The sequence below is a fragment of the Ranitomeya variabilis genome, chromosome 5 (genome assembly GCF_051348905.1).
Source record: "Ranitomeya variabilis isolate aRanVar5 chromosome 5, aRanVar5.hap1, whole genome shotgun sequence".
NCBI classification, from domain to species: domain Eukaryota; kingdom Metazoa; phylum Chordata; class Amphibia; order Anura; family Dendrobatidae; genus Ranitomeya; species Ranitomeya variabilis.
The window spans coordinates 671,080,413-671,152,501 of NC_135236.1; the positions used below are offsets into that span (position 1 = coordinate 671,080,413).

General features: G+C 46.2%; 1 protein-coding gene across 1 annotated transcript; it reads left to right on the plus strand.

The window, feature by feature from the left end:
- The first annotated feature begins 20,314 nt into the window (after nt 1-20,314).
- MTPN (myotrophin) lies at nt 20,315-40,867 on the plus strand. The gene is made up of 4 exons (XM_077266759.1): nt 20,315-20,525; nt 28,957-29,070; nt 29,217-29,300; nt 40,433-40,867. Exons 1-4 carry the CDS (start codon nt 20,454-20,456, stop codon nt 40,517-40,519), a joined length of 357 nt encoding a protein of 118 aa, XP_077122874.1. The 5' UTR covers nt 20,315-20,453; the 3' UTR covers nt 40,520-40,867.
- The last annotated feature ends 31,222 nt before the right edge of the window (nt 40,868-72,089 follow it).

Sequence of the window (72,089 nt, forward strand, 5' to 3'; positions counted from 1 at the left end):
AACTTCTTCGTGTATAAGGCTCCAACTTGGAGCTGTAGTTGTCCTTGCAGGACTAGACTGCTCTTTAGCAGGGTTTGGCCATTATCAGGCAACGCCCACACTGGGTTCTGGAGCTGAAGAATGGAGACCATACACCGACTCCGTATGACAGGCGGCTTAGACACACCAAAGCTCCCAGAAGGCAGAGAAACAGTCATTAACTTAGATGGAGAGGAAGTACTCTCGCCAGGGGCAGCCTCTCCAACTGGCCCAAGGTTTTGGAGCTTAAGATCCCCTGGACAGAGGCCATCCAGGTGTTCCTCACAACAGCAGCGACATTGTATGCCCTTCTTATGGTTGATTTCAGGCTGCTGCTTTGCCAGCCCACTCTCATCAACCTTCTTAGGCTTAACACAGGTTGCTGCTTTAACGGGTAGAGGAACAGGAGGGTCACAGACGGTCATGGCTTGACGTGGGGGTTTCTTCACGGGTTTCGCCCATCTGGAGCGCCTCTCGGATCTAGATGGGGAAGACTTAACAGGAGCAGCAGGACAAGGCTTGTCAAATACTTTACGGAAGGCCACTAGGAAGGCCCCTAGGTTCATGACGATAGGATCCCCTGCTTCCCAGAGGGGAGTTATCCATATTAGAGCATCTTCGGCCAGGTAGGACATGATGTAACCCACCTTGACCCAGTCAGAGGGAAAACAAGCTGCATTCTGCAGGATGTAGCGTAAGCACTGTTTCAGGAACCCCTGGCATTCTTCAGGATTCCCATAGAACCTAGGTGGGTCAGCTGGGTAGTGCTCCTCCTCATAGGCCTGCAGTTGCTTGAAGAGAGCATTAGAGACTATAATTGGGTCAGAGGTCTCTTCAATCTGAACCACCCTTGGTGGAACAAATTTATCAGGTTGCTCATACGGGCAGGAAAAAAGTTCATCATGCTCTGCGAGCGGTAGGACATGGGATACAGCGGAGGCCATGGCCTGTGCAAACTGTCATGCTCGCGCCCAAACTGGTTGGCGCGGGCGTGCGGGGGAGTGGCCCCACTGGACCACAGACCAAACCTCCCTGGAAGGGGCGTAACTAAGTAGCTTCCTAGGTGTTCGCTGGAGCCTCTGATGGTGAGGTCAGACTTGTGCAATAGGAAGCTACCAGGTACCACTCCAGGGTGGAGTCTGGTTGTGGCTGCTGATCCCACCGGGGAACGGAACATAGACAAGCAAGCGGGCACGGCTGGCACATAAGCAGGCAGACGGGTACAACAGGAACACTGTCAGGCAGGTGGGCACGGCTGGCTCTCTCGTAGGCAGGCGGGCACGGCTGGCTCACTGGCAGGACTGGTGGACAAGACTGGTACACTGGAAGAACCGGTAGGGACCGGTCTGCAGGCAGGTATGTAGAACGGGTAAGAACCTGTTCAGACACGAGGACTTAGGAATAAGTAGATAAAGACCGCAAGAGCGGATGCAGAGCGAAAGCACAGGAGCTAGAGCCAAGAACAGAAATGCAGGAGGCGGAGCCAAGAGCAGGAGGCGGAGCCAAGAGCTGGAGGCGGAGCCAAGAGCTGGAGAAGTAGAACCGCAAGGAGCGGAGCCAGGTAGAACCGCAAGGAGCGGAGCCAGGTAGAACCGCAAGGAGCGGAGCCAGGTAGAACCGCAAGGAGCGGAGCCAGGTAGAACCGCAAGGAGCGGAGCCAGGTAGAACCGCAAGGAGCGGAGCCAGGTAGAACCGCAAGGAGCGGAGCAAGGTAGAACCGCAAGGAGCGGAGCAAGGTAGAACCGCAAGGAGCGGAGCAAGGTAGAACCGCAAGGAGCGGAGCCAGGTAGAACCGCAAGGAGCGGAGAGGAGCTGCGGGAGGGGTCTCTGCAGCAAAGCTGAGCAGAGCCACAAAGAATGTGGAGAGAAGCTGCAGCAAGGGATAACTGCAACAGCAGAAGATAAGCAGAGTAGAAAGGAGCAGAAAAACAGAAGTAAGGAGCAGAGGTAAAGTCACAAAGGTTCAGAGCAGGCAGAGCTGCAAGAGTGCGGAGTGTAAGCAGACTGAGAATATAAGGAAAGACAACAGGGAAGGAAGCCAAAGACTAGGAGACCGAGGTAAGACTAAGTACAGACAAGGCAATGGAACAAGACACAAGGACAAAGACACTGGGACCAGGATATACTGCCTCCTGGTGGGCGGACAACAAGACCAAGGAAATAACACAGAGAATCCTCCAGAGAGGGAGTAACTCAGAGCAAGGCCAGGCAAACTCAGAAGCAAGACACTAACTGAGCTAACACATTGCACAGGCCCAGACCACTGGGTGGAGCTGCACTATATACTGGAGGCCTCTTGGTAATTGGTCAGGAACAGATTGGACAGATGCACCTGATTCCTATAAGAACCAGAGAGTTCAGGCGCCGCCCCTCTATACACAGAACTATGAAGCATGCAGAGAGCAGAGACACAGAACATGGAGCTGGCAAGAAACAGAAACCACATCATGGCCTGGAGCAGTGGGTAAGATAGTGTGAGAAATGCGAGGCCATGCCGTGATGCCAGCAGAGTTGTTACAATAATCTTGTACATAGAGGATAGTATTATAGTAGTTATATTCTTGTACATAGGAGCAGTATTATAGTAGTTATATTCTTGTACGTAGGAGCAGTATTATAGTAGTTATATTCTTGTACATAGAAGCAGTATTATAGTAGTTATATTCTTGTACATAGGGGCAGTATTATAGTAGTTATATTCTTGTACATAGGGGGCAGTATTATAGTAGTTATATTCTTGTACATAGGAGCAGTATTATAGTAGTTATATTCTTGTACATAGAAGCAGTATTATAGTAGTTATATTCTTGTACATAGGGGCAGTATTATAGTAATTATATTCTTGTACATAGGGCCATTATTATAGTAGTTATATTCTTGTACATATGGGCAGTATTATAGTAGTTATATTCTTGTACATAGGAGCAGTATTATAGTAGTTATATTCTTGTACATAGGGGGCAGTATTATAGTACTTAAATTCTTGTACATAGGGGGCAGTATTATAGTAGTTATATTCTTGTACATAGGGGCAGTATTATAGTAGTTATATTCTTGTACATAGGAGCAGCATTATAGTAGTTATATTCTTGTACATAGGAGCAGTATTATAGTAGTTATATTCTTGTACATAGGGGCAGTATTATAGTAGTTATATCCTTGTATATAGGGGCAGTATTATAGTAGTTATATTCTTGTATATAGGAGCAGTATTATAGTAGTTATATTCTTGTACATAGGGGCAGTATTTTAGGAGTTATATTCTTGTATATACGGGCAGTATTATAGTATATTCTTTTTGATAGGAGCAGTATTATATTGGGGAAAATGGGTACTACCCATAATAAAGAACTTAACTATAACTTACGTTATTAGGAAAATTTAGAATTTTTTTTCTGTGACTAAGGAATGATATCTTTAGTGGTGACTGGAATTTTCTTTCAATTGTATACTACTCATTAAGAATTATGGCTATTTCTTTTGAATTAAGTTTGTACGTTCCTTCCCCTGCACTTAGAACTGACCGTACAAGGAACATCTATAAATTATGACTGTAGACGATGTATCACAAATAAAAGGGAATTGAAGTAGAATATATTTTGGCTTTAAGAGTTGATTAATCCCGTTTTCACATCTAAATGAATGGCATCCGTGTGTTGGACTTCAGGCCTATGTGACTCCCTCATTCATAAGATGGATATTTCTGAAATGTTATAGGGGCATTGCTGATCTGAAAAATAATGCAAACTTATGTCTTATATTTGGGGAATCAGAAATGTAAAAGTCTCACCTATCAGAGTGACTCTGTAAGAGAGGTCCTTAAAACGGTTGTACGGAATTAATATATTTAGATAATCAATATCAGATTGGTGGATATTCGACACCAAGTAACCCCAGCAATCAGCTAACACCTGGTGTTGCTGCAGAAAGTTTATTCCTTCCTATCTATATCCTCCTCCCTATTGTTAATTAGTGCTTGCAGAGACACAGCATTGTATCTTATTAATTAACCAGACGACTATTTTTAGCAAACCAAGAAGAATAGACTGTTATCTGTATGTAGACTTTTGAATTTATGTGTTGGTCAAGAAAACAGTCTTTTGCTTGTGTAAGCTTGTATTATTGACTTGTAAGTTAGCATTTAATGTAACATATTGTGCTCTTATCCTTGATGACTAGTGATGTTTGTTTATATGTTAATTATACATTATCTAGGCCAAATAGTTTGCTGATTTTTAAAACAGAGGAGGAAAATCTATGAAAATAAGTTACATAATCAAATGAAGGCGACTTGGTCATCACTAGTCTTCCCCTTATGTGTGATGCTGGACTGAGGGATGCTTGGTAAACATAAAAATAGGTGATGTGCCTCTGTGAGACAGAGACAGCCAGAGATTCAGCCAAGACATCCATACATCCAAAGGACCAGAGACAGGACAGCAGCCAATATATCATGGCTCCATCACAAGGGACATGGATCTATCATTCTACAGGAAACAACCAAGGGGACCTCGGCCCTGGTTGGAAGAATACAGATCTGCTCCATTGACCATCGCTGAACCATGGATATGTTTTGAGAAGCCAGGTTGTGACCCTTGGGTCAATTGGCCATAAAACCTCAATGGACTGTCATCTTCCTAAGCTTGTCGTTACCTCCTCTCTGCGTGTGTGCCACAGGTGGGGTAATCAACCCTGGAAGATGAAGCCAGGTTGTGACCCTCCGGTCAACTGGCCCTTGTATGTGAATGGACTGCTATCTTCTTATGCTTGTCGTTATCTCCTCTCTGTGTGCGTGCCACAGGTGGGGTAGTCAACCCTGGAATCTCTGAAGTAACAGCTGCCATTAGTCCAGCGAGTCAGCAGAAGGGTGAGACTCTGTGATGTGAACCATATTGGGGTATTTTGCTGGGCCTGTCCTAAGTGTTATCTGACTGTTTTGTGGTTCAATAAAGCATTTCCACACTGTTTTACCCTCACCCTGTGTTGTTTAAGTAGCGTTATGCCCGAGTTAAAGGGAGAGCAGGTGTTCGGTGGGATGATCCCTGGTCCATGCGGTTTCGGCTAGTTGACCGGGGCGCCTGCTGACACCCCATGTCTCCACAGTGCTTTTGTATGATAGAAGTTTTCTGTTATCCCTGTTTTGTTTTTGTGTCTGGTTTACCTTCCATTTCTGTCCCATGCCTCATGCGGCGGGGAAGACAACAGATTAGGGTTTTTATAGGAGCACAGGAAGGTTGGAGACTCAGGCCTCTCTATCTTTAAGAGTACCCCCGGAACAGAGATAGTTAGGGTCCTAGCTCCAGGGATAGTTTGAGGACCCCCTACTGAAGACAGCCTGATAGTACTGCAGCTCATTTCCCATTAGAGTGGATCTCGTTGAATTTTTCATTGCAGTCCCTTGGTGTCATAGAACCACATGACCCTTATTCGATGGCAAAGAGAAGTAAGGTTTGTCTGCTTGCCCCACTAACCACCCTCTGTAGGACTTAGGGTTTTTGCATAACCTATGAAAATGAAGAGTCTTGTTCAATGTTCCTCCGCAAACTAGGTCGGGGTCTCTCTCTTTCCAGGAATATCATGGCTTGCCACAATAATATATAAGGCGATTGGATCACGTCATGCTTCTGCTGCATATAAACACACTGGCACAGTATAAATCTATATATTATGATGAGTGATGAGAAAGGAGTAGATTTTATACCGAGAAATGACGATTACCCTTTTAAATCCCATTTCTCCAGTAACTTTACGGTTTGCAAAAACAAAGAAAAACTCATTGCAAATTCCATTTGTTCCGGAGACTGAGTCATCATCCAGATCTTACGGTGAAATGCCAGGGACAATTCTCGGTAACATGTTCCAGATGAGGATTCATGGCCTCGTATGTAAATGTTTTAGCTGGAAATCAAAGTCTGGACTCTAAACCTTCATTATATAATCCTCGCAGTGACTGGAGATGCCTTCCGGAAAAAAAAGATTTTAACTTCTGAAGTTCTGATCAATTTCGTTGAATTATCATCACCAAGACGTCAAAAAATTAAGGTAAATTTCAGTGAATTGTGAAAATATGTCTATTTAGGTTTCCTAGCACTTATCTACTGAATGTTGAGGATATTCACAGTTATTTATTGACTGTAAATTAGTAATAAATCTGCCTAATAACGTATAGCTTCCCCTCGCTCGACCAAAACAACGATTGCCCAACATAGCCTAGACATCTGAAGTCATCCTGTGACACCAAGACGTCATCAGCAAATCTTGAGTGTTGCTTAGTGGGCCTCCTTTGATGGGGCTTGCTTTCAAGCAATGGAAGTCTTCAGAGGCTGGACAGACATCTGTCTGAGATGGTTTAGTGAATCCTGCATTGAGCAGGAGGTTGGATACGATGACCCTTGAGGTCCCTTCCAACTCTAACATTCTATGAAATCTTACAAGAAATTCATAAGACCAAAAATCTGGGAACTTGGAGACAAGTCATCACATTGAACTCTTGTTCTTAGACCATTCCTGCCCGGCTATTATTTTGATGATTTAGGCACTGCCAATAGTTATACTTCTGCCAAGATATGGGGCACTAAGTCTGTATAAAGTTTATGTAGGTGGTACATCTCAAATCAACATCTCAGGATCCAAGGCAGGGCATTGTCCAGAGCATTGCACTGCTTCTGCCAACTTGCCTTGGGCATCTCATCTCTTCATTATAGTATTGTGACACACTCATGCATTTGATAAAAAGGAAACCCTGATTCATCAGACAACGCTGCCTTCTTTATTCCCCCTTGTCCAGTGTTGATGCTCATTTGCCCAATGTAGGCACTTTCGAGAGAAGACAGGTGTGAGCATGGACGGTTCAACTGACCTGCGGCTGACTACCATACCGTAAATATTCAGCTGTGACTTTGCTGTATGGACCCTGTGTGGCAGCACACGATGTCCCTAATCTTCTGTAATATAAAGTTGTATTCTCCATTCTTGTGAAAACTACTGCAACAGACAATGTGATGGCATAGATTATGTTACTCACCTGTCCTGGCTCCAGTGCCAGGCTCTGCATCCTCCAGCTCCGGGCTCTGAATCCTCCAGCTCCGGGCTCTGCATCCTCCAGCTCTGGGCTCTGCATCCTCCAGCTCCGAGCTCTGCATCCTCCTGCTCCGAGCTCGGCATCCTCCAGCTCAGGGCTCTGCATCCTCCAGCTCGGGGCTCTGCATCTTCCAGCTCCGGGCTCTGCATCCTCCAGCTCGGGGCTCTGCATCCTCCAGCTCTGGACTCTCCATCCTCCAGCTCCAGGTTCTGTATCCTCCAGCTCTGGGCTCTGCATCCTCCAGCTCCGAGCTCTGCATCCTCCAGCTCCGAGCTCTGCATCCTCCAGCTCGGGGCTCTGCATCTTCCAGCTCAGGGCTCTGCATCCTCCAGCTCGGGGCTCTGCATCCTCCAGCTCTGGGCTCTGCATCCTCCAGCTCCGGGCTCTACATCCTCCAGCTCGTTCTGCTGACCGTGACAAATCTATGCTCTACTATACGCTGGGAACTCTGCTGCATTACTGGTCATTATGTTGCTTGACCCTGAGACCTCAGCTCTGCTGCATGACCAGTCAGTCCTGACGATTGACCCTGTGACAACCTCAGCTTTGCTATACGCTGGGAACTCTGCTGCATCGCTGGTCAGTACTAACAATTGACCCTGTGACAACGTCAGCTCTACTACACGCTGGGAACCCTGCTACATCACTGGTAAGTGCTACCTCTAACCCTGTTACATTCTCAGCTCTGCTGCATTGCTGATCAGTACTGCCTTGGACCCAGTAACAAACTCAGCCCTGCTATATGCTGAAAACTCTGCTATATCGCTGGTGAATACTGCCTTTGACCCTGTGATAAAGTCAGATCTGCTACATCGCTGAGACAACTCTTGCTCTGCATAAGACTTTGTGACAAACCTAACTCCGCTATATTGTAGAGTCAATGCTATAGTAGAACTGCTAGCTCTGCAATGGACTCTGTGACAAACGTAACCTTACTGTATGGCTGAGACAACTCAGCTCTGCACCGTAGTTTCCCCATCATCGAGTCTCCCTTGTGGGTTACAACTTTGTTACTCCGGTTGCCATTATCACAACTCTGCCTCATCAGATTTCGAGACTCCCGCTTGCTCCTCCTGATGCCAAACCGCCACCGCAGCTTCCGTTATTTCTTACGGATATCTCTGCTACACCAACCTGTGCATGTACATGTGCCCGTGCTGCGCGACAACTTCTCATCAAAGGCTTCGAGGAGCCGCCCTACCAGGTAAGACATAAGAGTCGTTATGAATTTGGGAAGAGAAAAGCCCTCCTTGTACCCGAGTTGAAAATCAGAGGCACAAGTAGGCGCCGTATGGACCCCTTTAAGTTTACTCATGAGCCTACTGCGGTGCCATATTAGACGGCTTCAGACTTCAAAGTTTACTTATCTGCAAAGTTTCATCTTCAAATTCTTCAGTTTTCTAAGTCTTCCATCACCTGTCCTCGTATCTCATGAGAGCCGGCAGAAATTTCATCTGTTTCTTATAATCTTTTTTTTTTTCTTTTTTTCACTTTTTTATGTTCTCTAAAGACTTGTTGTGATCTTTAAAGTAATCTGCAATTTCAAAAGGCACTTCAGATATATTAGTGTGTTTTTTAATTTCTCTCATCTGTGAAATATCCAGTAAAAAATGAAAAAAATAAAAAATAAAACTCGTAAAAACTCTTATCAGGAAGATACAAAATCCCCAGTGTTACTTTTTCTTTTTTTAGTTTTGTCATTACTACTTTTACATTTTTCCATCGTCGAACCTTTTTTCAATAGTTGCATTTTGGGGTGCATATAACTTACTGAATAGACCTAAACCGGTTGTCTACTACTGATATTGTTGACCTGTCAATATCGAGCACTCCTACGGATCAGCTCTTACTAGCTCCACTAATGGCTGGAAGTAAACAGATAGATCAATTACTGCTTTTATTTTCTTGGTTTGCACACAGACAGAAGCAGCAGCAGCATAGATGATATTATATGGCAGTACTGAGCTGTGTAACTGTGAATCCAGTTCTGAGGTAAGGTAAAAGACTTGCTAGAAAGCTCAGAATAATCTTCCTTTGTCTTCCTCTGCTTGTTTTCTCACTCTGCCTCTCACTTTCCTTCCCCTCTCCAGAGAGTATAATGGTAGTTGTAACCTGATCTCTCAGTGGCCTGGCAGTCAGGCTTCTTTTCTTTTGAGCTCTTTTTCAGACTGAATAATGAGGTTTGGAGGAGTCTGGTGTAGCACATGCTCGAGTTACGCCAGTTTTGCTGGAGTACATGGCGCCAAATTCATTAAGAGACGCACTTCACTGAGTAGTGTGTTAGTGCCAGAAACATTACTCCACTCAGAGACTAGAATAGAATTTGTGCCATACAAAACACAGGCACTTTGGACAAATTGGATGGGCGGGCGTAGTCACGCCCCAGGTAATTACAAAAGGAGATCTGCTCTGAGAGCCAGACACTAAGCCTGGGACTCGTGCATTCAGAGATGGAGAAGTACTGTTACTGGGCGTTTATATATCTCTATATAAAGATGTACATTTTGGGGCACTTCCCTTCTACAAGTACACTTCCAAGGCAAGAGCTTCCTCTGTTCAAAGCATTAATCGTAGAACTTTTGGATCCAGTGGTCACTTATGAATATTGGGGTTTGCATTGATCTGATATTTATGGGACATGTATTTTTGGCGTTGTAGTGAATATACCAGCACATTAGAAAAAAAGGAAGGAGGATCCAGCAATGGGCGGAGGTGGCTAAAAAATTACTTTTATTGAAAAGCTATTAAAATGAGTGACACATATTGTCGCGCATTAACACATTTAGGAAAGATCGACGCGTTTTGACTTGCGTCTTAGTCATGAACTGCATGTAGCGCATTCACTCATATCACTGTAAGGCCATTCTAACACCTACAACTTAATATTGGTCCAATGGATGATGCTATCCATGCCATGTTTCTTCTCTATAGAAAGGTAAAATCGCAGTAGGAAACATGATGACAATATTTACCACCAGGAACCAAAGATACCCTGAAAGTTAAGAAATCTCATAAACTTCTGAAAGGAATAGCGCATCCCACGCCCCGTATGAGGTATGTGGCCGTAACCTTGTTCTAATAAAATCAGAGTTTTGGTTTTGGTCATTGGTTCGCTCTGAAATGGACAGCTTCCTGTGGGTTCTGTCTGTTTTCCTAAGGAGTAGCTCCCTCTGCTAAGCTCTGAGCCATTTCTGTGACATCAGGTTTGGTATTTCTTCTTTTGTTATCCCTTTTATTCTATGTAATTATATATGCCGTATTGTTTGTTCACATTTTGTAACATCTTTTGTATATTTTTATAAACACTGCCTACCTTTCCGGATTAAATATATAAAATTTAATAGCTCTGTTCTTCCTGTAAACCGCACCCATGAAGCCATACGTTACCTGGAACGGGTGTCCATTCGGCTTGAATAAATGATTGGTGGTGGCAGCTAGTAGTTCCTTCTGTTATTGTAGAGTTGTCAGTGATTGTATCGGGGTATATATTCTATGCGTTGGAATCGGAGGTGTATGTAACATACGCTCAGTGTGAGTTCCCCAATAATCGACCTAGTAGTGGAAGCAGCCGCGGCCTCGTCCATTACTCATCAGTCAATTGCGTAATTGTCCTGACGATTGGAGGCAGCGAAGTTGAGTCCCCCGACAAATTGGTGGCAGGGGTGGAAGCTGCGCTACTCACCCTGCAGTTATCCCTGACAAACCGGTGGGATCTCTGTGATCTCTCTGATGTTATCCTTGACAGTGTTTGATAAAAATGGAGATAAAAAAGTGAGCAGATACTTTTCTAATTTTGGCTTTTTCTTGTTGCTCTGTAGGAGTAAGCTCGTAATGAGCTAAGTATGCCTTTTTATCAATAACATCAGTATGTCTCTCGTCAGTGAGCTCCTTCACATCCTCTTCCGAGCAGCGGCTGAGATAAGTGATATAAAATGCCCTGAGCGGCTTCCTTTTGATACTTGTCACGGAGAAAAGAACTAGTTTGTATTCGGTGCAACCTGCAGCCGGCATTCATCATCACCAGGGTTCCTAGGACACGAGGATCCTATCGCCGCCATCTCTGTGTTGTGGAGTGCACACGATTCAAGGTCACCGCTGAAGCCTTCACGTCTAAATGACTGTATTCTGGTCACTTTCACACAAAAACTGGAGAAAGCGCCGTAATTGACTTGTCGCTTCGGACTCACCGGTTCCATTTTACTTCTCTAATTTATCGAGGAGTCCTGCAATACTGTAGACGGCGCCGAAGATCAAAGGTAATCAGTGGAAGTAAATTGCCTTTGAGAAAGGACATATTGTGTCGACTTAAAGGGGAACTCCACTAGAGAAAAAAAACATAACAGATCTCACTAACGACAGGCAGCCAAATAAGCCTGGAAGACGAACGAGGATCCGGTGCTTGGTCTCTACGGAGAATAACGGGTTTGTCTGGTCTCCAGATATTGATGTCCTATTCTAAGGATCATTTTTTGTTAGCTCAGTGGGGTCCGGCACCCGCATCGATGAGTTGTTATTAGCTCCGGGGCTGTGGCTCCGGCTCCGGTCAGTTTACATCGCTGAAAGTACGTGACTGGTGGCAGTGCTGAATGTCTGACCCTCCACTAATGTGATAATGGTGGCCTACCCTAAGTCTAGGTCATCAATTACACAAGGATGGATCCTGTAGTGATAAGCAGAGTCATATTGGGTCATCACAGTATCTTTGGATCACCCAGTGGGCTACAGAGCCTATTGATTGAGAGGCCGCCTTCAGACATCTATGTTTTTCGCCAATGCTCCAGACCATGATTTGTGGACCAGCCGCAGGTCTCCTGCCCTGACCTCAACAGCCTTATGGGCAAGTCCGCCATTGAGTTTGGGACTGTCTTAAAAAAATTGGTGCATGCACAGACTATCAAACTCGGACCTTAGGATGCAGGAACATTGCTCCTTTCTATGAGGAAAACACTATCCATCCATTGGTTTCTGTTCAGTTCACCAAATGCTTTGTCAATCGTTAAAGAAGATGGGTCTCCAGGAGTCCAGTGATGAAAAACAGAAATTCTTCATGCCTCCTCCAAGCTCACGTCCCCTTCACCGCTCTTCCATATCCCATGAATGTGTCTGAAAGCCGGTGGCTCAAATTGTATTGCAAATTTGTAATTTTACAAGCAATTGACCACTAAAATAATATTAAGTAATGTTAAGATCACTAAGTGAGGTGGATTCTCAAAGACCAAAGTCCGAGTGGGCACAAGGAAATCAGGCGTCGGTGCAGCAGGCAGTTGAGGCACACGGGAAACTGGTAGCAGAGGTCCCGGAGACTGCAGACAAGTAGCAGAGGTCCTAGAGACCGCAGACAAGTAAGAGGTCCTGGAGACCGCAGAAAAGTAGCAGAGGTCCTGGAGACCGCAGACAAGTAAGAGGTCTTGGAGACCGCAGAAAAGTAGCAGAGGTCCTGGAGACCACAGACAAGTAAGAGGTCCTGGAGACCGCAGACAAGTAGCAGAGGTCCTGGAGACCGCAGACAAGTAAGAGGTCCTGGAGACCGCAGACAAGTAGCAGAGGTCCTAGAGACCGCAGACAAGTAGCAGAGGTCCTGGAGACCGCAGACAAGTAGCAGAGGTCCTGGAGACCGCAGACAAGTAAGAGGTCCTGGAGACCGCAAACAAGTAGCAGAGGTCCCGGAGACCGCAGACAAGTAGCAGAGGTCCTGGAGACCGCAGACAAGTAAGAGGTCCTGGAGACTGCCGACAAGTAGCAGAGGTCCTGGAGACTGCAGACAAGTAGCAGAGGTCTTGGAGACCGCAGACACATAGCAGAGGTCCTGGAGACTGCAGACAAGTGGCATAGGTCGTGGAGACCACAGACAGATAGCAGAGGTCCTGTAGACTGCAGACAAGTAGCAGAGGTCCTGAAGACTGCAGACAAGTAGCAGAGGTCCTGGAGACTGCAGACAAGTAGCAGAGGTCCTGGAGACCGCAGACAAGTAGCAGAGGTCCTGGAGAACAGAGACAGTTAGCAGGGGTCCTGGAGACTGCAGACAAGAGGTCCTGGAGACCGCTGACAGGTAGCAGTGGTCCTGGAGACCGCACATAGGTATCAGAGGTCCTGGTGACCGTAGACAGATAGCAGTGGTCCGGGAGACCACAGACAAGAGGTCCTGGGGACCGCAGACAAGTAGCAGAGGTCCTGGAGACCGCAGACAAGTAAGAGGTCCTGGAGACCGCAGACACGTAGCAGAGGTCCTGGAGACCGCAGACAAGTAAGAGATCCTGGAGACAGCAGACAAGTAGCAGAGGTCCTGGAGAACAGAGACAGTTAGCAGGGGTCCTGGAGACCGCAGACATGAGGTCCTGGAGACAGCTGACAGGTAGCAGTGGTCCTGGAGACCGCACATGGGTATCAGAGGTCCTGGTGACCGTAGACAGGTAGCAGAGGTCCTGCAGATCGCAGACAGGTAGCAGAGGTCCTGGAGACCACAGACAGGTAGCAGAGGTCCTGGAGATCGCAGACAGGTAACAGAAGTCCTGGAGACCACAGACAGGTAGCAGAGGTCCTGGAGATCGCAGACAGGTAGCAGAGGTCCTGGAGACCACAGACAGGTAGCAGAGGTCCTGGAGATCGCAGACAGGTAACAGAAGTCCTGTAGATCACAGACAGGTAGCAGAGGTCCTGGAGACCGTAGACAGGTAGCAGAGGTCCTGGAGATCACAGACAGGTAACAGAGGTCCTGGAGACCACAGACAGGTAGCAGAGGTCCTGGAGACCGCAGACAGGAAGCAGAGGTTCTGGAGACCGCAGACAGGAAGCAGAGGTCCTGGAGACCGCACACAGGAAGCAGAGGTTCTGGAAACCGCAGACAGGAAGCAGAGGTCTTGGAGACCGCTGACAGGTAGCAGAGGTCCTGGAGACCGCAGACAGGTAACAGAGGTCCTGGAGACCGCAGACAGGTTATAGAGGTCCTGGAGACCATAGACAGGTAGCAGAGGTCCTGGAAATCGCAGACAGGTAGCAGAGGTCCTGGAGATCACAGACAGGTAGCAGAGGTCCTGGAGACCATAGACAGGTAACCAAGGTCCTGGAGACCGTAGACAGGTAGCAGAGGTCCTGGAGACCATAGACAGGTAGCCAAGGTCCTGGAGACTGTAGACAGGTAGCAGAAGTCTTGGAGACCGTAGACAGGTAGCCGAGGTCCTGGAGACTGTAGACAGGTAGCTAAGGTCCTGGAGATCGCAGACAGGTAGCAATGGTCCTGGAAACTGCAGATGGGTAACAGAGGTCCTGGCAACTGTAGACAGGTAGCAGAGGTCCTGGAGACCGCAGACAGGAAACAGAGGTTCTGGAGACCGCAGACAGGTAACAGAGGTCTGGAGACCGCAGACAGGTAACAGAGGTCCTGGAGACCGCAGACAGGTAATAGAGGTCCTGGAGACCATAGACAGGTAGCAGAGGTCCTGGAGATCGCAGACAGGTAGCAGAGGTCCTGGAGATCACAGACAGGTAGCCAAGGTCCTGGAGACTGTAGACAGGTAGCAGAAGTCTTGGAGACCGTAGACAGGTAGCCGAGGTCCTGGAGACTGTAGACAGGTAGCCAAGGTCCTGGAGATCGCAGACAGGTAGCAATGGTCCTGGAAACTGCAGATGGGTAACAGAGGTCCTGGCAACTGTAGACAGGTAGCAGAGGTCCTGGAGACCGCAGACAGGAAACAGAGGTTCTGGAGACCGCAGACAGGTAGCAGAGGTCCTGTAGACTGCTGACAGGTAGCAGGGGTCCTGGAGACCGCTGACAGGTAGCAGGGGTCCTGGAGACCACAAACAGGTGCTAAGCAGGTCATGGTGCACAAAGAGTCTTAACACCAAGACATAAGTATGTGTCTTGGTAGGCCTTATATAGCCTGACATGGAGAACAAGAAGGTTTAGCGGACCAGGGTGAAGGGAACAGAGCCCGGACTCAGGACAGGTGTGGATTGTCCGGTCCAGCATAGCGCTCTCATCCGATGATCTTCAGTGACCTCCCGTCCTACGGTCACCTGACCACTGAGGTCTCTGACTGGATGTGCCACTGATGACTAATGTATAGGATAGACAACACCTTTAACCCCTTCACGACCTTAGGATTTTCCTTTTCTGTTTTTTTTCTCCCCTTCTTCCCAGAGCCATAACTTTTTCAGTGGAGAACATGCGGAAGACACTCGGTTAGCACCCGAGCATGCTCAGATAACACCTTCTGCAGGCATGTTCGCTCATCGCTAGTGGTGACCAAACAACCCCTCTAAAGGGAATCTGTAATGAGGTTTTTTCGCTATCTCATCTGGGAGCAGAGACCCTGATTCCTGTGATGTGTCATATGTGTACTGGGTGCAGTAGTTGTGATGAACGTTATCATGGCACATATTAGAGGTATCGGTATACGTTGGAGAATCCTCTATAATTACGTACGCGTCACATCCTAACATCTCCAATATCCAGGAAATTCTCCTGGCTGTGGATCCTGGCTGTGGAGCGCGTCCCACCTTCCCGCTCTTGGTCGGATTCTCTCGTCTGATTTCTCCTGCTTTATATTCGCACCAGGCGCCGGTTCGGCAGTGAAGCGCGGCCCGATCTCTCCGTGCGTCAGACCCCATTGAGCTGTGATTTTCTGGAGGGCGACTGTGCAGAAACGTTTTCACACAAATTGACAGATTTTCTCGATGGTTTAAGGTTTATCTGAAGCAATAATCCAGCAAAAATGGAATCCGCTAACAACATGCGAGGCGATCACTGGGGGCGACGCCGTGTGCTCGATCAGAGCCGCCGACAGATGTCTGACTCCAATCACTGTCATAAGGAGAGAACTAATGGCCGGATCTGGGGCTCAATCAGGGGACCGGGGTAGAGGAAAATCAGACTTGTAAGCACACCGCGGCTGATAACAGAAAACAATAGCTTACACCAAGCTTTAAATCGGAGATATACTGTAGCTAGACCGAGACTTTTCTTGGGTGTTTTGGGGGTCCGGTCTGGGATCCATAGTCAGGTCTGCTCTAGGTTCTCATTTAATTTAGGGTAAATGAAGGAATTTGCATTTATTTATGGGTCGTATTAGTTTAGGGGTCTGGTCTAAGGTCTGTTCATACAGGGGAAGTCTAGGGTCCATGTACAGAGGGGGTCTAGTTTCAGGTCTGAAAACAGGGGTGCAGGTCTAGGATCTGTATACAAAGGTGTGGTCTAGGAGGTCTGATATAGGGTCTGTATACAGGGGGTCTGGTCTGCAATCTAAATAGGAGGGTTCTGGTCTAGGGTCTGTATATAAAGCCTGGTCTGAGGGATCTGGTCTAGAGTCTGTATAAAGGGGGTCTGGTCTAAGATCTGTGTACAGGGGGTCTGAATGCCATCTGTGTACAGGTGGGTTCTGGTTCAAGGGCTGTACAGGGGGTCTGGTATACGATCTTTGTACAGGAGGGTTATGGTTTAAGGGCTGATCAGGGGGTCTGGTCTAAGATCTGTGTACAAGGGTCTGACCTAAGATCTGCGTACAGGGGGTTCTGGTTTGAGCTCTTTGTACGGGGGCATTTAGTCTAAGATCTGTATACAGGAGGGTTCTGGTTTGAGGTCTGTACAGGGGCTCTGGTCTAGGGTCTGCATACAGATAAGGTCTGGGGGGGGTCAGGTGTTGGATCTCTATATAGGGGAGTCTTTTCTAGGGTCTGTGTACATGGAGATTCTTGGGGTCTGTACACAGGAAAGGTTTGCTCCAGGGTCTGTATATAATTTTCTGGTATACGATCAATATTCATATTAAGAGTCTGTATTAAAATAGGGGTCCGGTCTGGAATCTACTATTTGGGGGTCTAGGAGATGCTGTATTAAGTTATGGGTCTGTATTAGTTTAGGGGGTCTGGGATCTGTATATACAGGGGTGGATACAGATAGGGATCAGTATAAACAGACGTTACGTCAGGGAGCTGCATTTTTATAAGGGGGTCTGGGGCTAGACCATATTATTCTCCCAGACCCCTAGAGACATCTGACCAGACCCCCTTATAAAAATACAGATCCCTGACATAACGTCTGTTTATACTGATCCCTATCTGTATCCACCCCTGTATACACAGATCCCAGACCCCCTAGGGGGATATTTATATGGAGGGTCTTTATTGCTCTATATTTGGGGGTCTGGTCTGTGGTTTCATCTTTATTTGGTGGGTATGAGGTCTATTGCTTTATCTAGGTGATCTGATTTGTGGTCGATATTTTCAGGGTCTAGGGTTTCTTACTTTAAGGGGTCTTTACACAGATCTGTATGACTTTAGAGGGGTCTGGACTCTGTATTAGCTTAGAGATCTGGTTTGAGGTCTGTATTAGTTTAAGGGTTCTAGATTGGGGTCCGTATTAGTTTAGGGGGTCTGGCTTGGGGTATTAGTTTTGGGGGTTTGAATTGGGGTCTTTATTAGTTTAGGGGGTCTAGATTGGGGTCTATTAGTTTAGGGGCTCTGTATTGGGGTCCGTATTAGTTTAGGGGGTCTGGATTGGGGTCCGTATTACTTTAGGGGGTCTGGATTGGGGTCCGTATTAGATTAGGGGGTCTGGTCTTGAGTCTGTATTAGTTTACGAGGTCTGGATTGGGGTCCGTATTAGTTTTGGGGGTTTGAATTGGGGTCTTTATTAGTTTAGGGGGTCTAGATTGGGGTTTGTTAGTTTTGGGGGTCTAGATTGGGGTCTGTATTTGTTTAGGGGGTCTGAATTGGGGTCCATATTAGTTTAGGGGGTCTAGATTGGGGTCTGTATTAGTTTAGGGGGTCTGGATTGGGGTCCGTATTAGTTTTGGGGGTCTAGATTGGGGTCCATATTAGTTTTGGGGGTCTAGATTGGGGTCTGTATTTGTTTAGGGGGTCTGGATTGGGGTCCATATTAGTTTAGGGGGTCTAGATTGGGGTCCGTATTAGTTTAGGGGGTCTAGATTGGGGTCCGTATTCGTTTAGGGGGTCTAGATTGGGGTCCGTATTAGTTTAGGGGGTCTAGATTGTGGTCTGTTTAGGGGTCTGGATTGGGGTCCATATTAGTTTAGGGGGTCTGGCTTGGGGTATTAGTTTTGGGGGTTTGAATTGGGGTCTGTATTTGTTTAGGGGGTCTGGATTGGGGTCCGTATTAGTTTAGGGGGTCTAGATTGGGGTCCATATTAGTTTAGGGGGTCTAGATTGGGGTCCGTATTAGTTTAGGGGGTCTAGATTGTGGTCTGTTAAGGGGTCTGGATTGGGGTCCATATTAGTTTAGGGGGTCTGGATTGGGGTCCGTATTAGTTTAGGGGTCTAGATTGTCGTCTATTAGTTTAAGGGGTCTGGATTGGGTTCCTTATTGGTTTAGGGGGTCTGGATTGGGGTCCATATTAGTTTAGGGGGTCTGGACTGGGGTTCATATTAGTTTAGGGGGTCTAGATTGTGGTCTATTAGTTTAAGGGGTCTGGATTGGGGTCCATATTAGTTTAGGGGGTCTAGATTGTGGTCTATTAGTTTAGGGGGTCTGGATTGGGGTCCGTATTAGTTTAGGGGGTCTAGATTATCGTCTATTAGTTTAAGGGGTCTGGATTGGGGTCCTTATTGGTTTAGGGGGTCTGGATTGGGGTCCATATTAGTTTAGGGGGTCTGGACTGGGGTTCATATTAGTTTAGGGGGTCTAGATTGGGGTCCGTATTAGTTTAGGGGGTCTAGATTGTGGTCTGTTAAGGGGTCTGGATTGGGGTCCATATTAGTTTAGGGGGTCTGGATTGGGGTCCGTATTAGTTTAGGGGTCTAGATTGTCGTCTATTAGTTTAAGGGGTCTGGATTGGGTTCCTTATTGGTTTAGGGGGTCTGGATTGGGGTCCATATTAGTTTAGGGGGTCTGGACTGGGGTTCATATTAGTTTAGGGGGTCTAGATTGTGGTCTATTAGTTTAAGGGGTCTGGATTGGGGTCCATATTAGTTTAGGGGGTCTAGATTGTGGTCTATTAGTTTAGGGGGTCTGGATTGGGGTCCGTATTAGTTTAGGGGGTCTAGATTATCGTCTATTAGTTTAAGGGGTCTGGATTGGGGTCCTTATTGGTTTAGGGGGTCTGGATTGGGGTCCATATTAGTCTAGGGGGTCTGGATTGGGGTTCATATTAGTTTAGGGGTCTAGATTGGGGTCCGTATTAGTTTAGGGGGTCTAGATTGGGGTCCGTATTAGTTTAGGGGTCTAGATTGGGGTCCGTATTAGTTTAGGGGTCTGGATTGGGGTCCGCATTAGTTTAGGGGGTCTGGTCTTGAGTCTGTATTAGTTTACGAGGTCTGGATTGGGGTCCGTATTAGTTTTGGGGGTTTGAGATGGGGTCTTTATTAGTTTAGGGGGTCTAGATTGGGGTCTATTAGATTAGGGGGTCTGGATTGGGGTCCATATTACTTTAGGGGGTCTGGATTGGGGTCCGTATTAGTTTAGGGGGTCTGGATTGGGGTCCATATTAGTTTAGGGGGTCTGGATTGGGGTCCGTATTAGTTTAGGGGGTCTAGATTGTGGTCTATTAGTTTAAGGGGTCTAGATTGGGGTCCTTATTAGTTTAGGGGGTCTAGATTGGGGTCCTTATTAGTTTAGGGGGTCTAGATTGGGGTCCTTATTAGTTTAGGGGGTCTAGATTGGGGTCTATTAGTTTAAGGGGTCTGGATTGGGGTCCTTATTAGTTTAGGGGGTCTAGATTGGGGTCCTTATTAGTTTAGGGGGTCTAGATTGGGGTCCTTATTAGTTTAGGGGGTCTAGATTGGGGTCTATTAGTTTAAGGGGTCTGGATTGGGGTCCTTATTAGTTTAGGGGATCTAGATTGGGGGGGTCTATTAGTTTAAGGGGTCTAGATTGGAGTCTATTAGCTTAGGGGGGTCTGGTCAGGTGTCCATTATTGTTTTGGGGTCTTTTCTGAGGTCTGTATTTGTTCTGGGGTCCGGTCCTGGGTGTGGTGTCTGTATTTTCGGAGGGTCTGGGGTTTCTCTTTCCCCCACAAACGCCCCTTCTCGCCACTAAGGACACAGACTACACACAGCAAGCAGAGATCCTGCCCATGATGGCGGACTGACGAAGGTACAATCAGACAATGGACACGACCACCACCGGGAGCAGCAGAATCCGCGGCACCGACCGAGCGCTCACGTGACGCCACCGGTCACCACAGGCCACTCAATGCCGCCGGTTGCTAGGAGACGCGCTGTGAGTTGCGTCAGCCAGTCACGTGAGCGGGGCGCGGTGACGTCAGGACGCAGCGAGAAGGCGTGGCGCTCCGCGGTCCCTGTGAGTGGGAAGTAGAGAGAGGCCCCGGAGGCTGCTGTCACTGCCAGGCCGCGCTGTCTTCTCCTCCCGCCTCACACGCCGCCGCCGCCCTCACCGTCCGCCATGTGCGACAAGGAGCTGATGTGGGCGCTGAAGAACGGAGACCTGGACGCGGTGAAGGAGTGCATCTCCGGGGTGAGGAGCCGCGGGCCGTGTATATATATATATATTGTGTGTGTGACTGAGGACGGGGACCGCCGGGCCCTGCTGTCACGTGATCACACTTTATTTCCCCGCCCCCTCCTCCTTATATGGAGTAGTCACGGCCCCGCCCACTCCCCCCACCAATATTTTGAGGGTCATTATATATGAAAAGTGTTTTTTTTTTCATATTCTTAAAGGGATTGTACATAAGATAACGCCCTTTAAGTAAGAGGAAATAGACCTGGCCCCGCCCAGTGGACTCTTCAGACCTCATTTGCATACGATGCAGTGTTGTTCCTGAGAAACCTTTTTATGGAGCTCGCCTTTAAGTTGAATCAGTTGTCACCCAACTGTAAAGGAAAAAAAATGCTTATTAAGCGTCATTAATAGTGTGTGCTTCAGAGCTGAAATCTCCCCTGCGCTGCTCCTGCCCAGAACGTTCTCTGTGTGCAGTCGTTACACCAGTGCCACCGGGGTTAATGCTGCTTCACCCTGCACTGTGGAAGCTGTAAGAGTTCAGCTCTGAAGCTTCAATGCGGTTCTGGACTAAGGAATTGTTAGAGGTAATTGTAATAATCACAGGCGGCAAACTGACGAGCGGCCTCCCTGCGACCGGTGCGGCATGCTGGGAATTGTAGTTCTAACACCTAGTTAAATGTACGGGCTGCAGAGTTCAGCTCCAGATGACAACAACCGACCCATCACCTGGAGGACAAAGGTGTCGGGTATTAGGGAAGTGCTAGTTATGCAACTGTCCAATAACCCTCGACTATTAATAGAGGAGCTAAAGTTCAGAGTGCAGCTCAGGAGGATTATGTGTTCACTCACCGAGGGATTCCCAGCGGCCGCGGCGTCTGTGGACTGGAAATAATGATACAAGTACTGGAGAGATGGCAATAGTGAGCGCAGCTCTGGAGTATTACACAGGATGTAACTCCGGATCAGTAATGTAATGTATGTACACAGTGACTGCACCAGCAGAATAGTGAGTGCAGCTCTGGGGTATAATACAGGCTGTAACTCAGGATCAGTAATGTAATGTATGTACAGAGTGACTGCACCAGCAGAATAGTGAGTGCAGCTCTGGAGTATAATACAGGATGTAACTCCGGATCAGTAATGTAATGTATGTACACAGTGACTGCACCAGCAGAATAGTGAGTGCAGCTCTGGGGTATAATACAGGCTGTAACTCAGGATCAGTAATGTAATGTATGTACAGAGTGACTGCACCAGCAGAATAGTGAGTGCAGCTCTGGAGTATAATACAGGATGTAACTCCGGATCAGTAATGTAATGTATGTACAGAGTGACTGCACCAGCAGAATAGTGAGTGCAGCTCTGGGGTATAATACAGGATGTAACTCAGGATCAGTAATGTAATGTATGTACACAGTGACTGCACCAGCAAAATAGTGAGTGCAGCTCTGGGGTATAATACAGGATGTAACTCAGGATCAGTAATGTATGTACACAGTGACTGCACCAGCAGAATAGTGAGTGCAGCTCTGGGGTATAATACAGGATGTAACTCAGGATCAGTAATGTAATGTATGTACACAGTGACTGCACCAGCAGAATAGTGAGTGCAGCTCTGGGGTATAATACAGGCTGTAACTCAGGATCAGTAATGTAATGTATGTGCACAGTGACTGCACCAGCAGAATAGTGAGTGCAGCTCTGGGGTATAATACAGGATGTAACTCCGGATCAGTAATGTATGTACACAGTGACTGCACCAGCAGAATAGTGAGTGCAGCTCTGGGGTATAATACAGGATGTAACTCCGGATCAGTAATGTAATGTATGTACACAGTGACTGCACCAGCAGAATAGTGAGTGCAGCTCTGGGGTATAATACAGGATGTAACTCAGGATCAGTAATGTATGTACACAGTGACTGCACAAGCAGAATAGTGAGTGCAGCTCTGGAGTATTACACAGGAGGTAACTCAGGATCAGTAATGTAATGTATGTACACAGTGACTGCACCAGCAGAATAGTGAGTGCAGCTCTGTAGTATAATACAGGAGGTAACTCAGGATCTGTAATGTATGTACACAGTGACTGCACCAGCAGAATAGTGAGTGCAGCTCTGGGATATAATACAGGATGTAACTCAGGATCAGTAATGTAATGTATGTACACAGTGACTCCACCAGCAGAATAGTGAGTGCAGCTCTGGAGTATAATACAGGATGTAACTCAGGATCAGTAATGTAATGTATGTACACAGTGACTGCGCCAGCAGAATAGAGAGTGCAGCTCTGGAGTATAATACAGGAGGTAACTCAGGATCAGTAATGTAATGTATGTACACAGTGACTGCACCAGCAGAATAGAGAGTGCAGCTCTGGGGTATAATACAGGATGTAACTCAGGATCAGTAATGTAATGTATGTACACAGTGACTGCACCAGCAGAATAGAGAGTGCAGCTCTGGGGTATAATACAGGATGTAACTCAGGATCAGTAATGTAATGTATGTACACAGTGACTGCACCAGCAGAATAGAGAGTGCAGCTCTGGGGTATAATACAGGATGTAACTCAGGATCAGTAATGTAATGTATGTACACAGTGACTGCACCAGCAGAATAGTGAGTGCAGCTCTGGGGTATAATACAGGGTGTAACTCAGGATCAGTAATGTATGTACACAGTGACTGCACCAGCAGAATAGTGAGTGCAGCTCTGGGGTATAATACAGGATGTAACTCAGGATCAGTAATGTAATGTATGTACACAGTGACTGCACCAGCAGAATAGTGAGTACAGCTCTGGAGTATAATACAGGATGTAACTCAGGATCAGTAATGTAATGTATGTACACAGTGACCGCACCAGCAGAATAGTGAGTGCAGCTCTGGGGTATAATACAGGATGTAACTCAGGCAGGATCAGTAGTGTAATATATGTACACAGTGACTGCACCAGCAGAATAGTGAGTGCAGCTCTGGAGTATAATACAGGATGTAACTCAGGATCAGTAATGTAATGTATGTACACAGTGACTGCACCAGCAGAATAGTGAGTACAGCTCTGGAGTATAATACAGGATGTAACTCAGGATCAGTAATGTAATGTATGTACACAGTGACTGCACCAGCAGAATAGTGAGTGCAGCTCTGGGGTATAATACAGGATGTAACTCAGGATCAGTAATGTATGTACACAGTGACTGCACCAGCAGAATAGTGAGTGCAGCTCTGGGGTATAATACTGGAAGCAATTCTTACTCGTGTGTAGTCAGTCCTCTACAATCACTTCTGGGTCTGACTGTCCGTTACATGATGTGTCGGTGAGAAGAGTCAGATTGGGTAATGAACTTGCTGCCGTTGTAGAGACGTCTTGTTTCCTATGGATTTGCTTATAGCTGGAACCCCAGTGATCCCGTGTTTGTGGCTCTGCAGACCTGTGCCTGCTCTGGTTGCAGAGCGCCTCGGTGCTGTCATATGATGAGTCTTTCACAATGGATCTGGCACGGTAATTGCTTGTGTGACTTCACCAGACCTACTTTTGGATCCGTAGTAATGTGTCTATTCCTGGAGGTGGCGAAATGTCGGGCTGAAAAAAATTGTGGTGGTGATGGTGGGGGACGAGATGGTAAGCCGTGGTGATGATGGGGATGAGATGATGAGCCGTGGTGATGGTGGGGGACGAGGTGATGAGCCGTGGTGATGGTGGGGGACGAGGTGATGAGCCGTGGTGATGGTGGGGGACGAGGTGATGAGCCGTGGTGATGGTGGGGGACGAGGTGGTGAGCCGTGGTGATGGTGGGGGACGAGGTGGTGAGCCGTGGTGATGGTGGGGGACGAGGTGGTGAGCCGGGGTGATGGTGGGGGACGAGGTGGTGAGCCGTGGTGATGGTGGGGGACGAGGTGGTGAGCCGTGGTGATGGTGGGGGACGAGGTGATGAGCCGTGGTGATGGTGGGGGACGAGGTGGTGAGCCGTGGTGATGGTGGGGGACGAGGTGGTGAGCCGTGGTGATGGTGGGGGACGAGGTGGTGAGCCGTGGTGATGGTGGGGGACGAGGTGATGTGCCGTGGTGATGGTGGGGGACGAGGTGATGAGCCGTGGTGATGGTGGGGGACGAGGTGATGAGCCGTGGTGATGGTGGGGGACGAGGTGGTGAGCCGTGGTGATGGTGGGGGACGAGGTGGTGATGGTGGGGGACGAGGTGGTGAGCCGTGGTGATGGTGGGGGACGAGGTGGTGAGCCGTGGTGATGGTGGGGGACGAGGTGATGAGCCGTGGTGATGGTGGGGGACGAGGTGATGAGCCGTGGTGATGGTGGGGGACGAGGTGATGAGCCGTGGTGATGGTGGGGGACGAGGTGATGAGCCGTGGTGATGGTGGGGGACGAGGTGCTGAGCCGCGGTGATGGTGGGGGACGAGGTGCTGAGCCGTGGTGATGGTGGGGGACGAGGTGATGAGCCGTGGTGATGGTGGGGGACGAGGTGATGAGCCGTGGTGATGGTGGGGGACGAGGTGATGAGCCGTGGTGATGGTGGCGGACGAGGTGCTGAGCCGTGGTGATGGTGGGGGACGAGGTGCTGAGCCGTGGTGATGGTGGGGGACGAGGTGCTGAGCTGTCGTGATGGTGGGGGACGAGGTGCTGAGCTGTCGTGATGGTGGGGGACGAGGTGATAAGTGGTGATGGTGGGGGACGAGGTGCTGATAAGTGGTGATGGTGGGGGACGAGGTGCTGATAAGTGGTGATGGTGGGGGACGAGGTGGTGAGCCGTGGTGATGGTGGGGGACGAGGTGGTGAGCCGTGGTGATGGTGGGGGACGAGGTGCTGAGCCGTGGTGATGGTGGGGGACGAGGTGATGAGCCGTGGTGATGGTGGGGGACGAGGTGATGAGCCGTGGTGATGGTGGCGGACGAGGTGCTGATAAGTGGTGATGGTGGGGGACGAGGTGGTGAGCCGTGGTGATGGTGGGTTCGTCTTTCATCCTCCTGTTACTGTAGAGTTTTAAAGTGACACTCCAAGATCATAAATAAGGCGGGGAAGTGGACAAGCTCTAATGGGTAAATTTCATGTCTTAAAGGTGATATTGCGCCTCTGGTCAGCACCCGACCATGATGGGTTGTCGCACACTGTGTGTCAGCGCTGGGTTCTTATTCCCTGACAGCAAACGGAGATCTTGACCTGTTTTACAATAGTCACGTAAACTGCAGGACTCGAGTTGAAACCAGAAACCTGCAGATAACGGGGCGATGGCGGTGAATCACCCGGGAACTTTGGACATTTTGCCGGGGGAGATAATGGATCGCTGTAATTGTCACGTCAGGGATGTGTGTGAACGTGTCCAGACAACTGGGACCCTGCTGTGTAGTTACAGGGGACGGGGCGAGAGCAGATTCCCATTCTGTGTAGTTACAGGGGACGGGGCGAGGGGCAGGTTCCCATTCTGTGTAGTAACAGAGGACGGGGCGAGGGGCAGGCTCCCATTCTGTGTAGTTACAGGGGACGGGGCGAGGGGCAGGCTCCCATTCTGTGTAGTAACAGAGGACGGGGCGAGGGGCAGGCTCCCATTCTGTGTAGTTACAGGGGACGGGGCGAGGGGCAGGCTCCCACTCTGTGTAGTTACAGGGGACGGGGCGAGGGGCAGGCTCCCATTCTGTGTAGTTACAGGGGACGGGGCGAGGGGCAGGCTCCCATTCTGTGTAGTTACAAGGGACGGGGCGAGGGGCAGGCTCCCATTCTGTGTAGTTACAGGGGACGGGGCGAGGGGCAGGTTCCCATTCTGTGTAGTTACAGAGGACGGGGCGAGGGGCAGGTTCCCATTCTGTGTAGTTACAGGGGACAGGGCGAGGGGCAGGCTCCCATTCTGTGTAGTTACAGGAGATGGGGCGAGGGGCAGGCTCCCACTCTGTGTAGTTACAGGGGACGGGGCGAGGGGCAGGCTCCCATTCTGTGTAGTTACAGGGGACGGGGTGAGGGGCAGGTTCCGATGACGAGGAGATAAATATTGTGGGAAATCCGGTGTATTTGGCCCATTTAATAGGGTGGTCCTCGTGCCCTGCAGCAGGGGGTGGGTGCCTCCAGTACTTTTCTGATGGGGGTTCATCATTTGTGCACATGAACCAGGCAGCTCAGGATGATCAGTGTCTGCAGTCTTTGGTGCCCTGTTGCAGCTCCTCCGCTCAGTCTGTGGCGATCCCCCTTGAGGCTGCACCTGTCCTGCGTCGTAGTGAATCCCCCCGACCTCGGCAATGTTCAGACCTTTTCCCACGATCGCTATCGGTCAGGCTGTCGCTCCTTAGGTTTGTGGCAGGACGCGCAGTTTACGTCACTTTCTAGAATGTTTCGTACATAATTTGCCCGAGGTGAGAACTGCCGGTATGACCGCAGCGGGAGAGGAGTGCGCTGACCTTGTGGGGGGCCGTGATATGATGTGAGATCACAGACCCCAGAGTTAGGTTCTCCAGCAGCACAGAGTATTTCAGGAGAGGAGTGTGCTGACTTTGCAGGAAGCGGTGACACGTTGTGTTCTCGCCTCGGGCGTGGTGGGCTTTGTGGTGCTTTCACTTTCGCGGTCGTGGTCTCTCCTACTGCTGTGCAGTTGAGTATGCGCTATTGTTCCCTGTTATCAGCCATTGTAGGCTGGGTAGTTGTGAGCCGGCTGCAGTGATTACTGCACACCGCTGTCCTGGGAATTGCATATAATAAGAGAGGCAGCGATCCTACGAATGAGGGTCCCGTGACCCCCGACCCACCCCACCTGGGGGGGCTGCTCCATTATGGCCAGTAATAAATGGGGAGGTGGTCGTCAGTGCGGCTCGTTCCATTCACTTTTATGGGAGTCACAAACAGTTGCACGTACTTTCTAAGATAACTCCCATAAAAGAGGGGGAAGGGGGAGACTGGGGCGCCGGACACCCGTCTTAAAGCAAATCTGCGGGTTCTGCTTGTTGGCAGCACACTGCTCCGCCATCTCTCGTAACTCGCTTTATGGCCCTGTGCGTTCGGCTCTTGGATACGGATCTGATGCGTCAGCAAAAATAAATAAATACAATTATTTAGGTGCAACATAAAATGTGTAATTGTCAGATTGTCCGGCAGAACAGGCGAGGACGAGCAGCTGCTCCATTCCTCTGCCTCCTCTGCGCTGGTTGGGTCACCGCCTGAATGGGAAATTGATTGCAGCATCTGTTATGACATAAGAGAAGTTACGCGGCGTCGCTCCTCTACTTTTAGGAAAGCAACATACAATAAACAGAACCTCATAGAACCTGATAAAACAATGGCTGCCAGCAGCCACCACTAGGGGGAGCTAACTGTAGACAAGTGGCCTTTATCCGCCACTAGAGGGAGCTAGCTGTAGACAAGTGGCCTTTATTCACCACTAGGGGGAGCTAGCTGTAGACAAGTGGCCTTTATTCACCGCTAGGGGGAGCTAGCTGTAGACTAGTGGCCTTTATTCACCGCTAGGGGAAGCTAGCTGTAGACAAGTGGCCTTTATTCACCGCTAGGGGAAGCTAGCTGTAGACAAGTGGCCTTTATTCACCGCTAGGGGGAGCTAGCTGTAGACTAGTGGCGTTTATTCACCGCTAGGGGGAGCAAGCTGTAGACAAGTGGCCTTTATTCACCACTAGGGGGAGCTAGCTGTAGACAAGTGGCCTTTATTCACCACTAGGGGGAGCTAGCTGTAGACAAGTGGCCTTTATTCACCGCTAGGGGGAGCTAGCTGTAGACAAGTGGCCTTTATTCACCGCTAGGGGGAGCTAGCTGTAGACAAGTGGCCTTTATTCACCGCTAGGGGGCGCCAGCTGTAGACTAGTGGCCTTTATTCACCGCTAGGGGGAGCTAGCTGTAGACAAGTGGCCTTTATTCACCGCTAGGGGGAGCTAGCTGTAGACAAGTGGCCTTTATTCACCGCTAGGGGGAGCTAGCTGTAGACTAGTGGCCTTTATTCACCGCTAGGGGGAGCTAGCTGTAGACTAGTGGCCTTTATTCACCGCTAGGGGGAGCTAGCTGTAGACTAGTGGCCTTTATTCACCGCTAGGGGGAGCTAGCTGTAGACTAGTGGCCTTTATTCACCACTAGGGGGAGCTAGCTGTAGACTAGTGGCCTTTATTCACCGCTAGGGGGAGCTAGCTGTAGACTAGTGGCCTTTATTCACCGCTAGGGGGAGCTAGCTGTAGACTAGTGGCCTTTATTCACCGCTAGGGGGAGCTAGCTGTAGACTAGTGGCCTTTATTCACCGCTAGGGGGAGCTAGCTGTAGACTAGTGGCCTTTATTCACCGCTTGGGGGAGCTAGCTGTAGACTAGTGGCCTTTATTCACCGCTAGGGGGAGCTAGCTGTAGACTAGTGGCCTTTATTTGGGAAACCACACGGTGTCGACTCATGGGCAATGCTGAACTTCTTATAGGAGCGCCAAAATGTTTTTTTTTTTGTTTTTTTTTTGGACAGGGTGTGGATGTCAACCGGACGCTGGAGGGAGGACGAAAGCCTCTACATTACGCCGCAGACTGCGGGCAGGACGAGACCCTGGAATATCTCTTGGCAAAAGGAGCCGATATTAATGTAGGTGTCGACGCCATGCACCGTACCCTTTCCTGTAAAATTCTGTTTGCTTCCAGCCACCACTAGAGGGAGCCTTAGCCATCTACTGGAGACATAGAGCCGCTCCATGGATGGGTGACCTTCACATGGATGTTTTTGTTTTTCAGGCTGCAGATAAACATGGCATCACCCCTCTTCTGTCCGCCTGCTACGAGGGTCACTTCAAAACTGTCAAGCTGCTTCTGGAAAGGGTGAGTGTCTATACGATACTATGGCTGAAAGGTCCTGGAAAAATGCATCCGGACAGGGGCTGCTGTGGGGGTGAGACATCCCCTTTAATTTGGAAAACTACCAACAAATAGAAATCTTTCTGCCCGCTTGTCCACACAATAGTAGTATAGCTGAGGAGGCTACTTCTCCAGAGAAAGGAAGCTGCCAGAGGGAGGAGGAGACTGATTCTGTAAGATGCCAGAGGGTGAAGGTGATTGATTCTGTCCAGCGCCTTTCCCCAGGAATCCGGTGATTGATTCCAAGCAGCTGATTGGTCGATCGTGTCTCCGGACATTCTATGCGGATTTTAGATTGGTGATGGATGCTCTTTTTCGCCCACGCTTACATCTTTGCCCAGTGCATTTCATTGATCCAAGGGGGGAACTGGTCCCATTATCCACCTCGGCCCATTCAGCTTCTCGTCTTGTCGCAAGCGGTTTTTGACTTTAATGTCAAATCCATCTTTTCTGGACGCGAGAAAACCTGAGCTAATCTGCAACCTGAGCGGCACCGTCCATTACAAAGAGCACGTTCATTATTCTTAATATGGATGCTTTTTATTTTTTTTCCTACTAATAAAGATTAAAGCTCCTGGAAGTGATTTTCCTGCAGCCGCAGCGTTAGAGGATTAATTTATTCGGCACATGAATGGCTCGTTATATCAGTGATTGCCGTCTAATAGATTTAGTAAGGTCATTCCAGTGGCCGCTGTGGTGAAGACGGAGAAGCAATGCTTTCCTAATAGGATATGCGCCTCTTTTTCTTTTCTTTTTTTGTTGTCATGTTATGTCACCGCTTACTGACCTGTGACTCTAAAAATGTTTGCAATTTCTGTCTTATTAAAATGCACATTGCTGACTGCCTCCCACTCTCCCTGCACATTGCTGACTGCCTCCTCTCCCTGCACATTGCTGACTGCCTCCTCTCCCTGCACATTGCTGACTGCCTCCTCTCCCTGCACATTGCTGACTGCCTCCTCTCCCTCCTCCCTGCACATTGCTGACTGCCTCCTCTCCCTCCTCCCTGCACATTGCTGACTGCCTCCTCTCCCTCCTCCCTGCACATTGCTGACTGCCTCCTCTCCCTCCTCCCTGCACATTGCTGACTGCCTCCTCTCCCTCCTCCCTGCACATTGCTGACTACCTCCTCTCCCTCCTCCCTGCACATTGCTGACTGCCTCCTCTCCCTCCTCCCTGCACATTGCTGACTGCCTCCTCTCCCTCCTCCCTGCACATTGCTGACTGCCTCCTCTCCCTCCTCCCTGCACATTGCTGACTGCCTCCTCTCCCTCCTCCCTGCACATTGCTGACTGCCTCCTCTCCCTCCTCCCTGCACATTGCTGACTGCCTCCTCTCCCTCCTCCCTGCACATTGCTGACTGCCTCCTCTCCCTCCTCTCTGCACATTGCTGACTGCCTCCTCTCCCTCCTCTCTGCACATTGCGGACTGCCTCCTCTCCCTCCTCTCTGCACATTGCTGACTGCCTCCTCTCCCTCCTCCCTGCACATTGCTGACTGCCTCCTCTCCCTCCTCTCTGCACATTGCTGACTGCCTCCTCTCCCTCCTCCCTGCACATTGCTGACTGCCTCCTCCCTGCGCGTTGCTGGCTCCCTCCTCTCCCTCCTCCCTGCACATTGCTGACTGCCTCCTCTCCCTCCTCTCTGCACATTGCTGACTGCCTCCTCTCCCTCCTCCCTGCACATTGCTGACTGCCTCCTCCCCCTCCTCCCTGCACATTGCTGGCTCCCTCCTCTCCCTCCTCCCTGCACATTGCTGACTGCCTCCTCTCCCTCCTCTCTGCACATTGCTGACTGCCTCCTCTCCCTCCTCTCTGCACATTGCTGGCTCCCTCCTCTCCCTCCTCCCTGCACATTGCTGACTGCCTCCTCTCCCTCCTCTCTGCACATTGCTGACTGCCTCCTCTCCCTCCTCCCTGCACATTGCTGACTGCCTCCTCTCCCTCCTCCCTGCACATTGCTGACTGCCTCCTCTCCCTCCTCCCTGCACATTGCTGACTGCCTCCTCTCCCTCCTCCCTTCACATTGCTGACTGCCTCCTCCTCCCTCCTCCCTTCACATTGCTGACTGCCTCCTCCTCCCTCCTCCCTGCACATTGCTGACTGCCTCCTCTCCCTCCTCTCTGCACATTGCTGACTGCCTCCTCTCCCTCCTCCCTGCACATTGCTGACTGCCTCCTCTCCCTCCTCCCTGCACATTGCTGACTGCCTCCTCCCCCCCCCCCGCCACCTTGCACAGGCATGTCTTGCCTCCCTATTCTTGTAGCACATTTCAGGTCTCTTCTCAGTACTCGTGGGGGTTCCAGCAGTCCGACCTCCGTTGATCAGACCCCTAGTGTGTGTCCTGCACCCCCCAGCCGGTGTCGGGGGGCTGTAACAGGATCGGCCCCGCTCGCGTCCAGTGGGTCAGTGAGCGGCTTCCGGACAGTTATGCAAAACCGTTAATTAGTTTTGTCGAATTGACTTTGCCCTCAGCGTTCAGACGTGCGACCTTCCTGTTTTCATTAGAATTATTCTTGTTTTTTTACTTTTTGCCTGATTTTCCCTGGTGACCATGTCGTCTCTTGCTCCGCACTTCAGTATCCGCGTCTCCTCCTCTGCATTCTTCCTACACCACACGCTTCCAAAAAATCTAATTAAATGTTTACTTGGCGCATAACCGCGTGGTTGTGTTTTTTCTTTTTCCCCCGGCACGTCCGTCTCTGCTGTTCTGCGCGGCCCAGTGGAGCACGACATGACCCTTCTTCTAATTCTCTCTGCTGCTTTGTAACCTACAAGTGATAATGCGCCCAGGGTGCCAGCGTCCTCCGCCAGTTATCTCACTACCGCTATGCCGTCTGTGCTGGAATTAGTGGCTTAGCATATTTCGAGGATCTTACCGTCCGCCGCCTGGCATCTGTCTGTCAGATTTCTCTCCTTTTATGCTTGGATAAAAGCGGCGAGGACAGGGGTGCGGCATCCTGCTTTTTGTAAATGCTGCCGTTCTCCTGATTTTGGCGATGTTTTTCTCTTCTTCCTGCGCCTCTCGGTTCATGAGATATGGACCCGTCTTCTCTGTATATAAATTTTACATTTTAAAGCCAAATGGGCGTGGCCTTAAAGAAGATTGCGCGAGAAACGTGATGATCACACCCACTTGGCTAAGAAGACTAGACTTTTATACAGGAAAGAAGGGGCCGTATCTCAGGAACGAGAGAGGCGCAGGAACACAAGAAAAACGTCGCCGGATTCAGGAAAACTACGGCATTTACATCAGGTGAGGAAAATTACATATTCATGGAAACTAACTGTTAAAGGGGTTGTCCAGGACTAGGATATCTATGACCTATCACTTTGGTGGGGGTCCGACATCCAACACTTCAGCCGACTGCTGCCACCCACCTGAAATACACATATGTATGAAGCTGGAGAACAGCTCCTCTTGTCATGTAGTGGCCATTCTCAGTACTGCAGCTCGGGTCACATTCACTGCAGTACTTGAGAACGGCCACTACATACTACATGGTGCTGAAAACAAATAATAAAATGTTGGGGGGTCCTTAGAGCTCTTTTTAAAGGGGTAGTTCAGAACTAGAAAAACATGGCTGCATTCTTTCAGAAACAGCCCCACACCTGTACACAGGTCATGCCTAGTATTACTGATTAGTCTTATATTCATTTGTCCACAGCCTGAAATTATTAATTTCTTGATGCCTCCCAAAATGGATAAAAAATGAAGCAGAGCTTCAATGAAAAACGTAATTGTTTTGTGTCCGCAGCTCCTACGCAGATCGATGCGTTTCAACGATGCCAGAACTAATCCTTCCATAAGCCTACACGGATCAGGCAGATCTATCTAACAGAACTTTTGGGGATAGTTTATTCTTTTTTGTTAGATATCCAGACTTGGCGATGCCTTTTTGTGAAGAGTCTGGATCCAGTGATCGGTTAAGAGGTTACCGCCGGATGAAGCCCCTCTATCTCCTCCGGCGTGGTGAAGGTCGTTACATTACACCCCCATTTATTTTAGCAGCACATTACAAACGACGTGTCTGGCGGCAGAGACTCTGCAGGCGACGATAAGATCACAACACGCAGGAAACAGTTCATCTTTCCAGGAAGGCATAGCAGACGGACGGCTGTTTCCGTGACCGGCGTTTCATGGAAAGCGTCTGACTGGCAGATCTCGCAGCTGATGGAGGTTGACGCTCGCGGAGCTGCAGCCTAGCAGATAAGGAGAGGACGGCGCAGAGCAGGAACGTGAGGCAAATCCTAATGTCCGTCATCGGGACGTGACAAGTGCTCGTAATGGAAGGTGATGTCTGATGGATTCCTCCAGGGCTTTGGGCTGGTAGATAAACCCCATTCGGGAGGATCGGATGTGTATAGGACCCTCGCCGTCTTGTCTCCTCTCCCCATTGGGCAAGCGTTCATGAAAGCGATTTCTGCAGGTCAAGTGACCCCCCCCCCAAGTATCTAAGGGCAGCTCTCGGCAAGGGATCTTGGTCGGTAGAGTTGGCGTATTAACTTGACCTCTTTTGGAGAAACTAGCCATTTTGGCCTACCTCCGATAGAGGCCAAAGGAACGCTTTTCTGGCCTCCATCAAGTATAGGCAAACACAAAGTAAGACCACCCTATGTGGAAACGGTACAATCTTACCGTAACTCAAGGGCAACCAAAAGTGTGACGTTAAAAAAGGGCAGTTTGGGGGTCTGTGGAATTCCGGGCAATGTCCCCTAGGACATATGGTGGTGAATTAAATGGGTGACGCGAAGATGCATTTGGCGGAAGCATTAAGGCTTTGGGGTGTTTTGCGGCGCGCGTCGAGGTGGCAGTTTACATGTCTTGTTGTCAGAAGGAGCAGCGGCGATGTGACTGATGTCCCCGTAGCGCCCCCCACTAGAATAAGCTAATGAAGTGCAAGAAATAATTAATGTCTTTCATCGCTTTTTTTTTTTTTATTTCCTCGGTTAATCCGGTGGCGTTCAGGACGCGGCGCTGTCAGTCTTATTCCGGGTTGTCTGTAGTTTTATCACCAATGTCCTTCACATGTTGCGCGATCCTGCTCCACTTGTTTTTCTTCTTCAGTCAAAGACTTTTTTTTTTTTTGTAATTAGTTGCCAGTCGAATCCTTTCCAAAGTAGTACGGATATTCCCCGAGTCAATCCCCACCCCCAACATCCCTCTTTAAAGATCAAGCTGAGGAGGCTAGAAATCTGGCTCAGATCTTGAAAAGGGCCCTTCAGCTGTGCCGGGCTTATCAGACCGAGGAGGAATGTGATAAACACCAAGAAAGTTGTGTTTTATTTATTGATCGGCCTTGTGGCAGCCATAAACTTTCCACATGGGGATCTGATATCCCTGCATCGCCTCCAGTCTGCTGTCTTTATCCTGTTGATATCGGGCTATGGTGAACCTGTCGTGTTTGTTTGTCCTATGACATGTGACGTGCTGCCTCTCCTGTGCCTTGTCCTACTGACGTGTCTATAGCATCCAGCCCTCGGTGACGAGCGAACGAATGAACCATCGCTTCTGATAGATTTCTAATAATATTAGATGGAGCACTGCTTACTATGTGATCTCCTGTTAAAGCCTGGATTGGACATGTTCTCCATACTCTGGACATTCTAAGGAGGAGCTAGGGGCAGATGCGGATATTCTAGGGAGGAGCTAGAGGCAGACACTGACATTCTAGGGAGGAGCTAGAGGCAGACACAGACATTCTGGGGAGGAGCCAGAGGCAGACACAGGCATTCTAGGGAGGAGCTAGAGGCAGACACAGACATTCTAGGGAGGAGCTAGAGGCAGACACAGACATTCTAGGGAGGAGCTAGAGGCAGACACAGACATTCTAGGGAGGAGCTAGAGGCAGACACAGACATTCTAGGGAGGAGCTAGAGGCAGACACAGACATTCTAGGGAGGAGCTAGAGGCAGACACAGACATTCTAGGGAGGAGCTAGAGGCAGACACAGACATTCTAGGGAGGAGCTAGAGGCAGACACAGACATTCTAGGGAGGAGCTAGAGGCAGACACAGGCATTCTAGGGAGGAGCTAGAGGCAGACACAGGCATTCTAGGGAGGAGCTAGAGGCAGACACAGACATTCTAGGGAGAAGCTAGAGGCAGACACAGACATTCTAGGGAGGAGCTAGAGGCAGACACAGACATTCTAGGGAGGAGCTAGAGGCAGACACAGACATTCTAGGGAGGAGCTAGAGGCAGACACAGACATTCTAGGGAGGAGCTAGGGGCAGATGCGGATATTCTAGGGAGGAGCTAGAGGCAGACACTGACATTCTAGGGAGGAGCTAGAGGCAGACACAGACATTCTAGGGAGGAGCTAGAGGCAGACACAGGCATTCTAGGGAGGAGCTAGAGGCAGATACAGACATTCTAGGGAGGAGCTAGAGGCAGACACAGACATTCTAGGGAGAAGCTAGAGGCAGACACAGACATTCTAGGGAGGAGCTAGAGACAGACACAAACATTCCAGGGAGGAGCTAGAGGCAGACACAGACATTCTAGGGAGGAGCTAGGGGCAGACAGACATTCTAGGGAGGAGCTAGGGGCAGACAGACATTCTAGGGAGGAGCTAGAGGCAGACACAGACATTCTAGGGAGGAGCTAGAGACAGACACAGACATTCTAGGGAGGAGCTAGAGGCAGACAGACATTCTAGGGAGGAGCTAGGGGTAGACACAGACATTCTAGGGAGGAGCTAGAGACAGACAGACATTCTAGGGAGGAGCTAGGGGCGGGCACTTTTATGAATTTTTCAAGTGTAAACTATAATGCCTTGGTGTCCTCACCTGAGAGGCTGTTCGAATCAGTACAGTTTAAATTAGTGATGTGTAAAGTAAGCCTTGGCCGACCAAGGTGTGAGATTGAACAACTCTCTGCCAGTGTGTTGGATAAACTATTCACCTCCCCCCGCTGTTCTAACATTTGCAGTTGTGTATTTTTTTTTCATGAACTTTTTTTGTCCAGAATAGTCACTATTATTATTTTTTTTTCCAGACCTAAATCTTTTTCCACTAAATATACAAAGTTTCTTATTTTCGTTTGTACCATCAATTTCTGAAAAAAAAAATAAAGTTTGAAATAAAGTTTACTCCAGTAACTGAGCTCGCTCTGGTCTCCGTCATTACAGACGGATGTGCCTGTGTGACGGTTATGGAGAGGGATCAGCTCCTGAGCTCCTTCATTCAGGGGCACCAGACGCAGGAAGGGGTTAAGACTTGAACTTGACAATGAAGCCCAATGTCAGTCTGCTGCCAGAAAGCAGTAATGAAGGAGACAAACTCCCCTCGTTGGGTCGGATTTATTCTTCCCATAGCACGTGCTCATTAATTTATTTGTTTTTTACTCATGAGAGACTGGATCCGAACCTCACATTCCTGTTTTATTACATCCTAGAGCCGACATTAGATCTACGAGCACAATCCGACCCCCTCTGAGGTCTGCGAACCGATAAACACACAACACCGCCGCAAAACCAATTTCCCGCCACAATATAAAGTGCTGCTGAAACTAATTACTGTTCTTTTTTTATATATATATTTATATTAAAAAAAAAAGCAATAAAGCTCCCTGGCACAAGGCAGCAGAAAATAGCAACGGCATTAACCACTGTTTTTACTTAACTTTTTTTTTTTTTTTTTTTTTTTTCCTTCTTGTCCTTGAAGATATTTCCTGTAACTCATAAAAAAACGAATCTGTGGCTTAATTTACAAGTATTGTATATGGCGACAAGATCGCTGTACAAATCCCAGCTCATACTTTGGTTTTCTCTCTCTGATTAGTAACAACTTTGCAGTGCAGAGGTCTGATGTTAAGGAATAGTTCACTTTAAGAAAATAGTGCAATTCTTAAAGTTTAAAATAGTTAGAAAAATGTATTTTAAAAGGTTTAACCCCTTTCCATATATTGATACAAGTACATGAATTTAGCCTGATCCATACCCAGCAGGTGCCAGCTGTGTTATACTGCCGGGAACCTACCAGCAGCAACCGGAGCTAGCTCCAATCACTGCTGTCTAATCATCGATATGCCGCCGACAGTCTGTGACGGCGTCCAGGTTGCACAACGCAATCTATCCGGGGACAAAATCACGATGAGCCATTGGGCTGTCCGTATTTCTGCCTCAAATGGACTGAATCATGTGATTTTTTTTTTGATTTTTTTTAAGCTATAGGTTTCAGCTTAATGAACAAGATCACAGGCTCAAGTCCCCAATGAGGACTTAAAATAAATAAATAAAAATAACAATAGAAAAAAATAAAACAGAGAATTTTAATTCATCCGCCTTTCCCATATCAAAAATTAATTTTTATTTTCTTTTTAGAAATAAACATGTCTATAAAATAAAAACCCCAACAGTTGTACATTTTATTTTCTATATATTTTTTTTTTTTTACTATTTCACCCTAAAAACCAGTTGTGAATATTTATTTTTTTCTTTATAGTTCACCCTTAAAATATATACCGTATGTATGTATGTATGTATGCATGTATGTATATACGTGTATATATGTATATCTCTATATAGCTCTCTATCTAAAATATATATATATATATCTATATATATAATTGTCTAAGGGTTTTTCCGTCTGTCTGTCTGTCTGTCCTGGAAATCCCGCGTCTCTGATTGGTCGAGGCCGCCAGGCCTCGACCAATCAGCAACGGGCACAGCATGGCGACGATGATGTCATAATGGAAATCCCGCGTCTGATTGGTCGAGGCCGCCAGGCCTCGACCAATCAGCGACGGGCACAGTATCGACGTAGATGTCATAATGGTTGCCATGGCGACGATGATGTCATAAAGGTTGCCTCGACCAATCAGCGACGGGCACAGTCTGCCGCGGGGACATGCATGTTCTAGAATACCCGATGCGTTAGAATCGGGCCACAGTCTAGTATATATATAATTGTCTAAGGCTATGTTCACACAGTGCAGATTATTTGCGGTTTTTTAGCGTTTTTGCGCTATAAAAACGCTATAAAACCGCAAATAATCTGCATACATTAAGCATCCTATCATTTTTAATGAAATCCGCACTTTCTGTGCACATGATGTGCGTTTTTCCGCATGAAAAACGCATTGCGGTAAAAAACCGGACATGCTCATTAATTTTGCGGTTTTTTCGCGGTTTTCCCACTGTCTAATGCATTGGGAAATGTTTGGGAAAAACCGCATCAAAAACGCGTCAAAACCGCGTCAAAAACGCGCAAAAAAACGCATGCGGTTTTTATGCGGAAATCTGGCAGAAATGTCCGGATTTTCACAGGAATTTTCTGCATCAATTCCTGAACGTGTGTATGGGGCCTAAGGGTTTTTCCGTCTGTCTGTCTTTCTGTCTGTCTGTCTGTCTTTCTGTCTGTCTGTCTGTCCTGGAAATCCCGTGTCTCTGATTGGTCGAGGCCGCCAGGCCTTGACCAATCAGCGACAGGCACAGTATCGACGTAGATGTCATAATGGTTGCCAAAGCGACGATGATGTCATAAAGGTATACTACGGGGACATGCATATTCTAGAATACCCGATGTGTTAGAATCGGGCCACCATCTAGTGTGTGTGTGTATATGTGTGTAAAAAAATATATATATATATATATATATATATATATATATATATATATATATATATATATATATATATATATATATATATATATATATATATATATATATATATATATATATATATATACATACATACACATATATATATATATATATATATATACATATATATATATATACACACACACACACACACACACACACACACACACACACACACACACACACACACTCACCGGCCACTTTATTAGGTACACCATGCTAGTAACGGGTTGGACCCCCTTTTGCCTTCAGAACTGCCTCAATTCTTCGTGGCATAGATTCAACAAGGTGCTGAAAGCATTCCTCAGAGATTTTGGTCCATATTGACATGATGGCATCACACAGTTGCCGCAGATTTGTCGGCTGCACATCCCAAAGATGCTCCATACAAGGCAGGATGGATCCATGCTTTCATGTTGTTTACGCCAAATTCTGACCCTACCATCCGAATGTCGCAGCAGAAATCGAGACTCATCAGACCAAGCAACGTTTTTCCAATCTTCTACTGTCCAATTTCGATGAGCTTGTACAAATTGTAGCCTCAGTTTCCTGTTCTTAGCTGAAAGGAGTGGTACCCGGTGTGGTCTTCTGCTGCTGTAGCCCATCTGCCTCAAAGTTCGACGCACTGTGCGTTCAGAGATGCTCTTAGGCCTACCTTGGTTGTAACGGGTGGCGATTTGAGTCACTGTTGCCTTTCTATCAGCTTGAACCAGTCTGCCCATTCTCCTCTGACCTCTGGCATCAACAAGGCATTTCCGCCCACAGAACTGCCGCTCACTGGATTTTTTTTTCTTTTTCGGACCATTCTCTGTAAACCCTAGAGATGGTTGTGCGTGAAAATCCCAGTAGATCAGCAGTTTCTGAAATACTCAGACCAGCCCTTCTGGCACCAACAACCATGCCACGTTCAAAGGCACTCAAATCACCTTTCTTCCCCATACTGATGCTCGGTTTGAGCTGCAGGAGATTGTCTTGACCATGTCTACATGCCTAAATGCACTGAGTTGCCGCCATGTGATTGGCTGATTAGAAATTAAGTGTTAACAAGAAGTTGGACAGGTGTACCTAATAAAGTGGCCGGTGAGTGTATATATATGTATATATATTTTATATATTTATTTTATTATTATTATTATGTTATTTTACTATTTCACCCAATATTATACTTTTTAGTACAATTTATGTATGGTAAAACAAAACCACTTATCCATAAAAGAAAAACCAGCAGAAAAATAAAAACAAAGTAATGTCTCTTGAAATAAAGAGGGAAAAAAATGAGTATGCAAATGAAAAAACAAAAATAAACCGGTCATAAATGTGTTAAAGGAACGGTGAAATTAGCTTTTTGGTTGTTTTTTTTTTTTTAGTGCCCATTTTATTTTTTCTAAACTTTTTTTGTTTGTGCTCATTATTACAAGCCTCCTCGCCCGCCTGTCATCGTCACTTACTGTTTTTCTTTTTTTTTTTTTTTTTTTTTTTTTTTTCGGCAGGGAGCTGACAAGAACGTAAAAGGACCCGACGGACTGAGTGCCTTGGAATCCACAGACAACCAGTCTATTAAGGACCTGCTTCATTGATGGGACTGGAGCTTGTCTGCGACATCTGCCTCTCACTGCTGTCTTATTTTTATTTTAGTTTTTTCCTTTTCTGTTCTTTTTTTGTTTTTTCTGCCATCTTTTAAATCCGAAGACGCAAAGTAACGACTGAGGGATTGATCCGTTGGCCGTCTTGTTCCACCAAATACCAAGCGCTAGGTTATGCTTTTTTCGAAGATTAGCAAATGTACCGCTGTGACGGGCGGCGTGTCGCACAGGGTTAGACCTAGTAACAGTCCTAAATTCCCCATCCGTAGGGATTGTGCTCGGGAACGTTCACCCTGGGAATAACACATTGTTCTATACTGTTTAATAAAACGTTTCATCCCACGCGGGTTAATAAGGTTTTTGTATCTTTTAGACGATATTCTGACCCAAAGCCGCGAAACGCGCTCCCTGCCGCGGAGCATAGAACGGCAAAAATGGCAGCAAAACGGGGCAAAATCCAAAAATGTGCTTAAAGGAATAATCCTTTTTTTACCAGCATATTACAGATAAAATCCACAGACTTTGCGGGTATTTTAGCTTTCTTGTCTTGTACGGATTTTGACATTTTTGTCCTGCAGTCACATCCATGCTTTACATTTTTTATTTTTTTTTATTATTATTATTTTTTTAAGGTTAGTGGGAATTTTTCTTTTTTTTTTTTTTTTTCTTTTCTTCCCTCCTTTGCTTCTGCCAACTTATTAGTTGCTTTAACACCTGCGGTGATGCTCATTAGCTGCTTTTATAGTGTATTTTTGTATCTGTTATTTGAAGGGATCTCATCAGCATTAGGACTGTAGTAATGTGTCGCCTAAGATGGGACACGTAATGCTTCTGTACGCTTAACTTTTTTTTTTTTTTTTGCCCAATGACTCTTAAAATTCATTGAATGTACCATTTTTGTATTTATTTTTTTTTGCTTTTCAGAACTACTAAATCCACTCCATTTTAGTTAACGAGTTTCAACTACAATTCCCAGCATGCCCTGCCTTCCCTGGGTGATTAAAATAAACTGGGACAGGCAGATTAGGGACAAATTAGTTGGCGTAAACTGGACCACTTTTAGTAGAAGGTGTAAAAAGTAGAGCGCGCAGATCCTCTGATTCACACATTGGTAGAGCGAGAGATCCTTACTGCCCCCCGGGCACATTAACAGGGCAGGGGAACAGTCTTCAGATGGCAGAGGGAGAGTGTGCAAGTAGAACGCCAAGGAATATTTCAGATTGGTGCCCACAGGGTAAAGGCTCACTAAACCCACAGCCTGCAGCTGAAATCTTATGCAGTGAATCAATCCCAGAAATTGCTACAGTTTATTCTGTTTCTGGAGTGTTAGGATTTTGTTGTGATTTGCTGCTTGATTTGTATGCTGTAGGTTTAGTGGGCCTTTATTTTGCCTGTAAGCTTCAATTTTTTTTATTTATTTTTTTTCCACAGTAGAGGCCCACTAAACCTAAAGCATATAATGATGCAGCAAATCACTAAACACACAGAACAGAATTCCTGCACTCCCACAATGCCATGTAAGAGTGAAGAAGAATTAAAATTGGATCCATTTCGGGGACTTACTTCTTCTTGTCTCTTGACTGACTGCATAATTTTGTAGGCTGCAGAATGTAGGTTTAGTGGACTTTTACTTTCCCTGTATATTAGCATGAATTTCTTTTGAAGTAAAGGTCCACTAAACTTGGTCTGCAGCATGAAAATGATGCAGTCATTCAAGGGACAATTGAAAGAAATCGATTCTTACTAAAGTAAAGGTCCACTAAACCTACAGTCTGCAGCATGCAAAAGTATTGAGTAAAGTCACAAGTAGATGTAAATCCCAGAAATGGCTACAGTATCTTTTTTTTTTTTTTCCTTCACTCTTGCATAGCGTTGTGTAATTTGATATATTAGATGATGCAAGCTGTAAGTTTAGTGGGCCTTTACTTTGGAAAAAAAATGAGTACTCATTAATGTAAAGGCCCACTAAACCTGTTTAGTAAAACAGTGCAGCCAATCACATCAGTATGTTAAGAAAATCCTGACACAATAACATAGTTCTAGAATTCTAGTGTGCGTCGTTTTTTTCTTCTGCTGCAGGGTGTAGGTTTAGTGGGCCTTTCCTTTTTTTTTTTTTTTTTTTTTTTCTTCCCCCCCAATATTGTGAATCTAACTTTCCTATTCCACCTGCACACTCTCCCTCTTCTTGTTAACGTGGTCACAGGTCCATCTTTTGCCTGTTTCCATTTGTAACTTTTTTTTGTTGTTGTTGTTCTGCAAAACGTCTTCGGACCCAGCGACGTCTCTGCCTCCTTTCCACTGAAGCACTTTTTACGATCCGGTGGGCAGTGTTGACGGTTCGTGTCATTGACTTTGAGCAGATTTCCCTAAAACCAGCAAACTTATTTTTTTGAGACCATTCCCATCACTCGGAAGACGACTTGCACTTCTAAATGGCACCAACTTCCTGTAGCTCCAGGACTTCGGCTGCTGCAGTACCTCCCAGCGAATGACGCCTGGTACTTTTCTATATGATGTCCGACATTCATTGGATGTTGATCATAGGTGATGAATGTATTATGTGCATGGGGCCCCCCCCCCTCATGAATGCACGGGGCCCGTCATCGATGTGCTGCCGGATTTACCCAGGGTCATTCTTACGAGGCCTTAGACGTCCGACCCCCAAGGGAAAAGCTTCATCGTAAGAGACTGAATTCAAGAGTTGCATCTTCCTTCTTGACCTCCAACTTTTTGGCTTTCTTTTTGCTTTGCTTGCTTTGTCAACAACTTTGTTTCCTTTTTTCCCCTCCCTCCTTCTCACTAATAACTTGCATCATTTCTTCTCTTTACACTTTTTTTTTTTTTTGGTTCTATTCTGTTTGTAAAACTTTTACTTTCATCTGGAAGTTCACTCCAAAGGAAAAAGTACAATAAATATTAATAACTATGTGGTGTCTTAATCTATAATGAGAGGCTTAAAAAAATAAAAATTAAAGGGGTTTAATAGATTGATGAACTGTTCTCAATGGAGTCCCGACAAGTGGCGTTTCTACCAATCAGATGAAGGCTGAGCACCACTCGCCGAGTAGTGGCCGTTTCCTGGTACTGCAGCTCAGCTCCAGACTGTGAATAGGCGCTGCAGTACCTGTGAACGGCCACTATAGTGATCAGCTCCAGTCACACTTTACAGCCGGCCGTAGCTTAAAACGGCTGCTCGATAGGGGTGTTGGACCCCACCGATCTGATATTGATGCCCTATCCATAGTTATATAGCAATATAGTAAGCCTGGAAAAACAATTGTAAGATTTAATTGTGATTAACAGGTTAAAGTAGCGCCGCCCTTGTCCATGTGGATACTTACGGTATTGCAACCTAGCCTCATTGAATCGTTACAGGATTTAGAGTGCACAGACACTGTATTCAAATATTAATTTATAGCTGGGTGCAGCCACCACTAGGGGGAGCTAACCTATACATGTAATACACAGCTGCCTTTAATCTTGCACTCCCCCTAGTGGTGACTTAATGGCTGTATATTGGGTGTTCCAGGATTTTAAAAATGCTATCGCAGTGTATCCCTGTCCAAGAGTGAGCATCGCGGCTATAAAAGAGAGGTTTTGGGACATTCAAACCATTGCAGCTATACTAGAAAGGTGTCATGACACGCAGAGCATCGCAGCTATGATAGAACGGTGTCACATCTCGCAGAGCATCGCAGCTATGATAGAATGGTGTCACATCTCGCAGAGCATCGCAGCTATGATAGAATGGTGTCACATCTCGCAGAGCATCGCAGCTATGATAGAATGGTGTCACATCTCGCATACCCCGAAACTGTCTGCAAATTGAGATTCTGGTTTTGCTATTATCCTAAGTCATGTGACAAGGCTCGTTAAAGGGACGACATTGGCTTTTAGGATTGTTACTTCTAATATGTGACACTAGAGTTCTAGTCCTCTTCCTCTCTGAAGAGACAATTTACATCTTGCAGAGCATTGCAGCTATGATAGAATGGTGTCAGGACATGCAGAGCATCACAGCTATGATAGAATGGTGTCACATCAAGCAGAGCATCGCAGCTATGATAGACAAGTGTCAGGACACGCAGAGCATCGCAGCTATGATAGGTGTCAGGACATGCAGAGCATCACAGCTATGATAGAAAGGAGTCAGGACATGCAGATCATTGCAGCTATGATAGACAAGTGTCAGGACATGCAGAGCATCGCAGCTATGATAGAAAGGTGTCAGGACATGCAGAGCATCGCAGCTATGATAGAATGGTGTCACATCAAGCAGAGCATCGCAGCTATGATAGACAAGTGTCAGGACACGCAGAGCATCGCAGCTATGATAGAAAGGTGTCAGGACATGCAGAGCATCGCAGCTATGATAAAAAGGAGTCAGGACATGCAGAGCATCGCAGCTATGATAGAATGGTGTCACATCAAGCAGAGCATTGCAGCTGTGATAGACAAGTGTCAGGACACGCAGAGCATCGCAGCTATGATAGAAAGGTGTCAGGACACGCAGAGCATCGCATCTTGCTAAGTATCTGCAGACCAGTCTACTGCTAAAAGAATCTACAATGGCCACATGAGCTTTGGAGCGGAGCGATGGAACAAGGCGCCTGATTTGATGAATCCTGTTTCCCATCATGTGGCCGGCCGGTGCACCACTTACCTAGGGAAGAGGTGACCCCGGTATGCTCTATGGGAAGCACGGGCAGACGGGGTAGTGTGATGGGACGATGTTTTGCTGGGATCCTGGCATGATGTGGATGTGTCGCCCACCTACACCACACAGACCCCCTTTTTGCAGTGGGATCTTCTAATGGTACCAGGATAAGGGTTGGTCGGGAATACAGAATATGATAAATATCAAGGTGACAACTTTGTCTCCTAATTCCTCAAATCTCAACCCGATCGATCTGGAGATCCAGTCCAATCCGTGGTGGGTGCACCGAGCCACTGCAGGATCTCGCCGGCCTCCTGCGGGGGATGTGCGGAGTCCGGGCCTCGCCGGGTCGGATCTCTTATCTTGGCGGCCAGGAGGGTTAATATTATGGCGGACTGTCAGTCTGGGGCCGCTCAGTGGACATTGATTATAGAGGTCTATCCTGCCGGGTGTCTCGGATTCCCTGACATGTGCGAGTAACTAACGGGGTAATTGCATTTTGTCCCCGTGTCGCCGGATTGATCCGAATCCATGGATTTCCTTTATCTCTTTTGAGCCCATAGTGATAAATCCCTTTTCTTTCTATTTGCCTGTGTTGTTCCGGCTGAGTCGCTCAGACCTTGGGCTTGTGCAGCAGCCGCCGCTCCCCGGTGAGGTCGATGGAGGGCGGACAGATGTGTACGTGCCGTATCGGGGCCCGCTCACACCTGACCGGTTTTCTTTTGACGTTTCGGGTCGGTGTTTGGTCCTCGTCGCGTTAACGCATGAACGTCGCCCATAGACATTGTCTATTGCTGATACGGATGTCAATCAAAGGTGTTGGGGTATCATTAGGGGGCACCCAGCATGGTCTAGAGACCCCAATCAGCACGCCGGTCAGCAGGGGTGTGCTAGAAGGGTTAGTAGCATGGTTCTACTGGTTTACTTAGGGCAAAACCTGATGACCGTCCCCCTTTAAAGAGATACAACAGCAGAATATCATAGGGCAAGAGATCCCGATTCCAGCGATGTGTCACTTACTGGGCTGCTCACTGTAGTTTTGATAGAATCCCTGGTTTTTATGTATCAGTGATCGGAATGTTGAGTTCTGTATAACCCCGCCCACATCACTGATTGGTAGCTCCCTGTAGACACTGCCAATAAGTGGTGGGGGCGGAGTTATAGATTAGCTGGACTTTCCTGCACATGAGACCTAGTCCTCTAGTGATAATCTCCTGCTGATAAAACACTGATTGTGTTAAAACTACAGAACTCAGCCTAATAAGTGATACATTGCCAGAATCCGGGTCTGTTGGCCTGTATTATGCTGCTCTCGCATTAAATAGCAAAAACATGGTGACGCCATTGTACCGTGGTTTTTGCCTCACAGGTAAAGTCCAAGTAGTGAAACTACAACTGTCGGCTGAGATTGAATAGTGGCTAGAATGGATTCAATTGTAGCAAATTCTCAGCTGTGAGAAGTCCGGCGTCCTCTCCATTCACTTCTACGAGAGTGTGCATGTGTGACCACCTCTCCGTTCACTTCTATGGGAGTGCACATGTCCCCATCTCTATGGAAGTGCGCTTGTGTGACCTTTCTATTCATCTCTATGGGAGGGTGCATGTGTGACCACTTCTCCATTCACCTCTGTGGGCCTGTGTGTATGTTGGCACCTCCCTATTCACCTCTGTGGGAGTAGTACGTAATATGTGACCACCTCCTTTCACCGTCTCTTCATTCACTTCTATGGGAGTGATAGTGCGCTTGTGCCTCTTCCATAGTCAGCGAATACAGCGGTGGTCTTACATGTGCACAGCTGATTCCACAGAGGTGAATAGAGTGGTGTCACCCATGTGCATTACCACTCCTATAGAAGTAAATGGAGATTTGGTCACATGCTCATTTCCACTCTATAGGATAATTAGTGTATGCATGACTGCCTTCCTTTAACTTCTATGGCAGTGTGCATGTGTGACCACATATTCATTCACTTTTATGGGAGTGTGCATGTTTCCCCACCTCTCTATTCACTTCTATGGGAGTGCGCATATGTCACCACCTCTCTATTCACTTCTATGGGAGTGCGCATATGTCACCACCTCTCTATTCACCTCTGTGGGAGCAGTAATGAAGATGTGACCCCCCCTCCTTTCACTTCTGTGAGAGTGGTGACACGCGTAACCGTCACTTCATTCACTTCTATGGGAGTGGTAGTGCGCTTGTGTGACCATCTCTTCCATAGTCACTGAATACATCGGTGGTCTTACTTGTGCACAGCTTATTCCACAGAGGTGAATGGGGAGGTGGTCCCAAATGCGCATTACTACTTTTATGGAAGTGAATGGGGAGGCGGCCACGCATGCTCGTTACCATCCTAGAAGTGAATGGGGAGGCGGTCACGCATGCTCGTTACCATCCTAGAAGTGAATGGGGAGGCGGCAGCGCATGCTCGTTACCATCCTAGAAGTGAATGGGGAGGCGGTCACGCATGCTCGTTACCATCCTAGAAGTGAATGGGGAGGCGGTCACGCATGCTCGTTACCATCCTAGAAGTGAATGGGGAGGCGGTCACGCATGCTCGTTACCATCCTAGAAGTGAATGGGGAGGCGGTCACGCATGCTCGTTACCATCCTAGAAGTGAATGTGGAGGCGGCCACGCATGCTCGTTACCATCCTAGAAGTGGATGGGGAGGCGGTCACGCATGCTCGTTACCATCCTAGAAGTGGATGGGGAGGCGGTCACGCATGCTCGTTACCATCCTAGAAGTGAATGGGGAGGCGGTCACGCATGCTCGTTACCATCCTAGAAGTGAATGGGGAGGCGGTCACGCATGCTCGTTACCATCCTAGAAGTGAATGGGGAGGCGGTCACGCATGCTCGTTACCATCCTAGAAGTGAATGGGGAGGCGGCAGCGCATGCTCGTTACCATCCTAGAAGTGAATGGGGAGGCGGTCACGCATGCTCGTTACCATCCTAGAAGTGAATGGGGAGGCGGTCACGCATGCTCGTTACCATCCTAGAAGTGAATGGGGAGGCGGTCACGCATGCTCGTTACCATCCTAGAAGTGAATGGGGAGGCGGTCACGCATGCTCGTTACCATCCTAGAAGTGAATGTGGAGGCGGCCACGCATGCTCGTTACCATCCTAGAAGTGGATGGGGAGGCGGTCACGCATGCTCGTTACCATCCTAGAAGTGGATGGGGAGGCGGTCACGCATGCTCGTTACCATCCTAGAAGTGAATGGGGAGGCGGTCACGCATGCTCGTTACCATCCTAGAAGTGGATGGGGAGGCGGTCACGCATGCTCGTTACCATCCTAGAAGTGAATGGGCTCTTTCCCTAGGAGGATATGGGGCCGCTATTTTCCTCTCTTGATGGGCGGGGGTCTTTGCGGTCGGCCCCCCCATTTATACACTTATGCGCACAGTCAGCCGTAATGTCCCCTTCGTCCCGTTCTCTCTTGGTTTTGTTCGTCTTCTCCAGAAGTGCACGGTGGCGGCGGTTGTGGTCGGCGCTGGCTGCAGGGAGAGGCCGCCGACGTCCGGTGCATAGCAAACAGCGCACGGCGGTGGCAGCACAGGGGAGCGCGGGAGGAGACGGCCGGGGATGGCGGCTGCTCCGGGGCTTCTCTCAACATGATTAATGACTGTAGGGAAGCGGAGCAGCGGTATAGCGGGGTGTGGCGACTTTATTACCGTAAGGTACCGTGTACTGCGCGCACAGACATCGCTGGATTAATGTCACTGAGAGGAGGGAACAAAAAAAGCTCAATGAGACAAATAATTCGTAGAAGACACCCGGCTCATCCCTGGCGCCTGCAGGACATGGCGGTATAGGCGGCTGACAGCGGCGGGCACACACGAAGAGGAGGAGGGTCCACCTGTAACGTGGGGGGGAAAGGCAAAGCTCAGAAACACACAAGTGCCTGAATAATACCGCCATACCGTGTCACCATGATACTGCCGTATTGTGCCCATCAAACAAAAGATCCTTCTCATATAATACTGCCTCACAGTATACAAGATATATACCGCCATACAATGCGTCTATGCAATACTCACATACTACGGTACAGTAATCACATTTTATTGGGGGACATCTGTGGGGGGGTCTAGGACAGTGAAAGTGTTAATGGAGACAGACAGAATGATCCGGATCAGTCAAGGTTGTAAATGGAGACTTCCCTGGTGGTCTAAGGTGGTGAAGGTTTAGTAGATACATCCCTGGTGGTCTAGTAGGTTTAGTAGAGGCGATATTATACTAAGGGGTTAATGGAGACATTCCTGGGGGTCTAGGATGGTGAAGATTTATTAAAGACATCTATGGTGGTCCAGTGTTTTTTCGCAGAGGCAATATTATATTAAGGGGTTAATGGAGACATTCCTGGTGGTCTAGGGTGCTGAATGAATTATTGAACACTTCCCTGGTTCTCTAGCATTATGAAGGGATTATTGAAGGTCTAGGATGATGACACTTATGAGAGACATCCCTGGTGGTCTAGGGGATTATAGAAGATATCCCTGGTGGTCTAGGGGATTATAGAAGATATCCCTGGTGGTCTAGGGGATTATAGACGATATCCCTGGTGGTCTGGGGGATTATAGAAGATATCCCTGGTGGTCTAGGGGATTATAGAAGATATCCCTGGTGGTCTAGGGGATTATAGACGATATCCCTGGTGGTCTAGGGGATTATAGAAGATATCCCTGGTGGTCTAGGGGATTATAGACGATATCCCTGGTGGTCTAGGGGATTATAGACGATATCCCTGGTGGTCTAGGGGATTATAGACGATATCCCTGGTGGTCTAGGGGATTATAGAAGATATCCCTGGTGGTCTAGGGGATTATAGAAGATATCCCTGGTGGTCTAGGGGATTATAGACGATATCCCTGGTGGTCTAGGGGATTATAGAAGATATCCCTGGTGGTCTAGGGGATTATAGACGATATCCCTGGTGGTCTAGGGGATTATAGAAGATATCCCTGGTGGTCTAGGAGATTATAGACGATATCCCTGGTGGTCTAGGGGATTATAGAAGATATCCCTGGTGGTCTAGGGGATTATAGACGATATCCCTGGTGGTCTAGGGGATTATAGACGATATCCCTGGTGGTCTAGGGGATTATAGACGATATCCCTGGTGGTCTAGGGGATTATAGAAGATATCCCTGGTGGTCTAGGGGATTATAGAAGATATCCCTGGTGGTCTAGGGGATTATAGACGATATCCCTGGTGGTCTAGGGGATTATAGAAGATATCCCTGGTGGTCTAGGGGATTATAGACGATATCCCTGGTGGTCTAGGGGATTATAGAAGATATCCCTGGTGGTCTAGGGGATTATAGAAGATATCCCTGGTGGTCTAGGGGATTATAGAAGATATCCCTGGTGGTCTAGGGGATTATAGACGATATCCCTGGTGGTCTAGGGGATTATAGACGATATCCCTGGTGGTCTAGGGGATTATAGACGATATCCCTGGTGGTCTAGGGGATTATAGAAGATATCCCTGGTGGTCTGTGATAATTAAGAACATATTGGAGACATCACCAGTGTTCAAGGGGATTATAGGAGACATCCCTGCTAATCTATCACAATGAAGGCATTGTTAGAGACATCCCTGGTGGTATAGGGGGAATAATTGATTATTGTAGCATTCCCCGGTGATCTAGGGCAATGAAGATATTATTGGAGACACATACCCTCCCTCCCCCGATGATCTAGGCAAATGACGAGATTATTTGAGATATCCCTGGTGGGCTAGGGTGATACATTGATTATTAGAGACTTCCCTGGTAGTTTAAGGGATTATTGGGGATATCCCTGATGGTTTAGAGTAGTTAAGAGATTTTCCAGAGACATCCCCAGAGATCTTTCGTAAAGAAGGGATTTTTGGCGATATCCATAGGTCTTGAGGATTATTTAAGACATCCCTGGTGGTCTTGGGTGATGAAAGGATTATTAACACCCACTTAGTGCTCTAGGGAATTAATGGCAATATCTCTGGTGGTCTAGAGTAATTAATTAATTAGTAAAGGTATTTTTGGAAACTTCCCTGGTAATGAAGGGATTATTGGAGACATCACTAGTAGCCTATGAGATTTAGTAGGCGTCTCTGGTGGTCCAGGTTGAATAACGATTAATATGTTAATGGTGACATCCCTGGTGGCCTAGTGCAGTAAGAAAGTCATTAGCTCTATCCAAGGGATTGAACTATTGAATGGCTGATAACAGAAACCAGCAGCTTATATTTAGCTGTGCAGCGAATGAAAAATGAATAGACTCCCCGTCCCTTTAAATTTCATGTGTCCATTATATTGATAACATGATGAGCTCTGGATCTGCCATTAAAGGGATGTGAGCGGCGCAGGAGCCCGTGGTGCCCCCAGATTGTCATCTCATCAGTGAGTCACAGTGGCGGTCAGCGGACGCGCCATCCATCACCGGTCAGCGGTTTATGTAAATGACAGAATTGGCAGCGAGCACAATCAGTGTATAGACGACACATCACAGGAAGCGTAAACCGCCCGCTCCATACTGCCTCAATGACGGCCATTAATAGTGATGGGGGAAATAGGAGATAGAATCCTGTCTGAGCTCACATATGGCAGAGTCCAGGCTGCAGTGGTTTAGTCGAAGATCGATAGTTTCATCCGCACATTCATCTCTGCTATTCCTCGCTCCAAGGTGCTGTCAGCCCCATTCGGCCCCGCTTATTGACAGACAGAGAGGTGTAATACCTTCTTTCTCCTGTGGAGGCAATGTAGGGAAATTGAGCAGGAATTACAGCTGATCAATGTGATTTCTAATTATCAGGTAACCCCTTTAAGAGGAAAAAAAGATTGTTCTGGACAAAATTGCAAAGATTCTTCCCCCTAAAGTTTGGAAAGTGGCTGCTTGTCCTGTTTATGGCCGTGCGCCCCATTTAGGTTCACCATCTGTTATCCAGAATGGAGGATGACTCTGGAGGACCAAACCCCTCCATGTATTTCAATGAGAAAGGTGTAATGCCTTATTTCTCCTGTGGGGGCGCTGCTGGCAATTACAGCTGATCGATGTGATCTCTAATGATCAATGAACCCATTTTAGGGAGAAAAAAAGCTGCGGGAAGATCAGGATGGACGTTTTCTCATGGATTTGGCCAATTATTAAGGTAAATTGAGGATGAATAATCGAGTTGACGCTTGTTTGGATTTTAATGGTGCCGGCCCTTTAAATCTAAACAAGTGAGAATGTATTAAAAACCAAACAATGAGACGAGGGCCGCCCGGACAAAAGGAAATGAAATCCCAGATAAAGTTCTGATCTTATCGAGTTCTGCAAGGTTGGAACAAAGCATGAGAGGTCAGCAATGTCCGCCCCGCGGGGCGCCGGCCGCTTCCTATTGAACAAGATGCAGGAGACCCGCTGCAAAGCCTCCTACCGGGATGGCGGTGTGTGAGGCCGGGGCGGTAGTGGCAGTGATGTATGGAGACAATACGGCAGAACCTGCACTGCAATAACCGCCGCTCCATTATCGCAAGAAGGTTACTTCTGTCTATTCCTTTCATCCCACAGGAACCAAGAGATGAATTTGAAAATGAAATTGTCCCCGATTTATCTCCTGTGCTGCAATTACACATGGAGTCAGGTCTGGAATCAGGTCTGTGGCTTCTACGCAAAACCGCAGGGTAATACCGCCTAGATTGTGCCAAAATAATACCTCCACAAAGAGCCGAGTAACAGTACTGTACAAAGCCCACAACATACTGCCATATTGTGCCCAAATAATACCACCATAAAGAGCCGAGTAGCAATACTGTACAAGGCCCACAACATACTGCCATATAGTGCCCAAATAATACCACCATAAAGAGCCGAGTAACAGTACTGTACAAAGCCCACAACATACTGCCATATAGTGCCCAAATAATACCACCATAAAGAGCCGAGTAATAGTACTGTACAAGGCCCACAACATACTGCCATATAGTGCCCAAATAATACCTCCACAAAGAGCCGAGTAACAGTACTGTACAAAGCCCACAACATACTGCCATATAGTGCCCAAATAATACCACCATAAAGAGCCGAGTAACAGTACTGTACAAGGCCCACAATATACTGCCATATAGTGCCCAAATAATACCTCCACAAAGAGCCGAGTAACAATACTGTACAAGGCCTACAACATACTGCCATATAGTGCCCAAATAATACCACCATAAAGAGCCGAGTAACAGTAATGTACAAAGCCCACAACATACTGCCATATAGTGCCCAAATAATACCTCCACAAAGAGCCGAGTAACAGTACTGTACAAAGCCCACAACATACTGCCATATAGTGCCCAAATAATACCACCATAAAGAGCCGAGTAACAGTACTGTACAAAGCCCACAACATACTGCCATATAGTGCCCAAATAATACCTCCACAAAGAGCCGAGTAACACTATTGTACAAAGCCCACAACATACTGCCATATAGTGCCCAAATAATACCACCATAAAGAGCCGAGTAACAGTAATGTACAAAGCCCACAACATACTGCCATATAGTGCCCAAATAATACCACCATAAAGAGCTGAGTAACATTACTGTACAAGGCCCACAACATACTGCCATATAGTGCCCAAATAATACCACCATAAAGAGCCGAGTAACAGTATTGTACAAAGCCCACAACATACTGCCATATAGAGCCCAAATAATACCACCATAAAGAGCCGAGTAACAGTATTATACAAAGCCCACAACATACTGCCATATAGTGCCCAAATAATACCACCATAAAGAGCCGAGTAACAGTACTGTACAAAGCCCACAACATACTACCATACAGTGCACAAATAATACCACCATAAAGAGCCGAGTAACAGTACTGTACAAAGCCCACAACATACTACCATACAGAGCACAAATAATACCACCATAAAGAGCCGAGTAACAGTACTGTACAAAGCCCACATCATACTGCCATACAGTGCACAAATAATACCTCCATAAAGAGCTGAGTAATATTACTGTACAAAGCCCACAACATACTGCCATACAGTGCACAAAGAATACCACCATAAAGAGCTGAGTAATATTGCTGTACAAAGCCCACATCATACTGCCATACAGTGCACAAATAATACCACCATAAAGAGCTGAGTAATATTACTGTACAAAGCCCACAACATACTGCCATACAGTGCACAAATAATACCACCATAAAGCTCTGAGTAACAATACTGTACAAAGCCCAAAACATACTGCCACACAGTGCACAAATAATACCTCCATAAAGAGCCGAGTAACAGTACTGTACAATGCCCACAACATAGTGCCATATAATGCACAAATAATACTACCATAAATAACCAAGAAGGCCATATTGTAGTGCTATCCTGTACACAAATAATTGCACCATACAGAGCTAATAGTACCATGTAGAGGCCATATAGTGCTACTATAGTCAAATAACAGCAAAGTATAAGAGCCACTATATAGTGTCATAGAGGAAAGCATGATAGCACCGTACAAAGCTAATATTACCATATAGTACCTATGTAATACCGCTATATAGAGAGCAGTGCTGTGCAATGGCCACATCATAGTGCCAAAGAGTACTGAAATATTAGGATCATATAGAGACCTATTACCGTACCATACCGCACCTATATAACACCACCATAAACAGCCGAGTCCCGGTACTATGCAATGCCCACAATATAGTGCCAAAGTGTGCACAAATAATAGCGCCATACACAGCAAATAGTACTAGAAAAGCAAAAGTTATAGTATTATATAGTGCCCTACTAATACTGGAATAATGGCATCATACAGCTAAGGAGCATTATCGCATAGCGCCCACATGACACTACCTTAAAGTGTCATGTAACAGTATAGCGCAATGCTCACATTATAGTGCCATACAGTGCACAAATAATAGCGGTATACAGAACCAGGAATCAGTACTATATTACCTCCACATTATGGCATCATAGACGAGCCACCATACAGTGCTAAACAAAAAATAGTGTCCAAATAATGCCGTCATACAGTATACAGCAAATATAGTGCCATATGGTCGTCCCATAATACCGTACTGTACCGCCAAAATAGTGCTGATAGTGTGTTAAGGTGACGGCATGATAAAATACCTACATATACAATCCACAAGTAATCTGCCACAGTGCCATAATAGCAGTACCATATAACATCCCAATAATACCGCCATAGTGCCAAAATAGCAGTACCATATACATCCTGATAATACCGCCATATAGTGCCAAATAATAATAGTAATAATAATACAACCAATATAATACTGTCATATGGTATTCAAATAATACTGGAGAAAATGTTTATAACACCGCCCTATGGATTCTGCATGTAGATAAAATGTACCGCTATTATTTACTGGTGGAAAATGAGACGAGTCCTCTCCTCTCTCGGCGCTTATCAGGTCTCGATGCCTCGTTATTTAACATTCCGGCCGAGGAGGAAATAAAGTCACATCTTTCATACATACATATTATCCCGGACAGTCACACACGGGCCCCGGTGACAAGGAGAATACATTAAGATGTGCAAAATAAAAAATACCGCAATACAACGATTCCGCGATACACATTAAGCAGCCCTATTAGTATTCCGGCCGCAGGGGAAGGCGCTTGTAAAGATAAATGTGTTTTCATTTTTCCTCCTAAAAAGGGAAAACGTATTTGCTTCACTCAGAGACCTCGATACAAAAGCCGCCTAATGGACAGAAAATTGGGTCTTCTGTTCCTTTTCTCCCTGGTAATAATAACACCGCTGAAAACTGCAATCAACCACTAGGTGGCGCTGATTGGACAATCTCGCAAATAATGATGGTAAATGTGCGGAAATGATAGAGGACGGGAACTTTTTATATTTTCTGCTCCTTCGCCTATTCTGGTAAATAGATTTACTTCTTTTTTTCTAGACGTTTAAGGAGTTATTTACTTATTTTACTCATTGAATGGGAATTGCCGGGGAAAAAAAAGCTGTGAATGGTGAAACCGTTTAGTTAGATATCACAGGGTATATATGCAAAATTTGTCTTTTAGTATCCAGAAAAGACTAATGTTCTAACTACATTCATCACTGCATTACTGTGCATGACCACTAGAGGGAGCTTATGAACTTATATTTATCACTGCATTACTGTAAATGGCCACTAGATGGCGTCTATGAGCTTATTACATTTATCACTGCATTACTGTACATGGCCACTAGAGGGAGCTTATGAGCTTATTATATTTATCACTGCGTTACTGCACATGACCACTAGAGGGAGGTTATTACATTTACTACTGCATTACTGTATATGACCACTAGAGGGAGCTTATGAGCTTATTATATTTATCACTGCATTACTGTACATGGCCACTAGAGGGAGCTTATGAGCTTATTATATTTATCACTGCATTACTGTACATGGCCACTAGAGGGAGCTTATGAGCTTATTATATTTATCACAGCATTACTGTACATGACCACTAGATGGAGCTTATTATATTTATCACTGCATTACTGTACATGACCACTAGATGGAGCTTATTACATTTACTACTGCATTACTGTACATGACCACTAGATGGAGCTTATTACATTTACTACTGCATTACTGTATATGACCACTAGAGGGAGCTTATGAGCTTATTATATTTATCACTGCATTACTGTACATGGCCACTAGAGGGAGCTTATGAGCTTATTATATTTATCACAGCATTACTGTACATGACCACTAGATGGAGCTTATTATATTTATCACTGCATTACTGTACATGACCACTAGATGGAGCTTATTATATTTATCACTGCATTACTGTATATGACCACTAGATGGAGCTTATTACATTTACTACTGCATTACTGTATATGACCACTAGAGGGAGCTTATGAGCTTATTATATTTATCACTGCATTACTGTACATGGCCACTAGAGGGAGCTTAGGAGCTTATTATATTTATCACAGCATTACTGTACATCACCACTAGATGGAGCTTATTACATTTATTACTGCATTACTGTACATGACCACTAGATGGAGCTTATGAGCTTATTATATTTATCACTGCATTACTGTACATGACCACTAGATGGAGCTTATTATATTTATCACTGCATTACTGTACATGACCACTAGATGGAGCTTATTACATTTACTACTGCATTACTGTACATGACCACTAGATGGAGCTTATGAGCTTTATGCACTGAGAACAGTGAGCTCCCCCTAGTGGTGGCTAGAGATATAAGATTTTTTTTTTTGTATTTTTGAATGTCTGATAGCATTTACCTAACATAGGCGTACTACATTCATCACTGTATTCCTGTACGTACCCATTATGGAATGCCTTTGAGCCTACTATGTAAGTGTCCCCTTAGGGGAACTTATGAGCTTCTTATGAAATGTCCACTAGGGGGAGCTTATGAGCCTACTATGTAAGTGCCCACTAGGCAGCACTCATCGCCGCAATATTGTAAGTGTCCACTAGGGGGAGCTGATGAGCTTAGTGCATTTACTGTAGGTTTAGTGGGGACATTAGTGGGCGCTGTATAAATCTTAGTACAGTTAGCTCCCTCTAGTGGTGGCTAGAGTTAGCAGAATGTTATCCATATTTGATTTCCTCTTCCCTAAATGCATATAGTTTACCAGGGATGTATCACTGCACTACTGGGCTACCAGGGATGTATCACTGCACAACTGGGCTACCAGGGATGTATCACTGCACTACTGGGCTACCAGGGATGTATCACTGCACTACTGGGCTACCAGGGATGTATCACTGCACTACTGGGCTACCAGGGATGTATCACTGCACTACTGGGCTACCAGGGATGTATTTCCACTAGGAAACTCTAATGAGCACACTAGATGCATCACTGCATTTCTGTAAGTGACCATGAGGGGGCGCTTATGAGCCTACTACTTTCATAAATTCCTGTTAGAGGGATCTTGTAAATGTGCCATATTAATCACCGCATTCCTGTAACTGACCACTAGGGGGAGCTGTTGAAATCTGTATGCTGAGAGCTCCCTCTAGTGGTGGCTAGAAATGTATCATTTGTCTGTTTTTGGAACGCAGCAGGGAATTTGAAGCCATAGAGATGGTTGGGATCTTGAGTGGGTCTCGTATTAAAGGGGTTGACTATGATAAGATAACCCCTTTAAATAGTATCACACTGTTTCTTAAAGGGAATCACATCCCCTTTAATTATCCGCACTTGCGCTGCTCCGCAGAGGCCAGATATCAGGTATTGTGCTGTTATTGGTGTTCGGCTGCAGAGCGTTACGCATTTCCCTGGACGGGGCGCGTGACTGTGGAGCGGAGTCCGAGACATGAGATTTTAGGGAAAGCTCGGATGCAATTATTGCCGTCCCTGAGATATCGCGGCCGGGTCATTATCCTCCCCCTCCGGAGCGATCATTATAAACAGTATTACGGGCTAAGAGGCGCCTTTTGGAGCGAGCAGCGTTAAGTGGCGGGCACAAGGCGGCGTGCATTCCTGTAAACAGCGCCCCTCATTGGTTCTCCTCAGTATTGCAGCACATTTAATTGAATGAAGCTGAGTTGCAATACCAGATATGGCCTATGGTCAGAGGTGGCGCTGTCTATGCAAAAAACACTATTAGTACAGACCTATAATGTGTGCTGCTGATCAATGGGTGCATGGGTGTAATGTCCCCGTAGGTCTCACCCCCACTCCCTGCCATATGGTGGCGTCACATATCACATTGGGACCCCCGTGATAATGGCCTCCCTTGATTGACAGGTTATTATTCATAGCCCATCCCTGTTACCTGAGACCCCCAGCGCTACAGCCGGACCCCCGTGTTACTGCTCCTTAATGTCCCTTTAATAGTAACAGATTATTCCAGCAGGAGAATAATGTGATGTCTCCAGACGGCGTTACATGGGGCTGATGAGCCGGAGACACGGTGTGTGGGGGGTGGTCGGCAGCCACCACCGGGGGGCGCACGTCTCCATGGCTTCTAGAATCAAACTGGTTTATTTCACTAATTGCATCGTTACATTGTTTTCTTTGTACATTGAGATGGGTAAGGGGGGCTCACCGAGCGATAACCACAGTGCCCTCATAACCGGAGTGCCCCCAACCACAGTGCCCCCAATAATAGTGCCCTCATAACCACAGTGCCCCTCATTACAGGGCCCCCAACCACAGTGCCCCCAACCACAGTGCCCCCAACAATAGTGCCCTCATAACCAGAGTGCCCCCAACCACAGTGCCCCCAATAATAGTGCCCACATAACCACAGTGCCCCCAACCACAGTGCTCCCAATAATAATGCCCCCAACAATAGTGCCCTCATAACCAGAGTGCCCCCAACCACAGTGCCCCCAATAATAGTGCCCTCATAACCACAGTGCCCCTCATTACAGGGCCCCCAACCACAGGGCCCCCAACCACAGTGCTCCCAATAATAGTGCCCTCAACCACAGTGCCCCTCATCACAGTGCCCCCAACCACAGTGCCCCCAATAATAGTGCCCTCATAACCAGAGTGCCCCCAACCACAGTGCCCCCAATAATAGTGCCCTCATAACCACAGTGCCCCTCATTACAGGGCCCTCAACCACAGTGCTCCCAATAATAGTGCCCTCAACCACAGTGCCCCTCATCACAGTGCCCCCAATAATAGTGCCCTCAACCACAGTGCCCCCAACCACAGTGCCCCCAATAATAATGCCCTCATAACCAGAGTGCCCCCAACCACAGTGCCCCTCATTACAGTGCCCCAACCACAGTGCCCCCAACAATAGTGCCCTCATAACCAGAGTGCCCCCAACCACAGTGCCCCCAATAATAGTGCCCACATAACCACAGTGCCCCCAACCACAGTGCTCCCAATAATAATGCCCCCAACAATAGTGCCCTCATAACCAGAGTGCCCCCAACCACAGTGCCCCCAATAATAGTGCCCTCATAACCACAGTGCCCCCAACCACAGTGCTCCCAATAATAGTGCCCTCATAACCAAAGTGCCCCTTATCACAGTGCCCCCAATAATAATGCCCTCAACCACAGTGCCCCCAACCACAGTGCCCCCAATAATAGTGCCCTCATAACCACAGTGCCCCCAACCACAGTGCCCCCAATAATAGTGCCCTCATAACCAAAGTGCCCCTCATCACAGTGCCCCCAATAATAATGCCCTCAACCACAGTGCCCCCAACCACAGTGCTCCCAATAATAGTGCCCCCAACCACAGTGCTCCCAATAATAGTGCCCTCATAACTACAGTGCCCCTAACCACAGTGCCCCCAACAATAGTGCCCTCATAACCAGAGTGCCCCCAACCACAGTGCCCCCAATAATAATGCCCTCAACCACAGTACCAATCCAGACTAGTGTGAATAGGCGCATACCAGGAGGAGCTACCTCTACATATAATATTCCTTCTTTCATAGCAATTTTTGCAGATAAATATTTCATATATACATTATATGGAGATTGTTTCCCTTTTTTTCCCCGTTTCCTATGGCAGTAATGCCTTTTCAATGTTCTAGAGTAATCATTCTTGGTAAATCATGGTGCAACCGTTACCATTTTTCACCGTATGTTTTTTTGGTTGGCGCCTGTTCACACTAGCTGGGATGTGCTGCTCTGGTTCTCTATTTGTAGTATACAATAAAAGGTCGCACTCTATCAATATGAAATATGTGAAGTGTGCCTCCTGACATACCCTGCTCTGCTACATCACTGGACTCTGCGACATTGCCACAGTGTGCCTCCTGACACACCCAGCTCTGCTACATCACTGGACTCTGCGACATTGCCACAGTGTGCCTCCTGACACACCCAGCTCTGCTATATCACTGGACTCCTCTACATTGCCACAGTGTGCCTCCTGACATACCCAGCTCTGCTATATCACTGGACTCTGCTACATTGCCACAGTGTGCCTCCTGACACACCCAGCTCTGCTATATCACTGGACTCTGCTACATTGCCACAGTGTGCCTCCTGACATACCCTGCTCTGCTATATCACTGGACTCTGCTACATTGCCACAGTGTGCCTCCTGACACACCCAGCTCTGCTATATCACTGGACTCTGCTACATTGCCACAGTGTGCCTCCTGACATACCCTGCTCTGCTATATCACTGGACTCCTCTACATTGCCACAGTGTGCCTCCTGACACACCCAGCTCTGCTATATCACTGGACTCTGCTACATTGCCACAGTGTGCCTCCTGACACACCCTGCTCTGCTACATCACTGGACTCTGCTACATTGCCACAGTGTGCCTCCTGACACACCCTGCTCTGCTACATCACTGGACTCTGCGACATTGCCACAGTGTGCCTCCTGACACACCCAACTCTGCTATATCACTGGACTCCTCTACATTGCCACAGTGTGCCTCCTGACATACCCAGCTCTGCTATATCACTGGACTCTGCGACATTGCCACAGTGTGCCTCCTGACACACCATGCTCTGCTATATCACTGGACTCTGCTACATTGCCACAGTGTGCCTCCTGACACACCCTGCTCTGCTATATCACTGGACTCTGCTACATTGCCACAGTGTGCCTCCTGACATACCCTGCTCTGCTATATCACTGGACTCTGCTACATTGCCACAGTGTGCCTCCTGACATACCCTGCTCTGCTATATCACTGGACTCTGCTACATTGCCACAGTGTGCCTCCTGACACACCCTGCTCTGCTATATCACTGGACTCTGCTACATTGCCACAGTGTGCCTCCTGACATACCCTGCTCTGCTATATCACTGGACTCTGCTACATTGCCACAGTGTGCCTCCTGACACACCCTGCTCTGCTATATCACTGGACTCTGCTACATTGCCACAGTGTGCCTCCTGACATACCCTGCTCTGCTATATCACTGGACTCTGCTACATTGCCACAGTGTGCCTCCTGACACACCCAGCTCTGCTATATCACTGGACTCTGCTACATTGCCACAGTGTGCCTCCTGACACACCCTGCTCTGCTATATCACTGGACTCCTCTACATTGCCACAGTGTGCCTCCTGACACACCCAGCTCTGCTATATCACTGGACTCCGCTACATTGCCACAGTGTGCCTCCTGACACACCCTGCTCTGCTATATCACTGGACTCTGCTACATTGCCACAGTGTGCCTCCTGACGCACCCAGCTCTGCTATATCACTGGACTCTGCCACATTGCCACAGTGTGCCTCCTGACACACCCTGCTCTGCTATATCACTGGACTCTGCCACATTGCCACAGTGTGCCTCCTGACGCACCCAGCTCTGCTATATCACTGGACTCTGCTACATTGCCACAGTGTGCCTCCTGACACACCCTGCTCTGCTATATCACTGGACCCTGCTACATTGCCACAGTGTGCCTCCTGACACACCCTGCTCTGCTATATCACTGGACCCTGCTACATTGCCACAGTGTGCCTCCTGACACACCCAGCTCTGCTATATCACTGGACTCTGCTACATTGCCACAGTGTGCCTCCTGACACACCCTGCTCTGCTATATCACTGGACCCTGCTACATTGCCACAGTGTGCCTCCTGACACACCCTGCTCTGCTATATCACTGGACCCTGCTACATTGCCACAGTGTGCCTCCTGACACACCCTGCTCTGCTATATCACTGGACCCTGCTACATTGCCACAGTGTGCCTCCTGACACACCCAGCTCTGCTACATCACTGGACTCTGCTACATTGCCACAGTGTACCTCCTGACACACCCAGCTCTGCTATATCACTGGACTCTGCTACATTGCCACAGTGTGCCTCCTGACACACCCAGCTCTGCTATATCACTGGACTCTGCGACATTGCCACAGTGTGCCTCCTGACATACCCAGCTCTGCTATATCACTGGACTCTGCGACATTGCCACAGTGTGCCTCCTGACACACCCAGCTCTGCTATATCACTGGACTCTGCGACATTGCCACAGTGTGCCTCCTGACACACCCAGCCTGCTACATCACTGGACTCTGCTACATTGCCACAGTGTGCCTCCTGACACACCCAGCTCTGCTATATCACTGGACTCTGCGACATTGCCACAGTGTGCCTCCTGACATACCCAGCTCTGCTATATCACTGGACTCTGCGACATTGCCACAGTGTGCCTCCTGACATACCCAGCTCTGCTACATCACTGGACACTGCTACATTGCCACAGTGTGCCTCCTGACACACCCAGCTCTGCTATATCACTGGACTCTGCCACATTGCCACAGTGTGCCTCCTGACACACCCTGCTCTGCTATATCACTGGACTCTGCCACATTGCCACAGTGTGTCTCCTGACACACCCTGCTCTGCTATATCACTGGACTCTGCTACATTGCCACAGTGTGCCTCCTGACGCACCCAGCTCTGCTATATCACTGGACTCTGCTACATTGCCACAGTGTGCCTCCTGACACACCCTGCTCTGCTATATCACTGGACCCTGCTACATTGCCACAGTGTGCCTCCTGACACACCCAGCCTGCTACATCACTGGACTCTGCTACATTGCCACAGTGTGCCTCCTGACACACCCTGCTCTGCTATATCACTGGACCCTGCTACATTGCCACAGTGTGCCTCCTGACACACCCAGCTCTGCTATATCACTGGACTCTGCTACATTGCCACAGTGTGCCTCCTGACACACCCAGCTCTGCTATATCACTGGACCTTGCGACATTGCCACAGTGTGCCTCCTGACGCACCCTGCTCTGCTATATCACTGGACTCTGCTACATTGCCACAGTGTGCCTCCTGACGCACCCAGCTCTGCTTCATTGCTGATCTCTGATTGATTGCTAGTGAGGCTGGTGACCCCCACAGCTCTGCCACATCGCCAACCCACCTCTCCTGTGTCGTTTACCTTACTCTGTTCCATCACTGTCCCAAGGGCTTCTAGGATCTGTCATCAGGTGAGACGTAACACTACACCAGACCAATGGGCACCCACCCGTCCCCCCAATAATTTGCCTCTACTGCAGGCTGCGCTATCGAGGCAGCTCTGATTTCCTTCATATGCAGCATTTATCTGGGCGCTGCACTAAACTATCTGGACACTAGGTGGCACTGTTTATCTGGCTGCTGTATGAGCAGTTATCTGGACACTGTATGAGCAGTTATCTGGACACTGTATGAGCAGTTTTCTGGACACTGTATGGCGGTGTTTGGACCCCAGCTTAAAAACTCAAATAGGTAACAGTCCCAGTAGTCTTTATTTTGTTGGCCAGTGCTTTCTAGGAAGGGATCAAATAGTTGTCGTTTAGTGGAAGGCGCGGGGAGCGGCGGTGGGGGAGGCGAGATGGCGGCATTTTTCTTTAAACTCTGTTAGTATAACATCAAAGACAACAGATGGAAAACTTGGACTGAGGATTATTAACCGACTTGCTACTTTCTGCAGAATAAACCTCGCCAAGTGTCACTTCCTTCTGTCCAGATAATGACCAAAGACTCGGCAATTAGCAGCTTTTCATAAAAGGATTTCACCTTAAAACACCTCGCAAAAAAAAAAATGTTCACAGTGACGGCAAAGGTGGTGATTAGAAAACAGTTCAGAAAAGCCGTCAGCAGGATTTACATTAAAAAAAAAAAGAAAGGGACAATTTATGAGATAAGAATAAAAAAATAACAGCAATTCGTCAATCAGACGCTGCCCTCTAGTGGCCACATAGGGAATGTCAGTAAAAATGTTGAGGTTCACTCTGTCCATATCTACTCTCCCTCTAATCTCCCAATGGCTGTCATATACCGACCACCGGGCTCAGCCACTGCCGTCATTGACCAATTCTCCACCTGGATTCTTCACTTTCTCTCTGCCGACATCCCCACCATCATCATGGGCGACTTTAATATCCCTACTGACACCCGCCAACCATCAGCCTCCAAGCTCCTGGCCCTTACCTCATCCTTTGGACTTACTCAGTGGTCCTCCACAGCCACCCACACAGACGGACATACACTAGACCTCATCTTCACCCGCCTCTGTTCCTTATCTAATCACACAACCTCTCCCTTCCCACTATCTGACCACCATCTACTCACCTTCTCATCCTTGTCCTCCTCACCTGCCCCCCATGTCCAGCCAGTACCACATCCTTGCAGAAACCTCGCACATCTAGACATTCACAGACTCTCAGACTCTCTCCTACCCGTCCTCCATATCTTCACTGCACAACACGGACAGAGCCACCGCTTTCTATAACTCCACCCTCACATCAGCCATAGACTGTCGCCCCTCTCAGGCATGGCACAGTGCGACGAACCAATAGGCAACCCTGGCATAAGAACCTCACCAAAAAACTCCGACAAGCATCCAGGGTCGCTGAGCAGCGTTGGAAGAAAACACGCCTGCCAGACGACTTCACTGCCTTCAAACAAGCTACACTTGCCTTCAAAGTAGTCCTCACCTCTGCTAAACAGACTTATTTCACAAACCTTGTATCTTCACTATCCTACAACCCAAACAACTGTTCAGCACATTTAACTCCCTCCTCCGCCCACCACTGCCACCTCCAACCCCCTTCATCTCTTCTGAGGACTTTGCCACCTACTTCAAAAACTAGATCGATCAAACAAGGCAAACCTTTACTGTTCCACCACCCCAACCACTCCATATACCAGACCTCTGCCCTTCCCCAATAACTTCCCTCTCCAACATCACTGAAGGAGAACTTACTCGCCTCTTCTCCAAATCACACCTCACCACCTGTGCACTTGACCCCATGCCTTCCCACCTGCTCCCCAACCTCACTAACACGCTCATTCCAGGCTACATATGACGAGTTGTTTTTATGAGAGGTTAATGCTTGGTTCCTTTGGTAGAGTAGTGGTAGGGTTATTGCCCCCTGTCCTGGTGGACTTGGGTTAAGATGTCAATGCCATATTTTTTGGAAGTGTTGTAGGGATTAATGTTATCTTATCTGGTGATGTAAATATATACAGCAGCTCCTGCTAGTTCACCTGGTGGTCCAAACTAGCATAGAGTAAAGTCAGCTTCCCTGGTGGTCTAGAGAAATAGAGAGAGTAAACTCAGCTGCTCTGCGCAGTCCCAGTGCGATCTCTGCCGCTCATCTGCAACATGGAAATGACAGGGAAATCTCAGATTTAAAAAACTACAAAATAATCAAACAAATATACAAAAACGACAAAGGGCGCCGTGACTTTCAGGAATAAATTCCAATCGGCTTCTTTTTTCCTGTCGTTTCGTCTCTCCCCATACTTTTATCAGCTGAATCCCTTGGCTCCTGATTTATCGTCTGCTGACAGTCACCGATAAATGACAAACACCGACCACATACAACCGCTATAACCTGGGTATCTCCTGTATATAATTATATATGTACAGCTGGTATAACCTAGGGTATTTTCTGCAGATAATGCCTCCTATGTACAATAATATAACTACTATAATACTGCCCCTATGTACAATAATATAACCACTATAATACTGCCCCTATGTACAAGAATATAACTACTATAATACTGCTCCTATGTACAAGAATATAACTACTATAATACTGCTCCTATGTACAAGAATATAACTACTATAATACTGCTCCTATGTACAAGAATATAACTACTATAATATTGCCCCTATGTACAGGAATATAACTACTATAATACTGCTCCCTATGTACAAGAATATAACTACTATAATACTGCTCCTATGTACAAGAATATAACTACTATAATACTGCCCCTATGTACAAGAATATAACTACTATAATACTGCTCCTATGTACAAGAATATAACTACTATAATACTGCCCCCTATGTACAAGAATATAACTATTATAATACTGCTCCTATGTACAAGAATATAACCACTATAATACTGCCCCTATGTACAAGAATATAACTATTATAATACTGCTCCTATGTACAAGAATATAACTACTATAATACTGCCTCTATGTACAAGAATATAACTACTATAATACTGCCTCTATGTACAAGAATATAACTACTATAATACTGCCCCTATGTACAAGAATATAACTACTATAATACTGCTCCTATGTACAAGAATATAACTACTATAATACTGCCCCCTATGTACAAGAATATAACTACTATAATACTGCTCCTATGTACAAGAATATAACTACTTTAATACTGCCTCTATGTACAAGAATATAACTACTATAATACTGCCCCCTATGTACAAGAATATAACTACTATAATACTACCCCCTATGTACAAGAATATAACTACTATAATACTGCCCCCTATGTACAAGAATATAACTACTATAATGCTGCCCCTATGTACAAGAATATAACTACTATAATAATGCCCCCTATGTACAAGAATATAACTACTATAATACTGCCCCTATGTACAAGAATATAACTACTATAATACTGCTCCTATGTACAAGAATATAACTACTATAATACTGCTCCTATGTACAAGAATATAACTACTATAATACTGCCCCTATGTACAAGAATATAACTACTATAATACTGCTCCTATGTACAAGAATATAACTACTATAATACTGCTCCTATGTACAAGAATATAACTCTACTATAATACTGCTCCTATGTACAAGAATATAACTACTATAATACTGCCCCTATGTACAAGAACATAACTACTATAATACTGCTCCTATGTACAAGAATATAACTACTATAATACTGCTCCTATGTACAAGAATATAACTACTATAATACTGCCCCTATGTACAAGAATATAACTACTATAATACTGCCCCTATGTACAAGAACATAACTACTATAATACTGCTCCTATGTACAAGAACATAACTACTATAATACTGCTCCTATGTACAAGAATATAACTACTATAATACTGCCCCTATGTACAAGAATATAACTACTATAATACTGCCCCTATGTACAAGAATATAACTACTATAATACTGCCCCTATGTACAAGAATATAACTACTATAATACTGCCCCTATGTACAAGAATATAACTACTATAATACTGCCCCTATGTACAAGAATATAACTACTATAATACTGCCCCTATGTACAAGAATATAACTACTATAATACTGCCCCTATGTACAAGAATATAACTACTATAATACTGCCCCTATGTACAAGAATATAACTACTATAATACTGCCCCTATGTACAAGAATATAACTACTATAATACTGCCCCTATGTACAAGAATATAACTACTATAATACTGCCCCTATGTACAAGAATATAACTACTATAATACTGCCCCCTATGTACAAGAATATAACTACTATAATACTGCCCATTATTCCCATTTAGGTTTTCATATTGTTTCCATAAACAGTTTTGGGTAATTTATTCTTTTTGCAAAATATAATATTAACTCTTACAGTGCCAATGTTTATTTTATTTGTATGCCCCCTGGGTAATATCCTGTGAGGTTGTGATACACTTGATATCTCGAAGCTTAGTAATTTTACGGTTTAAATAATTCATGAGTGATATGGCTTTCTGGACATTGTCTCAGAGGGAGAGATCCCATGGGGGGACGGCAATGAATATTGTTTTGTGATGCTTTTTGATGTATAGACTGATCTGCGACATCATAAACAGCACAGCGTGAGTCATCGATCAGGGACCACAGACGCAGATAGGGATCAATCCGTGCACCAAGTTCTCCGAATGCAGAGAGCAGAGAACCGACCTCACCAGCTACTGTAAAGTGAAATTCCATCAGATACGTCCCAAAAGGGATCAGAACGACAAAGATTAGACAAACATCATTAATATACAATTCACAGGATTAAACCTTACATCTAAAAGGGTGATAGTATCAATAGAGACACGTAAGGTGTATAACGGCATACAATAGTCTTACAGCATGCTAGAGAACCAAAACTACAAGAACAATATAATAACGGTAGTTATATTCTTGTACATAGGAGCAGTATTATAGTAGTTATATTCTTGTACATAGGGGGCAGTATTATAGTAGTTATATTCTTGTACATAGGGGCAGTATTATAGTAGTTATATTCTTGTACATAGGGGCAGTATTATAGTAGTTATATTCTTGTATATAGGGGCAGTATTATAGTAGTTATATTCTTGTATGTAGGGGCGTATTATAGTAGTTATATTCTTGTACATAGGGGGCAGTATTATAGTAGTTATATTCCTGTACATAGGGGCAGTATTATAGTTATATTCTTGTACATAGGAGCAGTATTATAGTAGTTATATTCTTGTACATAGGGGACAGTATTATAGTAGTTATATTCTTGTACATAGGGGCAGTATTATAGTAGTTATATTCTTGTACATAGGAGCAGTATTATAGTAGTTATATTCCTGTACATAGGAGCAGTATTATAGTAGTTATATTCCTGTACATAGGGGCAGTATTATAGTAGTTATATTCCTGTACATAGGGGCAGTATTATAGTAGTTATATTCTTGTACATAGGAGCAGTATTATAGTAGTTATATTCTTGTACATAGGGGCAGTATTATAGTAGTTATATTCTTGTTCATAGGGATAGTATTATAGTGGTTATATTCTTGTACATAGGAGCAGTATTATAGTAGTTATATTCTTGTACATAGGAGCAGTATTATAGTAGTTCTTTTCTTGTACATAGAGGCAGTATTATAGTAGTTATATTCTTGTACATAGGAGCAGTATTATAGTAGTTATATTCTTGTACATAGGGGCAGTATTATAGTAGTTATATTCTTGTACATAGGGGCAGTATTATAGTAGTTATATTCTTGTACATAGGGGCAGTATTATAGTAGTTATATTCTTGTACATATGGGCAGTATTATATTAGTTCTATTTCTTGTACATAGGGGCAGTATTATAGTAGTTATATTCTTGTATATAGAAGAAGTATTATATTAGTTATATTCTTATACATAGGAGGCAGTATTATAGTAGTTATATTCTTGTACATAGGGGCAGTATTATAGTAGTTATATTCTTGTACATAGGGGCAGTATTATAGTAGTTATATTGTACATAGAGGCAGTATTATAGTAGTTATATTCTTGTACATAGGGGCAGTATTATAGTAGTTATATTGTACATAGAGGCAGTATTATAGTAGTTATATTCTTGGACATAGGGGCAGTATTATAGTAGTTATATTCTTGTACATAGGGAGCAGTATTATAGTAGTTATATTCTTGTACATAGGAGCAGTATTATAGTAGTTATATTCTTGTACATAGGGGCAGTATTATAGTAGTTATATTCTTGTACATAGGAGCAGTATTATAGTAGTTATATTCTTGTACATAGGAGCAGTATTATAGTAGTTATATTCTTGTACATAGGAGCAGTATTATAGTAGTTATATTCTTGTACATAGGAGCAGTATTATAGTAGTTATATTCTTGTACATAGGGGCAGTATTATAGTAGTTATATTCTTGTACATAGGAGCAGTATTATAGTAGTTATATTCTTGTACATAGGGGCAGTATTATAGTAGTTATATTCTTGTACATAGGGGCAGTATTATAGTAGTTATATTCTTGTACATAGGGGCAGTATTATAGTAGTTATATTCTTGTACATAGGGGCAGTATTATAGTAGTTATATTCTTGTACATAGGGGCAGTATTATAGTAGTTATATTCTTGCACATAGGGGCAGTATTATAGTAGTTATATTTTTTTATTGTTTGTTCGTCTCTAGATAAGTTTTAGTCTTTTAGACGGTGGAATAACACAGCGTATATTGTAGATATTAGTCTCTGTGTCTGAGGTCCTCACTAGTTGTGACTGAATGGGTCTGGATTGTAATACCCGTCTCTGCCACATCTGTTATAGTGGCATCGGGTTTTCTAACAAGCTATTGTATGTATTTCCTGACAATCTCCTGGCTGTAACTCTACTGTCAATTTATTGAAATATTCAATATTCCATGCTAAAAAGATCCCATTATGAAGTTGTCCATCTTTCCTGCAATGTTCTGGTGCAGGAATCACATTACAGGACAATAGGAGTAGTTATTCCAATTAGCCCGTCTTTCCCCTTTCCCGTGCAGACACGACCATCGCTTCTATTTCATTGTCCCCTCAGTTGATATAAATAATTTCTGCTCTATTTTTACAAGACGAGACGATTCTTCGGGGGAATTTATTCTGACAAACAGAAAACTGCAAGCGGCAGATATAATTTCATTATTCGATAAAATCAGTAATTGGTTAAATATGTGGAAAAGAATTTGAGGCTGCGCCGAGCGCCAGGCTGTAAACTCAAATAAATGTATAAATGGAGGTTTTCTGTACAAATATTTATTATATATTGTCATAATTTATAAGTATTAATTACATTTATTCATTGTTATTATTTTACTACTTTTATAACTTTTTTTAAAAAAAATTTATTAGCGATTTTTTTTATTTTAATTTTTTTTTTATTTTGAAAGCTTTGTGGTCCTAAAAAATAAAAATAATATTAACAATAATAGTAATAATAATAAATTAAGAACAAAAATACCCTCTTTTGAATATTTTTATTTTGCATTTTTATTGTTATTCTTTTTATTATCGAATCATTATTATTTTTTTCAAACCTTTTTTTTGTATTCTTCACCTTTTTTTTAGGATTCTGAAAGATTTTCCCTGCACTAAGCAAAAAAATTTTTTATTTTATTTTATTTTTTTTTTAAATCCCTTTCATTGTTTTATTGATTAAAGGAAAACTTTAATTTAAGGGCTTTCTGTTTTTTTTTACAGGGTATGAATACGTTTGCACTCAACTTTTTATTGGTTTAATCCCTTAAATGCAAAAGAAAAGTATATTTTGTAATTAGTATTGCATTTTTTTTTGTGTATACAGCTCCTATGCAGACGTATGTGTCTCTATGGTAACAGACTACAAAAACTCTGCGTAGTCTGATCCTTCAGTCATGTTTTACTCCCTTTCTTCTCCATTTCTTGCTATTTGTAAG

Bases quoted from the DNA above. Each gene is read 5' to 3' on its own strand.
- MTPN (XM_077266759.1), top strand. From the start codon at position 20,454: ATGTGCGACAAGGAGCTGATGTGGGCGCTGAAGAACGGAGACCTGGAC. The intron at 20,526-28,956 runs GTGAGGAGCCGC...TTTTTTGGACAG, and splicing joins TGAAGGAGTGCATCTCCGGG to GGTGTGGATGTCAACCGGAC. The intron at 29,301-40,432 runs GTGAGTGTCTAT...TTTTTTCGGCAG, and splicing joins TCAAGCTGCTTCTGGAAAGG to GGAGCTGACAAGAACGTAAA.